The following is a 72,089-nucleotide window of genomic DNA, read 5'->3' as shown; positions in this document are numbered from 1 at the left end:
TGGCAGTATGTCGCCACGGCAGTGCATCGCCACTATAGACAATCTCTTCTTTACCTTGAGGGACCATCGAAGGTGACCTTACTTCGCCATCTCCAAGATTTGTGACATTACCTCGCCACAGCTGTATTTCGCCACTAGACAACTCCTCTCTATGTTGGGACATCGTCAAAGATTCATTCTACTTATTGACCCTTAATATATTACTGTTATTATTTTTGTTTATGCCAATGCTTCGGTGCTTTTTGCCTTTGTAAACCATTATTTCGGTGCTTCTATTGAACCATTATTTCGGCGCCTTGTTATGAGCCAATACTTAGGCGCTTTAAGCTAAGTGAGACGATCTTTCATCAAGTCGATCACTTAATGCAACTGCAATCAAGCTGACTAAATCATGTCAATTTTGCTTAAAGGGGCTAACTAGCGTACCAAGGAACCCAAACTGCCAAAATAGGCCCACAATGTCATAACGTGGGGCCACATATTCTGTCGCCGCTCCAGCGCCGGCCAGAGACACCTGTCGCGAGCATTTGCTCCTGTCGCCTCGCGACAGAGTCTGTCGCCTCGCGACAATTCTGTCGTTTGGCGACAGAATCGGGGTTTTAAAACCCGTCTTCTTCTTCTTTCTCATTTCGCTGCTCTGCTCCATATTTTCGCAAAAAACTTCAAAATTCTCATTCTTGCTCATTTCTCAACCAAATTCGCTCAAACTTGTTGCAAATCGAAGCTTTTCTCATCTTTTTTCCCGATCTATGTAAGTTTTGCTCAAACTCTACTCGGTTTTTGATGAATTATGCATTCTTGCTCGCGAATTTTCGAAAATTTCGAAAATGTTCTTGCTTAATTTGCTTCGTTCGTTGAATTTTATGCCTTGAATTTGTTTAATTACGCTTGTACATTACCTTGGGAGTATTTTGAGACTTGTTTGACTCAATTTGGTGAAGAAACGAACGATTCACCATTGTTGGACCTCTTAAGGTCGTGAAGAACAATGTGGGTCGTTCTTTGCATTTTTACTGCTTTTACTTGTACAATTTGTCACAATATTCATCATATGTTTTCAAGAAATTGTTTATTTGGTCGAAAAATGCTTTCATGCTTAGTTGAATTTTTGCTCTGTTTTAGTACTACGTACTCTGTTTTGCGAACATAGTATCATGCGGCCTAGGCAAACCTTAGATATTGTAGAGCCTTAAAATTTATTACTTTTATATACTTTAGCATGGCTAGACGACGTGGTTCTGGTTCTCGGTCGAGAGACACGCGTCGAGAGGACGAGCCCACCAGTGAGGGCGAGGACGTGCCTTCTACTTCCAGGCTGGGTCTCATGCCGGATTGGGACGAGCGCACCCTGTTCCATGCGCCGGTTCATCATTTGTCGGAGCGAGTCCGACGAGGTCTTGCGAGTGGGAGGACCCGTAGCCACGGCTCGGGTAACTCCTCCATCATTTCTCTGTACGAAAACTTCATCAGTCGTGATGAGGGTCTTCGTCGTCTTTGGGAGTCATGTGGGTTGACTCCTCTTCTGCAGGCCACCTAGGCCATGTTTTCATACGATGGGGGTAACCTCGTCGTCCAAGCTTTGGTGGAGTTCTTTTGGGACACCACCAACACCTTCCACTTTCCCTGGGGTGAGATGACGGTCACTCCAGCTGACTTCAGCCTCATCACGAGGCTAGAGTTCCAGTCTATTCCTCTGCCGTTCGACGCCGGTGTTACTGTCTATTCGCCGAAGGTTCAGGAGTTGTTGGGGCCGATCGTTGTTCGGGCCTAGGCTGAGGCTCAGTCGGGACAGCTGAGTTCCCGATGCATTCGTCGCTGCACACTGGCTGCAGCTTTTGAGGATGATGCCACCACCCGAGAGCAGCGGGTGCGCATCTTTGTGTTGATTCTGCTGTCAGGGACGTTTTCCCCTGATTGAGGTAGTAGAGTACTTCTTTACTACCTGTCCGCTGTTCGCGACCTTCACCTGGTCGGGACATATGACTGGGCCAACATGGCCTACGCGGACTTTCTACTGGGCTTGCGGCGTTCTTGTCGTCACAAGGCTTTGTCTGGAGAGGTAGCCCTTTCCAGTTTCTGGAGGGTCGTAGAGGTACATCTCTTTTCTTTTTTGAGGTTTAACTCTAGATTTAGAAGCATAACCTTTACTGACTTTTGCCCTTTCATATAGATCTGGTTCTACGATTACTTCCCTTCTCTTGCGCCTGTGAGGCCTTCTCCTCGCGTGCTCCCCATTGCTGCTAGTTGGGGAGGCCGCAGAGGTCCACCAGAGGTACTACGCCTTCGAGAGATGATCCTCTCGGTAGGTTTCTATAACTCATACTTTTCTTTTATCACCTTTTGGTATTAGTGCCTTATATAGTGATTCTTTCAGGAGCCCATCCCGGTCTATCGACCTTGGGTTACTTTTCCTATCCCTGCGTTGGCGGCGCAGTACACAGCTGAGCGTCGTTACTTTCTGGGGACGTACGACGCGGTGGTCTACCTAGGGGAGAGGGTAGCCATCCAGCATTCCTCAGACGTTTTTGTGGTTCCTGCTCCTCCACCCCGGCATATGTTTCATGATGCCCTGCAGTGGGATCGTGCCAGTGGATCTACTCGGGGTACTCCTTGGAGGTCCTACGTTCTCCTCGAGCAGAGCTATGAGGAGGACCTGCTACCGTTGCTAGCGTCGGCTCCTGTCCTTTCAGAGGAGGCAGCAATATGCTTTTATTCGTTTGGTTTATCTTTCTTTAGGTAGCCCCCAAGTATTTTTCTAACCTTTTGTTCTTACCAGGCCGGTCCTAGGGAGTTCATTCCCCCGAGGATGTCCATACGCTACCAGGGCATGTATGGGCCGATAGAGGAGCTCATTCCACCAGCTCCAGAGGGGGAGCAGTTTGTGGAGCGGTCTATCCCTCGTCACCAGACTCGAGTAAGTAACTTCTCATATCTTATCTTTATATTTGCTTCGTAATTGTTACTGACTTGGTTACTTTGGCAGTTTTCTCGCGAGGTGGTGACAGCTATGGCTAGGTGCATAGACGCCTTTCGTAGCCAGCTCGTGAGGTTGCGGAACCGTGCTACCTGTCGTAGCAACGATGCTGAGGAGGTAATATTCTTTACATTTAGCATCTTTGTCTTGTTTTTTCATTCGTATTTGCTAACTTTTTTGTAGGGGCAGCCTATTCCTTGTCCACGTACTCGGTCGAGACCCGAGCCTAGGAGAGAGACTACCAGGTCCGACTCGAGGTGTCGCCGGACTACTTCCGGTGGTCGGGGTGGTCGTTCTGAGGCCGCCGCTGTAGAGGACTCGGCGTCATCGCCTGAGGATGCTCCGACTGGGCCGACCATTCGAGGTGGGATGGGTGGTGGGACGTACGAGTTTGGCTCGTCGTCGCAGCAGCCTTTGCAGCCCCAACCTCTTTCTGTCGGATACCAGGGTGAGGTTAGGTGGCCTGGCCCTGAGTTGCAGTTTGCGCCGCCTGGTGGCTCAGGGGGCGGTGATGGACATACTCCACGGAGTAGGACTTTCTTTGATACATTTGGTGTCCCTCACGACTTGCGACCTCCGGCACCGTAGTTGTACCTGTATTTTATTTATTTTGACTTTTGTAGGACTTTGTTTATTTTATTTACATGACTTATGTATTAGACACTCTGTATATATATGCACTTATTATTTATTAAACATTTTATCTCTTGTTTTTATTTATTATTTTTTATTGTGCATGTGAGTGTGTGAAAAAGTGTAATTTTTGCGCAAAATTTTCCGTCATTTTTAATATTAGTGGAGGGTACCGACTCTCTCCCCCAAAAAAGAAAAAATGAAAAAATGAAGGAACAAAAGTATGATTTATTAAGCTAAAGTAAAAAATAAAGATAAAAATAATAGTAATAATAATAATAATGATAATAATAATAATAATAATAATAATAATAATAATAATAATAAAGGGGAAAATAATAAGTCAAGTCAAAGTCGAATTCGAGCAAGTAAAAACACGGTTTCCAACGCGTAACAGCTGTCGCTGCTAAGAACATACTAGCGCCACGTAATTAAACTTGTCTCCATGCGACAGGGTCTGTCGCGTGGCGACAGAGTCACTTTTCCTATTTCTCACAGGAGTTGAATTCTGCCGTGAAAAAAGCTTATAAATAGCCCCCGAATCCTTCGTTTTCTACATAATTTAACCAGTTTATTAATTAATTAGTAATCATGCCTTTAGCTAAAAGAACCTTTTGTGGATACATGAATGAGTGGTGTCGTCTTTTAACTTCTAAAGAGAAAAAAGCATTAGATGCTTTCCGTATGGGGGGTATGTATGGAATAAAGGGGGTGAGTCTTGACATGGATTTTATTTACTCTGCTATAGACTATTGGGATATTAATACTCACTGTTTTAGATTTTTCCATGATGAAATATGCCCTTTACCGGAAGAATTTGGAGCCATTATAGGCTATTATTCCACAGATCTTGCGGTAATGCCTAGAGTAAGTGAATATTATTATAAAGATTTCGAATGCTTCTTTGATCTAAGGGGTATGGCCTTAAAAAATATAGTGCATGGCAATGTAGTTGATTTGACAGAATTTGCACATTATTATTATGACAATCCTAACCCTGATTTTCGTGTCCATAAGAGAAGAGCTTTCCTCTTTTGCATGTTTAGCCAACTTCTTTTAATTAGTGGTAAGGATAATGAAGGCCAAGCAATAATCATATCTGTTATAGAACAAGTTGAATCCGGGAGAAACCCAATGCTGCTAATTGTTGGAGAGACCATGCTGTGGTTAGATGCATTGAGAAAGAATCCAAAAGCACCTTTTCGAGGTTCTCCAATTTTATTACAGGTATAAAGTAATACTATTCTTAATTACAAAGAACTAAAAATATTTTTACACTGTAATACTAATCAAATGTATATTTTGCAGATATGGCTCATGGAGAGGTTAAAATTTATTAATCCTCCTGATGATATACACAAATACACTCCCAATTGCATAGTCCGGCGAAAGAAACGATTCTTGAAGATAGGTCGCCGTGAATGGAGCAAGGTGTTTGCTGCTGGTGATTTTACCATAAACTGGGTCATCCCTTGGTGGAGGATTGAGAAGATGGTTGGTTGTAATAGCCAAGCATACTGTCGTCTCCCGAGCTTATCAAAGTTGACCTTTTATTTTCCTTGTAGAGTTAAGAGACAATATGGTCTTGCACAAACCATCCCTACAGGAGATCTCCGCCGACCTTATGAGTTTCCTGTGTCACAAGAAGTTGAGCGCTTTGACAAATATTGGAGTGGTAGGCCCTTATGGGAGGTGATTTCCCACAGGGATCCACCTTGTTTGTCAAACAATGTGAAACAATGGCTTGATGGAAAATCTCAGAAATCCCAAGTCAAAGTTGAGAAGACCGATGTGAAGAATCGTCTAGGTGACAAAAAGGTCCCTGCTAAGGAACGCCTAGGGGAAAGGAGCGAATTCAAAACTCCTATTATGCCAAAGAAGAAAAGTTTTAAGAAAGACAAAGGAAAAAGGAAGGTTGACTCTACGGAAAAGAAAGCTTGGGTAGAGAAGAAACATGGGGTTTTAGCGGAAGGGGAAACTATCTATACTAAAATAGAGTGTAGATCTTCTAATGGATGTCTCCTAGCAAAGGTTATGGATCAAGAGGAAGAGAATGCGGACAAAATTGGAAAAGAATTAAGAAAGAGAAAAAAGATTAGAGCATTACTTTTCCTTTGATTTATTAGACAATATTAGTTTGTTTTAGTTAATTTTTAAGCTTTTATTTCATCAATAATGTAATTTCTTTATTAATTAATAAAATTTCAGCTTTTATTTAAATTAACTTTACAATTAAAGCAATGAAAACAATTACAACATTTATTTTTCGGAGAATTAATTCGAGTACGGAAGTCGAATAAATTTCCAGAATACACAAAATTTTCCCAAACACTCGCAGAAACTTGGCGCTGTTATCCGATTCATTGTCGCTGTTGAATTGGCTATGTCGCCTGGCGACAAAACTGTCGTCTGGCGACAAAGGCTATCTTCTGGCGCCAGTCTTGAAATTTTGCAGACATGTATCTTTTATCTCTGGGATACAGAATTTTGAAAAATTAAAGTGGCCGCACCCTGTCGGGGTTGCCTACGTATCCTTTGTTTTAAGGAATCAGGCCAAACGTAGCTCTCTTGAGTGTTTTACTCAAGTACTTATGGGTAGTATTTCTTAAGTTGGTCAAGATTTGTCATGTTTGAAAATTCGTTACCATCCATGTCAGTTAACTTAGCCGCGCCTCCTGACAGGATTGTTTTGACAATGTATGGTCCGGACCAATTAGGCCTAAATTTGCCTCTTGGGTCCAAAACATTTTTTCTTAATGCTTTTAATACCAAGTCCCCAACCTTGATATTTCTAGTCTTGACCTTCTTATTGAAATGTCTAGCCATGCGGGTTTGATAGCATTGGGTGTGATGTAGAGCCTCTAGTCGTTTTTCATCGAGTAGAATTAACTCTTCATACCGTGCTCTAGTCCATTCGATTTCATCAAGTTTACTTTCTAACGCAATGCGTAGAGAAGGTATTTCTAACTCTACATGTTGTACGGCATCCATTCCATATACTAGGTTGAATGGCGTATTTCCTGTTGATGTTCGGATTGACGTGCGATAACCCCACAGTGCGAAGTGAAGTTTGTCAGGCCAATCTTTATAATTTTCAGTCATTTTTTCAATAATTGTCTTTAAATTTTTATTAGCGGCCTCAACTGCTCCATTTGCTTGAGGTCTATAAGGGGAAGAATGATGATGTTGAATACCATACTTTTGTAGCAATTCTTCACATTCGGCTTGAAAGTGAGTTCCATTGTCACTTATCATTTCATGTGGGACTCCATATCGACAAATTATGTTTCTTTCGATAAAGAGTGCTACATGTTTGGTGGTGAGTTTAGCATATGATTGTGCTTCTACCCACTTCGTGAAGTAATCTATTGCGACTAAGATGTATTCATGACCTCCTGTTCCGGGAGGTGTTATTTTTCCAATTATGTCTATTCCCCATGTAGAGAAAGGCCATGGTGAAGTGTATGTGTAGAGGAGAGATGGTGGGACATGTTGCAAATTTGTATAAATTTGGCATTTGGGACATCTTTTTACATATTGATGACAATCCTTATTCATGGTAGTCCAATAATACCCTTCTCGCATTATCTTTTGGACTAGCATTTTGCCATTAACATGTGTTCCACATATCCCTTCGTGGACTACTCTCATAGCTCTTTGAGCATCCTTTTTGCCTACACTTAATAAAGCTCGACCTTTAGGTACCCTTTTGTGTAATTCATTTCCTATGAGTACAAACTGGGAAGCTAAAAGTCTTAGTGCTCTTTTTTCTCTTTTGTCAGCATGAGGAGGATATTCTCCTTTGGTGACATAATTTAGTATGTCTATAAACCATAGTTCTTCTTCACGTTCTTCTTCTTGAATCACTTCATCGTCCTCTATAGCTTGAATGTATGCTGGTTTATGCCTTTTTTCTATGGTTAAAGGCATTTGCTCAATTTCCTTAGGAATCCTAACCATTGAGGCTAGTCTTGCCAAGGCATCGGCAAATTGGTTTTTCTCTCTAGGTAGATAAGTGTATTCCACCTTTTCCAACTGATCAGTGAGGGTTTCCAAATATGTTTGATAGGGGGCTAAGCTTTCACTCCTAACTTTCCATCTTTTTGAGATTTGATTAATGATTAATGAAGAATCTCCAAATATCCGAAGTTTCTTTACTCCTAAGGCTAAAGCCGTTTTGAGGCCTACCACACATGCTTCATATTCGGCCGCGTTGTTGGTGATGTCGAAATCTAACTTAATGGATATAGGAACATGCTCTTCTTTAGGCGATACTAGTAAGACTCCTACGCCGCATCCTTTTTGGTTTGAGGCTCCATCAAAATATAGAGTCCATGTATCATCCGCTGTCATCATTAAACTTTCATTTGGGAATTCATTCTCTTCGAAGGGTGTCGAATCTTCTATTGGGAAATCTGCCAGAAAATCCGAGACCACTGACCCTTTGATTGCCTTTTGAGGCATGAACCTTATATCAAATTGGGCCAAATTCACTATCCACCTTGAGATACGCCCGTTAAGTGTAGATCTTTCGAATAGGTATTTAAGAGGATCCATTCGTGAGACTACGTAAACGGTATGTACAAGCATGTAATGTCTTAACTTAGTTGTGGCCCACACCAATGCGAGGCACAACTTTTCCAATGGTGTATAGCGTGTTTCATACTCGAGCATTTTCTTACTTAGGTAGTAAATAGCATTTTCTTTATTTTCTACCTCTTGTGCAAGCATGGCTCCCATTGTTTCTTTTGTGACGGTCAGGTATAACCTTAGGGGTATTCCAGGGAGTGCTGGAGCTAATACGGGAGGATTCGAGAGATAGGCTTTGATCTTTTCAAAGGCTTTTTGGCACTCATCGTCCCATATAATTGGTACATTCTTCTTAAGCTTCTTGAATATTGGTTCACATATTGTGGTTATCTTGGATATGAACCTACTTATGTATTGCAACCGGCCAATGAATCCTCGAATTTGCTTTTCGGTTTTGGGCGGTGGCATGGACATGATTGCTTTGATTTTGGTAGGGTCTATCTCTATTCCTCTAGAGCTGATGACATATCCCAAGAGTTTCCCTGAGGTAACTCCGAAAGCACATTTGGAGGGGTTTAATCTCATGTTATATTTTCTTAGCCTTTCAAAGAGCTTTTTTAAGGCTATTGGGTGTCCTGGGCGGTCTTTGGATTTTACAAGCATGTCATCCACATAAACCTCCATTTCTTTATGCATCATGTCGTGGAGTAGGGCAGTCGCTGCTCGTTGGTAAGTAGCACCCGCGTTTTTCAACCCGAATGGCATTACCGTGTAGCAGTAAGTACCCCAAGGTGTTATGAATGTTGTCTTTTCCATGTCTTCTTCAGCCATAAGGATTTGATTGTATCCTGCGTACCCATCCATAAACGAGAGAAGCGCATGATTTGCTGTATTATCTACCAAAATATCGATGTGTGGTAAAGGGAAGTCGTCCTTTGGACTTGCCTTATTTAGATCTCGATAGTCGACACACATTCGAACTCTACCATCTTTTTTCGGAACCGGGACGACATTGGCGACCCATTCGGGGTATTTAGATACCCTAATAAAACCTGCAGTTATTTGTTTTTGCACTTCTTCTTTTATTTTAAGAGCTATGTCGGGTTTCATTCGACGTAACTTTTGTTTTACAGGTTTCATTCCTGGAATTAATGGTATTGTGTGTTGAGCTATCTCTCTATTAATGCCTGGCATATCTTCGTGTGACCAAGCGAATACATCAATAAATTCTTTAAGTAGATTAATTAAATCGGTTCTTTCATCTTTACTTAGCGTTTGTCCGATTTTAACTTCTCTTTTAATGGTTGGATCTTTTGAGATATCAACCGTTTCTGTATCCTCAATTATTGGTGTCTTGTTTTCAAGTGTTTCCATTGCTTTAATTATTTCTTTGTCATTTTCATCATTAGTTAAGCAATGCTCGTCATCTTTAGATAAGGAAAAACAAGAGGAATACGGGGAAGAAGACATATTATTGAATTCGGAAATCATTACATCAAATAAAGAGATGTCCGTTGGGACTTGATTGCTAACTATCCTAGGAGTAGAAATAGAAGATGAGGGTGCTACAACTAAAGGTTTGGGAGACTCGATAGAGGAAGACTCTGACTCAGACGATTCTTCGAACATTGGCCCTTGTCCTGTAGTTACTGAAATCTTCCTTCCATTTGTAGTGGTTATCTTCACCGTTTTGCGCCATCCACGCTCTTGATCTTCTATTGGAGTGATAAATTTCGAGGGATCAAAGCTTTCACTTTGGAGGACCGTTTGAATGAGCGAGGAATCATCTTCCGCGTCTCTTGGATCATTCTTTTCTCTTCCAAAGAGGAGTCCCATGACATTAAAGTCAAAGCAAGGGGGCGCTTTCTCCTTATAAATTGGAGCTGGGATCTCGTCTAGGAAGTAACAATCCAAAAAGATCTCGAACCCAGGTTGTCTTATGCCATTTACAACGAAAGGTTCAGGAAATTCATGACAAGGATAATCCTCTCCCTCTCTTATAAATTGTCCATTTAAAGTGAGAGGATATTGATCCATGGGTATTTCCCTCTTTTGTGCACGAGCATTCCTCCGTGCTCTTGATTTTTCTTGGGCCCGCTTAAGGTCTTCACGAGTTGGTTCAAAACCAAGTCCGAAAGTATCCAATTTAGGGAGGCCAGGTAATCCCATATGTTTAGCTATTCCTTTCTTCTTTCCTAGAGTCATTCCAGGAAAGTGTCCTTGTTTTCTTAGAATAGCATTAGTTACCATGTTTGAGTGGAGGTCGTAATGAAGAGGGGTCCTTTCATCTTCCTCTATTAAGGAGACCTCTTCGCTAAAGCCCCACAAATCTTCATCATTTTCATCGTGCTCTACATTGATTAGTGGATTTTCCACCGTTTTGATTCTCATGGATGAAGCATCGATGGTGATTGGAATTCCTCCAACTATGGCTTTTACTTGTTGATGAAGAGATGAAGGGACGGCCTTTAGATCATGAAGCCAAGGGCGTCCCAATAGCAAGTTAAAAGATGCCTTAATATCCACTACTTGGAATGTGGTGGCATGTTCAATTGCACCCGCCGTTATGTTCATGGTGATTGTTCCTAGTGCTTGACGGCGTGAGTTATCATAAGCTCTTATCCCTTGAGTTGATGGGGATAAATCCTCATCTCTTATTCCTAACATTCTTGCGGTTCTGAGCGGGCAAACATTAATTGCTGAACCATTATCCACAAGAGTCATAGGAACATTCATCCTTTTGCATATTACTGTGAGGTTTAGAGCTTTGTTGTGTTTGTCACCTTCCGGTGGTAAATCCTTATCCGAAAAGGTGACCAAGTTGATTGGACTTGGAAGATCACTCGTGAGGAAGTTAGCAAGTCCCTCAGGAGTGGTGTCCAAATCTATGCCTACTTTAGCCAAGGCATCCATGACTGCAACTCTATGCTCTCGGGATGTGGCTAAGTGCTTTCATACGTTCATTTCAACCTTAGTCTTTTTTAGTTGTTTGACAACATCGTTGTCTTCTATGATAGGTATGGGAATTTGCTGGATAGTAGGCGTAGGTTGTGTTAAAATGGGAGGTTGTATTCTCCCGGACCTGGTGAGGACATCTATGGGCGAATCTTCCTCGTCCCAAATGTCACTTACTGGGTATATTGTTGATAGAGGAGTTTCTTCAATATCTTTAAGGTAAACATCCTCATCATCACTGTCCCACACTCCATTGATTGTAGCATCTTGTCGAAGTTGAACCAGTTTCTTTTCATCAATCAAACGTTGAACCAAATCTTTGAACTTGATGCAGTTCTCTATTGTATGTCCTCCTGATTGATGGTATGAACAATAGTATTTGTCCACCCTTTTTAGTGACTCAAATGGTCTCGGTTCGAGAGGTTGAATTTTACCATTCTCGGAGAGCATTTTGAACATATTAGCGTATGACGTCCCAATTGGAGTATAACATTTATTATTTTTCCTGGGAGTGTCGATCACTTGGAGAGAAAAAGGTTTCTTTTCCTTGGGTGGAGGTCTATTCTTGAGTAACTCATTTTTCTCTCTTAAGGCCTCATAAGTTTGGGATAACAACTTGTACATGTCTGACAATATTAATGTCAACGCATAAACCTCTTGCTTAGTTGCAGGTTCTTGGTCATGAGATTCGAGAGCATCTTCGAAGATTTCTTCTTCAATGGTCTCGATAGGCTCTATGAGGCTAGATGGATCCACTTGATTGTCTTCATCAGAAATAGCCAAGGAATCCGACAGCGGTGCGGTGTTGATGCTTGGCTTCTTGCTTGCAGGGGGCAATGGAAGCTTGTTACTATCGATCAAGTCTTGAATGGCTTCCTTTAGCCTCCAACAATTTTCCGTAAGATGGCCCCTGCCTTGGTGATATTTACAATGTGCATTTGGGTTCCAGCTAGCCGTTCTCCTTTCGACAGGTGGGTCCCCAAATGGTCCAATGGGAGTTAAAAGACCTTTTGCGTGTAAGCGGTCAAATGCGGTGTCATAACTCATACCAATAGGAGTATAGTTCTTCCTAAATGGTTTCTTTTGTCCTTGATTGTTATTCATTGCTAGAACTTCATTTAGATTAAAGGTGCTAACATTGTTTGCGTGGGTGGATTTAGATGAAGAAGGATTGTCGTTCTTCTTATTTTTCCAGCCACTATTTGAGTTATTATTAGCAGCTTTTTGTTTAGCGAGGTCATCTTCAATATTAATACCAATATCATAGACGGCCTTAAAGGTATTTAAATTGCTTTGGTACCTAAGGTGTTTAGAATATTTTTCTTGGAGGTTCTTAAAGAACATCCTGACAGATTCTTTCTCACTAGGTACTTCAACCATTTTTGCAGTAGTTTCCCTCCATTTATTAAAGAAGGAAGTGAAACCTTCATTTTCATTTTGCTTTAGAATTTCTAGCTCTCTATGATCAGTTTCAATTTGTATATTGCATTTATACCTTTCAATGAAAGCACTTACAATAGATTCCCAACTAGAGGTCTTTTCTTTATCAAGTGAAAAGTACCATTGTTGACATACAGCTTCTAAAGACAAAGAAAATACAGAGTGGAATGCTTTTTTATCTATTCCCTTAATGTTCATTATAGTTTCAAAAGCTCTTAAATGAAAATAAGGGTTATCCATAGCCTTAAATTTAGGGATGTCATTGGGATTGAACTTCTGTGGGAGAAGGTCTTTATCCACCGAGACCCCTTGTGAGCTAATCCCTTGGAATCTAAAATCGTTGGACAGCTTGCCCAAGCTTTCCTGGATTAGGTCCATTTGTTTCTGTCTTGCAGGGTCACTTATTTGCAGAGATAAGTTTTGTAATGTCTCAGCCAAGTTGGCTACCTGTCCCTTGACCTCATTAAGTTCTTCTTGACTAGCCATTGCCTTCTTAGCTTTCCTTTTTCTACTAACCGGTTTGTCAAAAAGTAAGATTTGCACAAACGTATTGTCCTTGATCAAACGCCCTTCCTTTCTTGTCCACGCGCTGTAAGTTAAACCATATTTGTTTTAATACTCGAGTCTAATTAACTTGACTTGATTTTATGGTTTAAAAATTAAAAAAGACAAGGCAAAAATGGGGTATATATATTTTAAGGGAAAATTTAATGAAGTTTTAAAATTGGAGGATTAATATCCGACTTACCCCCCTAAAAAAAATGACGGAAAACACGCATACAAGACTCTCTAGACATGGTCATAATGTGACAAACATGTTATGTGTGTGCTTTATGAATGTGTGTGAGTGACATGCTTTGACTCTTAGTGTATGACCATTGGACTTTAAGTGCCTAGACTCAATTAAAGACTTAAACGCGGTTTGAACCATTAATAAATTGATAAACTGATTAGTAGACTGTTAATTAGACTCGTCGTGATGTCTCGAGCTAGAAAACTGGACTGTCGCCACTGTTTAAAGCCTGTCGCCATACGACAAAATTGTCGCCAGGCGACAGACACTAAACTGCAGCGCCATAGTCCAAATTTCTGTGCCATTGCTGGAACATCGATCTGGACTGTTTCCAGTAATTTGCTCTAAGTGGACATGCCTAAAGTCGTACTAAGTCAAATTGATTAATTTATTAGCCTTTAATTAATTCAAAATTAATTAATTAGACAAAGTCCTTTTAGTCATTAGTCAATTTATTTAGTCTTAATCACAAGTCAAACAAACGGTTAACACATATATAATATGCACAAGCAAGGATGCACAAGTAGTTCACATAGTCACAATATGATGCAATGAGTTTGCAACCTAACCATGGCTCTAGTTTTCTAAAGTTCAAGGATATGGGTTAAGTCAAAAAGGTCCATGGTTATGAATCCGTATGCATTGCACACAAGCCTACCGTGAGGGTTGGAGCGAATGGACGGGACCCCGCGAGTTCGTGATGAAATCGAACTCGACTCCATGGTTTGGTGGATTCACAAACTTTGCACGTACCCAAATTTGAACTTTGCACATGATAGTGGATTATTCCATTGGGCAGGTGAAGCAGGAACCCCCAGAGGGTTATATCCATATGTAGAACACATATGGGTTCAGAAAAGTGAGAAAAGGACTCAATCAATAAGTAAAATCGAGCCAACAATGCTAGAAATGGTCAAAGCAAGAAGGCAGACCCCTGGCTCGGTATTGGAAGAACTTGGCGCCAGACTACAGGGACTGTTGCCGCAAAAAAGCCTCAGTCGCCAAGCCACAGAACTGTCTCCAGGCGAAAGAAACTTTTTACGGGCGACAAGCCCTGTTTTCTAGACGCTAGTTCCTACATGCCTTGGCAAGTTTCTGTGTTCTTACAATTTTCCAGATTTCGCATCATCTTTTCGATTCTAGTCATGAAAGATATTTCTCAAATTTCCTACGTGTAAAATTCCTAGGTATTGACTCATGGGGCTCTCCCATGAGAACCTTTTAATGCATATGACAATAATGTTAATCAAATCACGCACATGAAATACTTTGAATTTTTCGAGTCTCATCCGCTCATTCTAAATAATTGCCAAAATAAATTTCAGGAATATAAATAGAAATCCTCCCCAGTTGAGTCGCCAAAAACTGTAGGGAATATTTCAAGCATTATGATCCCAAACTTGAACCCCACTGTGATCATACACTAAAGTACGGTGGCGTTCCAAAGGGAAGGAAAAGAGAGCAAAAGAGTCGCCAACAAGTTTTAGGAACTTGTAAACCCAAAAGACAATCCAAAAGGACCATCAACTCCATAAGGTCTTGAACCAAACAGGGTCCGGGGATGAGGGTACGAATCCAATCTACAAAAGAAAGGACCCGCCCTATAAAATAGGCCTCTACTTTGTTCTGCTCGTATTCATGCGCGCTTTTCGAATAACATACAAACATTATATTAAACCTACCCTGTTTAATCTATGTTGGTTGAATATTAATGCACAAATAAGACTATTATTGGCGATCACTTGAGTTAAAATCACATTAGCCTAAACCGAATTATTAATAATCTTATTAAGCGTGATTTCAAGTACAAATTCCCTTTAACAAGCATAAAAGGTGTGATCAAGCAATAACAATATAAAATAAAATATATCAAGCAACATAATAATAAGGCAATAAATAATAGTAACGATGATAATAGCATGATAAGGCATAATAAAGCTTAATAATAATAGCAAGATCCTAGGCATGATACTAGCAAGATTAATAACAAATCCTAGCATGTCACTAAACAATAAAGATCAAAGCTTTAAACCTAACATGGTACTAACATGCTAACATGATATTAGAAAAGATTAAAGGAACCTTAAATATGATACTAGAAAGCATAAAATAACACCCTAACATGATACTAGGAATTAAATACATCCTAACATGATACCAGGAAGCATAAAACAATAATAAGCATGCTTTCTACATTGCTAATAAAATAGGGAGTAAGCTAATCTACTTACTTTGAAGCCTCGTACCTCTTTCTAATAACAAAATACACAAGTTAGTAAACTTCAATGAAAATAATAAAGAACAATTAAAGAATTAAATTGAAATCAAATTAAATAAAGTTTTGACTAGTTTTGGACCAAACCCTCAGAAATTATCAAACCTTGCACGTTTAGGGCGAAGACAACTTCGAACTTGGCTAAAAGACTCTAAGTCTTGTGAATGCGAAATTGTGTTTAGTAAAAAGTTGGTTTAGAAAGAGAGAAAAGAAAGAATTAAGCTATATTGCTTAGAGAGAGAATAGAGAGAATTCAGTAAGAATTGATGAGAGTTGATGATCTGAAAACAGAAGTTCGGGACCCTATTTATAATGAAAATAGTCCGGAAAAATACAGAATTTGATAAGGAATAAAACTACACGCTGTCGCCAGGAATCGACTCTGTCGCGAGGCGACAGGGTCTGTCGCATGGCGACAGACTTGTCGTTTGGCGACAACCTGTATTAGCGCGTTTTCTTCACGCGGAATCCGATCTTTAATCAACTTGATCTACGGAATCCGTACAGAAGATAAAATACGTATTTTTAAGATAATAATAATAGTAAAATAATGTTTTACTCCAAATAAAAGTCTATTTAAAATAAATAATTATTAAATCAAATAATATTAGAATTAAAAAGAACCTTCTAGAAACTTCTAGAAAATTATAATTAATCCTAATAATTTTAGGAATAATAATTAACATTGGGCCCTCCTCTAGATCATTGGGCCGTATATAAATAATTAACCGGGCCCAATTTAGCATTTTGGCCATAACTTCCTCAATATTCATCGGAATTGGGCTTATAATATATCGTTGGAAAGGTCTTTTCGAGCCCCATCCAACTACACTATTATTGGACCTTAATTATGGACCAAAATAAACTGGTTTGGCTATTTTCAAATAAATAGAGTTATTTTCAAAACAGAAAGAAAAGAATTTTAAATAAAACTAAACCGCAACACTTGACTTTCAACCACTTTCACCTCATTCGATTATGGTTCGACGCGAAAGGCATTCATCACTGGGTTTGGTTTTGGGGAGACACAAATGGGTGTCTACACCTAATCAAAAATAATTACCTAAGTCCACTAGCTTATGCAGATAGGGAAGTAGGGTCGAATCCACAGGAAAACAAGTCTTTCCACTCCTAATCAATTATTATAATCTAAATTATTAAAGTAATTAATTTGTTTGTTATTATAAACTATACTACGAAGATTATGAGTAAGGAGAATAATTAGGGAAGAAATCAATAATAATAAAGCCTAGGGCATAGGTTCACTAATAAACAATATTCTAGGGTAAAACACAATAATTAATCATCAATGCATTAATTAATCAGATCATAAAGGGATTTCTCTACGTATTACAATCACAGAGTTAATTTACCGGTATTAAATCTCATCTCTCGAATCTCGACCTAACCATTTATAAATTAATCTGCCTATTGAAACTAAGCCTAAACATCAATTCTCATCTCTTGAATCTCGAATCAATATTGCTAAACTCATACAATTAAACCTGGCCATATCTAATTGCATAGCATTTAAACAATCAATAGGAAATCAATTAAGCATTAACAATCAATAATCATAAAATTACCCCTTCATATTATTTATTAGATCCCCATAAACCCTAGAAAGAGAACTACTCAGACATGATTAAAGTTAAACAAAACATAATAATTAAACAAGACATAAGTAATTGAATGAATAAAATATTGAGATTAATAAGCGAGAAATCGTACCAAGACGGCGGAATTACAATGGAGTTTTAGGAACAAGAGAAAATAAGTCTAGAGAGAGAAAGTCTAAGTAGAGAGAGAAGGAATTAAAAACTAGAGTAAGAGAGAAGTGAAAAGAAGTATCTAATCTTGCCTAATAAAATTACATTAATACTAAGCAAGAATTATTCGCTAAACAAAACTGAACGGAAATAATTAAATCCCTAAAAGCTACACGCGCCCTGTCGGGCAGTGGCTCGCCCGACCGGGCCCGCCTTTTCTCAAGCCTCCCCTATCTCGCGCCCGGTCGGGCGCGTGCTCCGGGCGCAAGCCTTTTCAGACACTTCCTCGCCCCGCCCGGCCGGGCGCGCCTTCGGGCGGAGCCTTGCTGGTCCGAGCGGAGCTCTTGGGCTTCACGGCTATCTCCTTGGGCCTCCGAACTTGGCCCAATTGCCTTGTATTTCCGAAACTGAGCCCTTAGTCACCGATTTGCTACCTCCAATCGGTCTTGGGCTATCGAAAGCGGTCGCGGTCTTCCAACACTTGTAGATGCTCCTCGAAAACCCGGGAAAATGCTCCAAGTACGCAAATTCCTACAAAACTCAAGCAAAACTACCAAAGCACTGGAAAACACAAATTAGTAATAAAAGTGGCTTGAAGGAGCCAAAAACACTACTAATTACGACCAAGGGATGGGGGTAAATATATATATAAAATGAACACATCAACGTGTCAACTAAAAAGAAACGGAGGTAGTATAAACTTTGGGGGGTATCTAGTGTAAACAGGTTATTTTACCTGCAGCCTGAATGCGATTAATTTTTTTTTTAATAAATTCGTTTAATTTTGTAATTTTACTATGTAAATAACTCTTAATAACAAATTTAATGATTGTTAATTAGCAATTAAAATATTTTTTAAAAAAATTCTTACAAAATATTTTTTATTTGATTCAAATGTTTTGTATTTGTTAGATCTAAATCTCTTTATAAATGTCGTATGACTTATTTATGAATCAATTTTATTTCAAAAAACAAAATAGCAATTAGATATTTAAAAAAAATCTTCAAAAATACAATTAAAAAAATACAGACTCCTCCACCAACCACCACCGGGTTCCGGCGCCGGCTGCGCCAAGATCCCACTCCCAGGTGCCGGCGTCGACTCCCCTCCCCCACACGTCACCCCCTTCCCTCTTCCCCGACGCTAGCTAAACCACCAAACTCTCTCCACCGCAAAACCACCGAACTCCCCCCCCACCCCAAGCAAAACCACCAAACTTCCTCCCCAAAATCCTCCCTCCCCCACTAAACCACCAAAAACCCTGTCCTACCCTTGAAAAACCCTAACCAAACCCCCATTACCCATCGGTGACTGGGGAGGTCCGATTTGGGTTTTTAAAGTTGGAGATGGGTTATTTTTGTGGTTTTGCGGGGGAGGGAGGATTTTGGGGGAAGGGGTTCGGTGGTTCAAGTCAGCGTCGGGCAAGGGGGTGACTCATGGGGGAGGGGGTTGGCGCCGGAGGAGAGGATCTGGGCTCGGTCGGCGCTGAGAGGCAGGGTAGGGTGGGGGTAGCAGCGGTGGCTATGTTGGGTGGGGATGAGTTTTTTGTTTTAATAAAAATAAAATTAATACAATAATAAATAAAACACACTAAATAAATAAATAAATAAACATCAACTTAAATTGTTGAACCAATAAAATGTTGACATGTGTCCCGCATAACATTCTAATCAAGTTACTAATAGGTTAAAACTTGTTTTAGGCGAACACCCCTCAAAGTTTGTATTATTTAAAAATAATTAAAACTTTGACTTGTTTTTGGTGTACAGTTCAAAGTTTGTATTATTTTTTAATTTTGAAATTTAAGTTGAAAATGAAATTTAGAATTATTTTTAGTTGAAAAGTAGATTATCCCCCGTACGATGCATGGTTGTAACAAAAAAAATATTGAGTAGAACTTGTATGTAGTATATACAATGAATCCTTTTAATTTTGTTATAAATTAATTGAATGGAGAATTCTTGAAAGGAATACATTTTGAATATTTCAGGAAATTTTTAGACGTTTGAATATTTTTGTTAAGGAATAGAGGAGAGGACTTGATAGATCTTTAAATCAAAAAGAAAGGAATACAATTGCTATTCAATTTACGTTATTATACTCTGATTTCTAGATTAAAGTTGTTGAAAGATTTTACTTAGCTTGTTTACAAAGTATCTCACACACACACCCCCCCAAAGTATCACAAAAAATGACATCATCAATGGTTTTAATTAGGCAGAAAAAAATTTCATAAGAAAGCGACATGTATGCAATTTTGAAAAAGATGATGTCAGCAATGTTTTATTTTAGTACTTATTGTAACACCCTAGAAATTCTTTTCCTTTAAATACCCACTTTACTCTTTTAAAATACGTTTTAGGAATATCTAAGACATTACCGCTACCGTGAAAACGGCTAAGGCAACTGTCAAAGATACACAGCGGAAGACTTAATAATTAAAAACCGATTAAACAAGTCAACTCAAAATTCAACCAAACGAAAGTAAAGTTTAAAACCAAACAAACAAAGTTAATTAAAATCAAACTACAACTTGGAACCTTCAAATGCCCTTATTCAAAACCATTCCAAAACCAAACCTTTGAGTTAGTTCACACAGAATATGTCATAAATAATAAAATAAAGAATAAAACACATCGTACTAAAGGAACTAGCATGATTAATTCACTCTTCACTCATGCCCCGTCATGAATATGCTTCAATACCTGAAAAGTGTATCTCTACTTGTCCCCACTACTCTCCATTAAAAATGGGTCATCACAGGGCCAAGTAAAGACATGGCCAAATACACAAACACACACAATCAGCAAAGCTGAGTACATAAGCATAATTAATCACACTAACATGCTTTCACCTATCAACACACACTTACCTCATTGCACCTGTTTACAAGCACACACAACAATCAACAAGACACATTCACTAGACACTAAATAATTCATTTAGCGTTGATTACGCATCGAACAGGTTTCCAACTCTACCTCCCCCAAATAAATTAAGGTTAACTGACACGGGAGCTAACCGTGCCAGCGACAAAACCACACATAGGTGGCGGAATTCCAGTGCATAATAATAATAATAATTAAAAGGAATGTACAGCGTCCTGTACTCCGTTAGAAGTTATGATCAAATATAAAGTCACATAACTCCCCCCATATGTTCATACTCAAGGTATATACGTTCCAAGAGTTTTGGTGCGTAATCTCTTTCACTTTACGTTATTTACAAGTTATTGGACTTGGTGATGACTCTCAAAGCATAATAAATCAATCAACAATAACTATTCAATCAATCAAATATACCAATTTAATTCTTGAATATTTAGTGACCACATAATATATAATGTTGAACCCTTTTTAATTCTACCTCAGTGTCAAAGACACCTTAAACGCATAAAGCGTCAAAAATCCTATCCCTCGGTATTAAAAACACCTTAAGTGCACAAAGGCACCAACATACAATTTATTCCTTGTGTACATAGACACTTATATAGCTCCTTCCTCATGCTTAAAGCATCAATAAAAATTATATGAACCATAATAAAATTCCTTTTCAATATTCCAAACCAAATTAAACAATTAGTTTAATTAAACATGCTCTCTATCATGCCATAAATAAATATGTGGTTCATAAATAATATTCCAAGCTATTATTTTCCATTCAATAATCCATCACAAATAAATCATGCTTCATAATCCAATCACCAATAACATCCAAATCATAATTTTCATTCCAAACCTAGCATGATATTACTTGTAATCAATCAAACACATTAAGCATGCTACTACATCAACATAATTATGCTAAGTACGCGAACGTACCTTGAGTACGATCTTAAAATCGCCACGACTAATAGAAATTGCTTACTTCGAAGTTTCCTACACATTAAAATCATAATAGAGTATTAAAATCCACTCTAAACAAATTTCCAGCAATATATACTATTTTAAAACCCCTCATAATTTAATTAGAGTAAGCTGAAATTATAGTTAAAACACCATAATTAAGTCCCAATTAATGGGTAATTAAAAATTCCTTCAAGAACATAATATTAGGTGTTCTTCATTAAATTCCAGCACTTTATTTTAATGAAAACTTGTTGTAATTTAACCTTAAAACACTTTAACTAAAGATCTAAACAATAATACATCATATACTTTCAATAATCCATAAATCAAGAACCTAGGGTTCTAAAAATTGGGGCTTTTTAATTAAAAACCAAATCTGAAAATTAATTAACATAATTACTATAATCAAACATCAAAATTAAATCCCAAAACTCATAAACTACAATTAGATTAAATCATAGATTAAAATTAAACAAGAAAGATTAATTTTTTTTCGGGAAACACAACCGACAGCAGCAGCCACCACGGCATGGCTGGGCTGCTGCCGCCTGTGCCGCCGCGACTGCTGGTCGTGCGCTGGCGGTGCGCGGTGGTGTGCAGTGGTGGTCCGGCCATGTGTGGTGGTAATGGTCGCCGGCCACGCTAAAGGGGAAAGGGGAGAGAAAGAAAAAAAAAAGAAAATTAAAGAGAAAAGGGGGAGAAGTTTACCTTGGGTTTTCTCCATTCTGGCAAAGTTGATTTGCCTCATAAGTGGGATATTTATACCCCTTCTCTACTAACTCTTTTTCCCTAAACTTTCCTCTTTTAGTTTTTCCTAATCCCTTCCCTAATAAAACTTGTTCAAATTAAACTTTCTTAAAATAAAACCCCAACTTTTATAATTAAAATAATTAAATAAACTTTCCTTTTATAACAATATTAATTAAAATACCATAATTAAAATAATTACAATTATTTAAATACTTTATAAAATACATACTTTAAATAAAATACGTATAAAAATACGGGGTATTACACTTAAAAATAGATAATTTAGAGAGAGAAAATTGACATTATTATGAAAAAGTTGAATATTTGGAAAGAGATAACTATGAATGATTTCCCTAAAAATTGTTTAAATCAAAATTAATTCCCACTTTACTTTATTTAAAAACTTATTCCTTGAATAGTGTCCACGTAGGATTGGGTATTAGCTTTGTTTGTTTTATTTAATACCCCTAATTTTTGAAAATATTTTCTTAATTATTACTTTAATTATTTGAAATAATTAAATATTTTTTTTTTAAATTATGATCTTGGTCGGTCCATATTTTATTAACGTTGTACGCCGTTTTTAAATTAATTATTTTGTTATCCAGAATTTATCTTAATAATATTTAACAACCTTAGCTTAATTAGTTATCATCTTATTATTCACAACTAATTTCGATTTTGATATCATCTAAAATATTTTATAGTTGTATTTTAATAAACTAATTTAATTATCAATTAATTACTTTCTTAATGATTTTAGTATTTTATTTAAAAAATAAATAAAAAATAAAAAAAAACCAAACCTACGTACAACTCTAGCCTAAAGTTAGGTGGATAGTAGTTTTTTTTGGCTAATTCTTGATAAATCTTGAATTTTTGATCCTTACTTCTACCAAATCAACACTTATCCTATTTCTCTCCTCATCCTTTCATTTAATTTCCACATAAATTAACTTAGGCTAAATTGCATCCAAATTCACTTAACTAATCAAACTTATCTTATTTCTACAACTCCTTGAGCTCTATCTTTTCAACCCTTAATCACCTATAAATAGACCCTTATTCCCCCTCATTCACTCACACCAAAAAAAAAAAAAAAAAAAAAAAAAAAAAAAAAATCAGAAGACCCTTGGAACTCTCTAACTCACGCCCTCCTTCTTCAATTCCTCTCTTTCTTTCTTGCTTACTTAAACAAACACCGCAAACCAACCACCTTTTTCCTAGCTGCTACTCATATCTTTGCCGCCTACTACCTTCCTCCGTATAACCTTTGCCAACTTTCATCAACTAGACACTAGCATCATCACTATCCCGTCTATCCGTAAGGTGTTACGAAGGACCCCTGACCTTTTATCATTACTACAATCCCAACATCTTTGCATGCATTGTTTTATACTATGTATAATAATGCTACATATACTTTATCACTACTACTATTAATTATATTATTATACATAATTTTCTCCTAAAGTAAAGTATGAGTTATATTCATATTACGTACTAGACTCATATTACTAACTAGTATGACTAATATTATTATTATAGTACTAATAATTTATCATAAAGTTTTGGTTTTATAAGTTAATGGTAGTTCATGCACAAATAGAGTATTATTTACAGTTTTGTGTTAGTTTTGTTAACCTTTTATTAATTAAGGTTATTTTAATTGTGTGGGAGGAGTCCTTCGACCGTGGTCAAGTTTAGAGGACGTACCTTAATTGTTCTCGTGATCAAGGTACGTATAGGTGGCTAGGTCCTCGATACATTTTAAATGCGTGTTTTGGTAAATGTTTGTTTTAATGATTGTTTGAATAAATGTTACGTATGAATATTTAAGTAAATGATTTTCATAACGAGTCAAAAAATAAAATTTTATGATTTGAAGGTTTGATCTCTAAAAGTGTTGATCGATTTAATAAAAGTTGTTTGATTTATAAATCACTTAATTTAATTAATTTGCAGCTCATTATGAGCCTGAGTATTTGATATTCTGATTGTCCCTCTACCAGGGACTGGTTAAGTAAGACCATGAGCTTTGTATGATCTGGTCTTTCCTCGAGTATAGTATAACTTGCTTGGGGGGTGTGCACACTTAGGTGAGGAGAATTGGTTTGAAATTATATTTTAAAATTGAAAGTTTATAAGTTGGAAATCTATTGGTTTGGAAAGCTTTTATTGATTAACATTACTACCCTTGGAAGGTTTAAATTTTAGAAAGTGACTTGTGGCAAGTTAAATTTAATTGGTTATTTCAAAAGTATGTTTGCCTAACAAAATTTTTTTAGTGCCTTGCACTTATACGTACTAAGCGTTTTTGCTAATATGTTTTCCTTTTGTTTTGGTTCGCCCTGTTTACCATTAGTGGTAAGCAGCCTTGATTTCAAGTGTGGAGTTGTTCGTGCGCATGCTAGAGTCGGGATGGGATCACATAGTTAGGAGTTAAATTTTAATTTATGTGAAGACAAAGTTTTTTTTATTATTTTGAAAAAGTTATTATGGTTATTCATATTATTAATAAAAGTTAGTTATTTTTCTGCTGCAATTTGAGTTATTTATATAGCGTTACGTTTTCACGTGGCGGTAATACGCCCAAATCTATCTCTACTGTATTTGTATACGTGTAAATATAGTATTTATGTAGAGGGAGATTTGGGGGTGTTACATTTTATTTTGTTTTTTAAATATTTTTTTATTGGTTCAGTGTAGAACCGCAATTATTGTTGGTGGCGGTTCGTTTGAAGAACCAATGTTGCTATTGACGATTCATTTTGCAAGTTTACTTTAATCATTCCGCTAATATCATCTCACTATTTTACATGTAATCATCTACAAGTTTTTTTAATAGCCCCACCTGCAAAAAAATTGCAAATAAATTAAACACGAAGGAAAAAAAAATACATGGGAATTGAAGTTCTTTAGGTTGCTCATATATATATTTGTATATGTATATGTATACATATATATATATATATGTACACACACACACACACACACACACATATATATATAACTGGGTTTTAAAGAGAGAAAGAAGATCTAAGAAGAAATAAGAGGTTTTAAGAGATAAAAACAATAGTCGATCAATGAAAAAGCATTTCACGAAAGTAATTGATCTTTTGTACAAGCTGAATGTTTTTACTCTCCTCCCCTGGTCTGTAGTAGATTTATTTTGGAAGAGATACTCAAAACTCGATCTTTTGTCTTTAATGATGCTACTGTTGGTCATACACCATCTAACCAAAACGCTCGAAAGTAGAAATTATGATGTACTCCCTCTGGTTTTTTTTATTTGCATCACTTTCCTTTTTGGGGTGTTTTTTTAAATGCATCACTTCTATTTTTGGTAACTTATACTATATTTTATTATTTCTCTCTCTTACTCTAAACCCCACTCAATTTACTTTATCATTTCTCTCTCTTCCATGGTCCCCACTAAAATAATAAAAATATCTATCCTCTCTCACATAATTTCTCTTTCATGGTCCCCACCTTACTTTTACTATGATAATTTATTCACCCACCCACAATATTATATTACTCTTCTAAAACTTCGTGCAATCCAAAGCAATGCAAATAAAAAAACGGAGGGAGTAACTTATTTAAACCTCCCTTAATTTAATCGTTATCTTTCTAACACAAAAAAAAAAAAAAAAAAAAAAAAAAAAATCAAACAAACATAAACCAGAGTGAAGGTTGAGGAGAGAAAAAAATGGAAAAATAGAGGAGACGTGGTAGTATGGTACTGAGAAAATGTCTATCATCAATTGCGGTTCCACACTTAATTTTTTTTTTTTTTTAAAAAAAAAACAACAACAACAACAACAAACAAAGCTGATACCCAATCCTACTGGACACTATTTAGGGAATAAGGTTTTTTTTTTTTTTTTTTTTTTGAGGAAAGGGAATAAGTTTTTGAAACAAAGCAAAGTGAGAATTAATTTTAATTTAAACAATTTCTAAGGAAATCGTCCGAAAACTATTTTTGGGGAAATGACATCTTTTATAAAGATTTTTTCCGTTAATGTGTAATTTTTCATAAAATTTTTTTAAACAATCTTTCATAGAATTTTAATAAAGTTTTTATCTCGTTCTTTTTTTAATGTCTTTATGTTGTTTAGTAATAGGGATGTCAATGGGGCGGAGCGGGGCGAATGTTGGCATTCCCATCCCCATCCCCACCTAACATTTTCATCCCCATCCCCATCCCCATCCCCGCGGCGGGTCTAAAATTCATCCCCATTCCCGCCCCGGCGGGTACAATTCCAAAACCATCCCCGCCCTACCCCCACTTGGATATCCACCCCCACCTAATCCCCGCCAATGACCCGCCTAATCCCCACCCAAGACCCACCTAATCTCCACCTTTCAAATACACAATCCTACTTAATTAGTATAGATTACATTAAAAAAAAAAAATCATTCTTAATATTACACATTTTTTTTTGTTTATAATATAAGTGTATTACAAAGTATTATAATGTGTCAAAAAAATACAAAGTATTATAATTAATATTTTATTTTACATAAATATTTTATAAATAGTATAAAAGTATATAATTTTATTATAAAAGATATATAAATGTGGGTACGAGGTGGGAATGGGGCGGGTACGAAGTGGGGCGGGTACAACCTAAAATCCACCCCCGCCCCATCACCCATGGCGGGTATGGTTTTCGTCCCCATCCCCGCCCCACCACCCGCCAAATCGAGACCCATCCCCGCCCCACTGGGGTGGGGATGGAGCGGGTCTCCTACTTGACCCGCCCCACTGACATCCCTATTTAGTAATGCAAGTTTTTTGTTAATACAAACATGTTTTTTTCCAAACACCTAAATGTTTTTTCCGCCTTTTTTTTGTTTAGCCGAGTGCACCCTGTGCATGGTCCACTCAGGTGCATAGATCAGACATTAGTCAATTTGAGTACCTTTAAATTGAGAGTAACTAGTATTTGGGCCCGTTCGATACCTTGGGTTATTACATTTTTTTCTTGTAAACAAATTTGTTATACATATTACTATGAAATATCAAAATATCACATAAAATATCACATAGCTTGTTGGTGAGATGCTTAGCTTTAGAATTTGAGGTTGAGGTTCAAATCTTGTCAAGGATTTTTAATTTTTTAATTTTTTTTTATTTTAAGAAAATAAAATAAGTGCATGACTTCATTGACATGCAATGAGCTAGAAACATATGGAAGGAAGAGCTATGTGGTGTTGAGTGGGGGGGGGTGACATGGCGTAATAAAAAGTTGAGTGGATGATGTAGCGTAATGAAGGGGTCTACGTGACACATAGATTTTCTTAGGAACGCCTTTTAATAGATCAGATTAGTATAGATGAAGAGAACATACCCTTAATGTATTAGAACATACTACATCTGTTTCTTTTTAGTTGACACGTTTTGACTTTAGCACTATTCATCCACCTCTCTTTGACCGTATTTTGTGCTTTATACGTAATGAAAAATATAGTTATGTGAGATCTTGTTAGATTCGTAACGTTACATACTTTCAAAATATCAACTTTTTAAAATTTTTGCTTATCGACAATAATTAAAGATATTAATGATTGAATAAGTGCATTGACAAATGTGACTAAAGAAACGTGTTAACTAAAAAGAAACGGAGGAATATAAATTAGTATCATCTTAGCCATATTTAGAGCATTCCCATCAGTGAGGAGAATTTTGCTCATGAGCAAAATTGGTGAGCAAAATTGCAATAATAGCTTCCCCATCAATGAGCAAATGGAAATATGCTCATGAGCAAATTTGATTTTGCTCATCCTATGAGCAAAAATGAAAGTGAATAGTGAAATCGTGGGGCCCAGCAAGTGTACCAATTGACATTTTTTTTTTGCTTTTGACACCCTCAAAACGAGGAGTTTTGAGGTTTGGTTATGAAGACTTTCCCCCAAAACGACTCATTTTGAAAGCAGCAAAGGGAAAAAAATTAATGGCAGCTGCTGACAGGGGCGCGTCAGTCCAGCGAATGGGAATCTGACACGCGTCCCTGTCAGCTTGTTCATCAATGGTAATTAAATTAAAACGGTAATTTGGCCGTTTTATAATTTAAAAAAAAAAAATCATCAATGGTTATTTATTTTTTTTCTCTATATATAGAGATCCATTTTGACATATTTTGGTATAATTTCAAAAATCACTCTATGTTACTCTTAATCCCATTTCTATGTGAGTTTTATGTTATATTTTCTAGTATAAAGTTGAGAAAGGTTAATTTTTTTTTTTGGTTTATTATTTTTAATTAATATTTTTACTACTCTAATATTTTTACAAAACGTTATTAATGGTATTTTAAGTAGCAATATTCTGTTTTACTTTAAAAAATCAAAAAACACTTTATTATTTTTACTCCCAAGTGTAGTTAGATTAAATTTTCATTTTCTAATATAAAATTTTCATTTTCTAATATTAAAAAATATACTTAATTACTTTTTGTAGTACTCAGAAATTATTTAAATCGTTATTAACGTTATTTTATTTTAATTTAGGTGTGCCTCTTAAGTATATATTGTTGTTTTTAATTTATTATACAATATAATGGATCCAAACAATCCTAATTACAATCAACTTGCTCAACAATTTTCTGATTTGGGTAATGATTTCATCAGTAGTCCAAATTTTCAATTATTCTTAGAAAGATTAGGCAACCCTTCTTCTCAAAATTCCGTTCATCAACCAACACCTCCACAAATTTCCAATAATGAAAACACTTTTTTTGAGCAACAAACTCCTTCCGTTACCGAAGGGAGCAACTCTTAGTACGATGTCAGCCAAGAAGAAGCTGTTTCGGAGACACCACAGTACCCTCCACCACCTTCAAGGATTCCGGCCAATCAACCACTTGCCAAAGCGAGTCGCATTTGGTCGGTTGCTGAGGATGAAGCTCTAATTGGGCTCTACCTAGAACTAAGTGATGATGCGCTTCGTGGTACGAGCCAAAAGGCATCCGAACTATGGCAAAAAGTTCATGCAGCTTACTGTAAACTACACGCTGAGAAACCGCATATTCTCCCGCCAAGACCTATGAAGAGTTTGGAGACACATTGGAGAAGAATGGCAGCTGATTTGGTACAGTGGACTAATTGCTATGAGGAGGCGGGCAAACTCCCTAAAAGCGGAAGTGTTTACAATGAAGCCGATCGAATTAAACACGCTTCCAAGTTGTTTTATATGTCCTCTAATCCACAACATAATTTTGCATTTCCACATGGAGTGGAAATGGTTAATAAAGATCCGAAGTGGAGGACTAAACTAAGATGGGGTCTGTCAAAGGAGGAAAGAAAGGGTTGTGGTGCCGATGATGAGGAAGATAGCAGTGGAAGTGGGAAACGGTCTCGGGCGGAGAGTGAGAATGAAATCCGTACTGATGGATTTATGTCCGGAGGATTACCACGACCAGACGGTGTCAAAAAAACGATGGCTAAGCGTAAGGGCAAAGCAGTTGCTTCCGAAAGTGCAATATTGAGCATTAGTGAACAGATCATGGCGTGTACAAAGGTTAGAGAAGGGAGGCGAATTTACGACAACAACGGTTGGAGCTTGATAGAGAAAAGGAAAAAAGGAAGCAAAAACAGGTTGATTTAGCAGAGAAGAAAATGAATTTTGATATGCTTGAATCACTTTTAGCAAGGACAACACCACTCACTCCAGCTGAAGAGGCCCACAAGGACGAGTTACTTCAATTAGTCTACGGTAGAAATTGATTGTATTTCCTTAATGAGTTTATTTTTAATTAGTTGTATTATTTGGTTAGATTTGTTAAATTAGTTTATCTTTAATTAGCTTATCTTTATTTTGTTCAAATTTAATTAGCTTATCTTTATTTTGTTCAAATTTAATTAGCTTATCTTTATTTTGTTCAATTTTAATTAGTATCTCAGGTTAGATTTCTTTAGTTTGTTAATCTTTAATTAGTTTAATTTTTATGAGTTTTATTCATGTCCCTTGTCTTATTAGACATCGAGTAGTCATATGTCTTTCATGTCAGTTGTATAATTGTATTTTGAATAGTCAAGATTCTTTTCTGTCTTACTATCTTAAGTGTCATTGAATTGTCAATCATGTTTCATCACTCATTGAATTGTCAATCATGTTTCATCACTCATGGAATTGTCATTCATATTTTGGACCTCTCATTGAGTTTTCATGCTTATAAATGATAGTGATACCATCCTACGCAAAACACATTATAATCCAACTCCTCAAAAATATCCAAACACCCATAAGTAACAAGCAAACACAATGTTTTCCATTAGCTCAACCTCCAGCTCGTCTGATTCTGATCAATACGTAGAATTTGATCATTTAGTTGACAAATTTGTCACAACCCATCTACCAACTTTGTTGAATAACAACCACACACAACCCCAACCCGAATCCGATGTTGAATGTGTTCCAGAGCGTAGAGGGATACGGATAGAAGAGATAGGGAAAAGGGGCATGTTCAATTATTTAATGATTACTTTGCGAGTAATCCAGTTTATAGCGACAAACAATTTCGGCGTAGATTTCGAATGCAACGACCTTTGTTTTGTAGGATTATGAACAAGGTGGTTGAGGGGGATCAATTCTTCCAGCAGCGTAGGAATGCAGCTGGAAGGCTTGGGTTATCACCGTTGCAGAAATGCACCGCTGCAATTAGAATGTTGGCGTACGGTACCTGTCCAGATGCGGTGGATGAGTATCTGCGCATTGGCGAAACTACCTCCAGATTGGCCTTGCAACATTTTTGTCAAGGGGTTATTACACACTTTGAAGCTGAATATCTCAGAAGTCCCACCGACGAAGATTTAAGGAGAATCTTGCATCAAAATGAAATGCGAGGTTTTCCCGGTATGATAGGTAGCATTGACTGCATGCATTGGGAGTGAAAGAATTGCCCTATGGCTCGGAAAGCGCAATACGCAGTCCGTAATAAAAATGCAACCCTCATTCTGGAGGCCGTTGCAGATCAAGATTTATGGATTTGGCATGCGTTCTTTGGAATCCCGGGATCTTGTAATGATCTTAATGTCCTTTACCGATCTCCTGTCTTTGATGATGTTCTTCATGGTCGGGCACCTCCAATTCATTTCACCGTGAATGACCATGAATACAAGTTGGGCTATTACTTAGCAGATGGCATTTACCCAAAATGGGCTACTTTTATTCAAGGCATAACACCTCCACAACTTCAAAAGGATAAATTATTTGCCGATAAACAAGCTGCAGCTCGGAAGGACATTGAACGGGCTTTTGGGGTTTTACAGGTTTGCCATTCTACGACAACCCTCCCTTGCGTTTAACGAAGACATATTGTGTGACATAATGAAAGCTTGTATCATTATGCACAACATGATTGTCGAAGATGAACGACACAACTATACTCGGGCCGAAGTTTTAAAAAGGTATTATGAACAAGATCGCCCGCAAATTACAAGACCCACTACAAGTGCTACAGTTAACAACAACGAGCCTTTGAATTCAGTGTTGGCCGACCGCCAAACGTTGATTTCGACACGTACGTCCAGAGAAGAATGTCACTACGTGATAGAGACACTCATGTTCAATTAAAAGCGGATTTAGTGGAACACATTTGGAAAAAATATGGTTCTATTTATGAGTAAAAAAAATAAATTTGTCGTAAGATTACTATTTAATATAGTCTTAATCGTACATTAAAAACCTAGGTTTGTTTTTGGTCTCTAGTATTAAATGTAGTCGTACGCCAATTAAATTTTATGTTGTATTAAATTTATAATTAATTAGCGATTAAAATTTCAATATTATGAATTAATATTTAAAAATTGTATTAAATTAATTAATAGTATAATTGTAATTAGTAGCCCTAAAAATTATTTTAACCAAAACATAATAAGTAATAATAGGGTGATGTGTAAGAGAGAGAGTATTGGTGGGGTATGTGAAAAAGTAGGAGAGAGATTGATGAGCATTATTTTTTTTTGCTCACTAGTGGGATAAAATTTGCTCAATAAAAATGCTCATGAGCAAATTTAGTTGGGAAGAGAGAGAAAGTGGGTAGAGAGAGAATGAGGAGAAGTTTTTTTCCTCACTAGTGGGGATGCTCTTACAATTTTATTTTTACATGAACAATGACACGCATATTAGGCCAGATTCTTTTGAGCTGTATTTTTCATTAAGCAAAAATAATGAACTATTAGCATTATTGTTTAAACCCATGACCTCATACTCATTATATTTTGATTTCACCCACTACTCCAATGGCACATCTTATGTCTACAATGTTTTGTTAAAAATAGTTAATCATATTCATAAACTGAAGATTATTTAACGTTTAATTTCATGTACATTTAATTACAAAAATTATTATCGATTCTTTTACTTGCATAAAACTTATAGCTATTACTATTTTAAATATGTATTGAACTTTTTAAGATAAAGTGTGATTTTTTTTTTTAAGACAATTGAAGAAGTAAACTAATATTTTAGGATATTAAATATTGGATAATGTATTTCAATGTTCAATTACAATTGGAATATGTTTTAAATAGTATGAGAATTGAAGTAAATGTAACTAACTATATATTTATATTTCATCACATAATTTTTATTATAAAAGCTTATTTTCAATATACATATAATGAACCGGGACATTGTCCGTGCCGAAAACTAATTAATAATTAATACTCCTCCATTTTGCTGATTTTTACTCGGTTATTGTACCAACGCATACCAAGAAAAAGTGATAGTGGGTATCATGCATGTGGGCACTTTTTCTTTAAAGTGGAGAGAGATAGCAATAAGAGGTTTGTGGGAACAATTCAGTGGTTTGTTCGAACAAACCTCTTGTTGTTGGGTTGAGGTTTGTTGTGGAGAGGTTTGTGTAGACGAACCGGATTGTATTTGCTTAGTTGGCAAAAATTTGAAGCTTTTCTCTTTGTTTTTTTTTTTTAAAGAAAAAAGTTGTAAAGATGAATTTAATGAGTTGTATTGATAGTGTGTCCCCTACATAAACCTGTAAATAGGTTTATCTATTGTTGATGAAAGGTTTGTTAGGGAAGAGGTTTGTGTAATGATGACGTGTCAAGTAAACAAACCTCTTAAAGGTTTGTTCTATTGTGGATGCCCTAGAGTAATAGATTTATTAAATAAAGTTGGATACATAAATCCATGTAATAAAAAATGAATAAAAGAAGGTTACCATAAAAGGAATAAAAGGATATTTGACCAAGAATTTAAAATAAAGGAAAAATCTACCAATAGGGTTTAAGAATAGGGATGATCATTTTAAGGATGATGACCATAGTAGCAACATCCTTTTATAGAAGTTAAAATTGATTATATGTGTGTTTTAACTTTACTCCGTAGTATTCAGTGGCGAAGGCAGAAACTTTACATTAGAGGGGCCATTTTTTTTTAAAATAAATCAAATATTGTTTTATCTATATTTTCAAATTTTTTCAATAAGTTTAAGGACTTGGTTAAAACTTTATGAAAAATAAACATTCTAACATATAGTATACTTTAGGTAGTATTGTCATGTTGTGTTTATGTGTGGTGTCAATAGAAAAGAGAAGAAAAAAAAGAAGAAAATAGAAAGTTCAACAACTATTGAACACAAGTCATGCAAATTAATTGACTTTCACATGTCAAACCAATTGGACTATCAAATATAACTAGACCTAACAAGAAAAATTTGCTTTTAAAGAGAATCAAGGGGGTGGCCAAGGCCAAGTTCAGCACCCCCCGCCCCCCCCCCCCCCCCCCCCGGCCCTCCCCCTTTGATTCCGCCCCTAGTAATATTTTAATATCAAAACAAGCTTTTTTATTTGACCAGCATCAATCTCATTCACCTCTGATGAAAAAATAACAATGGTTTTAATACTACTTGATTTTGTGATGATTCAATATACTTGGTTTTGTGATGCAAAAACTTTAAGGTAATACAATAGGCTTAGGATAAGAGTTTATTTGTAATACCCGAATATTTTATGATTTTATATATAGTTTATTTTTTTTTATTCAATAACTAGCCTAATCTCATATAATTTTTATTTTAGAGTTTGGAAAGTTTTAAAACCCTATTTTAATTTGAATAGGACTCTTTTTATCAACAACTATATATTATTAAACCCTAATTATTTTAATTGATTTTGTTGCTTTATTATTTAATCCTTACTTCTGCCGTGCCCATCACTTTTGCATTCTAAACCCATATTGATTATTATCATTATACATGAATTCAACCAAACTTTATCATCAACCATTTATTATTAATTTCCCATGTTACAAATTTCATGGGAACTTTTCTTGTGATCTATTGGCCGTGGTTTCGAGTGGCGTGCAACATATTGATTAAATTAATTTGCTCATCATTTAGTGTAATTTGCGTGTCATTTTACTTGGATTGCTGGAGTAATAGTTTCATATTCGGTTCTCAAATGTTTCATTGTTTTGGCATTCGTCGAAAAGGTAATCACACGAAACTTTGGAGATATTTGTATTATATTTCATATTATTATGTGTGATATGATTTATTATTTGTACTCTGTATTATTATTATGTGTAAATTTTATAATTGTAATTCGTGTGATCAAGTTTGTATATGTACATGATTGATTATTGATATTATATGACTTGATTGGATATGAGTATCGTATTACTTTTATTGTTTACGGTTGATAATTTCTAGGGTTTTAATGTTGTTGCTATAGGGAGTATTGTTTTATTGAGGTTTTAGGGTTATTAATGCAGAGTATTATTTTGGGTTGAAAATTAATTAATTTTGGGTACTAGTATTTGCCATATAAGAGTTGAGATATTTTATGAATTGGGAACTTGTGCCAATATTGAGATATTATTTATTATCATGTGAAAGATTATTTGATCAAGTATGAGATCAAAATTAAAGGTTGAGAAATTATTATTTTGTTCTTGGTTTGAGGCTCGGCGTTATAGACCTAGTCCTTGGCATGTTGGTAATGAGATAATGATCATGAGTTAAGAATGAGGTACAATCTTTATATTATTTATATTTTTCTATGGTCCCCTACAGTGGGAATTGGCCCGTATGTGGTCTGGTTCAAGGTGTTTTCTAATTATTGGGAGTATTCAAGTTTTTATACTTGTTGGCTTGTTATTCAAATTACCCATGTCCAAGGCTAGGTATAGAACAATGAGCATGGCACACTTATGGGTTATATGAGATGATTGAGTAAAGGTTCGAATTATTATTCGAGGTTGAGTTGATAAATTAAAGGTTATTTTTAGAGTACAATGTGTAATGTAGTTTCGAACTACATTGTTTAATTGAGCTAGTAATATTAATTATTCACTTATACTCTACTGATATGTGGTGATTTGGTGATTACTCAGCTTTTTGCTGACGTGTTTGTGTTGTTTTGTTGTGCTACTTTTGTTTGCGGCCATGTCTTTTTCTTATGGTGGCCCTGCGACGATCTATTTTGGAATTTGTCCTTAATGGTGAGCAGACAAGATTGTTTTAGCAGGTTGATCAAGTGATCGTAGCTAAAGGAGCTCAAGTGTTTCGATTAGTTTGTTATAACGAGTTTGTAAAGTTGTACAAATAGCTCACCTAGATTATTGGGTTGTAATTATTGGGATTTTGTAAGCCTTAGCACTTGACAGATTGTCGAGTGTGGCGGTAATACCTCCGATTTAGGTGTATGCTTCCGCAATTTTATTCAAAGGTTGTCTATTTTTTTCCTTTTATTCTTGTTTATTATTAATTAGTAAATCGGGGGTGTTACAAATTGGTATCAGAGCCTAACCACTTGTGGGATTTACGTAGGGATCTTCATATCCCAACGTGGTTTTTGTTTAGGAATGAACTTGTTAATAAAGAACTAGGATTAAAATTGACATAGGTTAAGCCGTTTCTTTATGTGCTCGTGCTTGTTTATGTGTTTCTTTTTTATGTGACTAGCTTTGAGTTCGAGGGCGAACTCTTTTTTTAAGGGGGATAGTATGTAATACCCCTACTATTTTATTACTCTATCTATATATTTTATACTTCCTAATAATAAGTTTCGGGACGAAACTTGTTTTAAGGAGGGTAGATTGTAATACCCGAATATTTTATGATTTTATATATAGTTTATTTTTTTTTATTCAATAACTAGCCTAATCTCATATAATTTTTATTTTAGAGTTTGGAAAGTTTTAAAACCCTATTTTAATTTGAATAGGACTCTTTTTTATCAACAACTATATATTATTAAACCCTAATTATTTTAATTGATTTTGTTGCTTTATTATTTAATCCTTACTTCTGCCGTGCCCATCACTTTTGCATTCTAAACCCATATTGATTATTATCATTATACATGAATTCAACCAAACTTTATCATCAACCATTTATTATTAATTTCCCATGTTACAAATTTCATGGGAACTTTTCTTGTGATCTATTGGCCGTGGTTTCGAGTGGCGTGCAACATATTGATTAAATTAATTTGCTCATCATTTAGTGTAATTTGCGTGTCATTTTACTTGGATTGCTGGAGTAATAGTTTCATATTCGGTTCTCAAATGTTTCATTGTTTTGGCATTCGTCGAAAAGGTAATCACACGAAACTTTGGAGATATTTGTATTATATTTCATATTATTATGTGTGATATGATTTATTATTTGTACTCTGTATTATTATTATGTGTAAATTTTATAATTGTAATTCGTGTGATCAAGTTTGTATATGTACATGATTGATTATTGATATTATATGACTTGATTGGATATGAGTATCGTATTACTTTTATTGTTTACGATTGATAATTTCTAGGGTTTTAATGTTGTTGCTATAGGGAGTATTGTTTTATTGAGGTTTTAGGGTTATTAATGCAGAGTATTATTTTGGGTTGAAAATTAATTAATTTTGGGTACTAGTATTTGCCATATAAGAGTTGAGATATTTTATGAATTGGGAACTTGTGCCAATATTGAGATATTATTTATTATCATGTGAAAGATTATTTGATCAAGTATGAGATCAAAATTAAAGGTTGAGAAATTATTATTTTGTTCTTGGTTTGAGGCTCGGCGTTATAGACCTAGTCCTTGGCATGTTGGTAATGAGATAATGATCATGAGTTAAGAATGAGGTACAATCTTTATATTATTTATATTTTTCTATGGTCCCCTACAGTGGGAATTGGCCCGTATGTGGTCTGGTTCAAGGTGTTTTCTAATTATTGGGAGTATTCAAGTTTTTATACTTGTTGGCTTGTTATTCAAATTACCCATGTCCAAGGCTAGGTATAGAACAATGAGCATGGCACACTTATGGGTTATATGAGATGATTGAGTAAAGGTTCGAATTATTATTCGAGGTTGAGTTGATAAATTAAAGGTTATTTTTAGAGTACAATGTGTAATGTAGTTTCGAACTACATTGTTTAATTGAGCTAGTAATATTAATTATTCACTTATACTCTACTGATATGTGGTGATTTGGTGATTACTCAGCTTTTTGCTGACGTGTGTGTGTTGTTTTGTTGTGCTACTTTTGTTTGCGGCCATGTCTTTTTCTTATGGTGGCCCTGCGACAATCTATTTTGGAATTTGTCCTTAATGGTGAGCAGACAAGATTGTTTTAGCAGGTTGATCAAGTGATCGTAGCTAAAGGAGCTCAAGTGTTTCGATTAGTTTGTTATAACGAGTTTGTAAAGTTGTACAAATAGCTCACCTAGATTATTGGGTTGTAATTATTGGGATTTTGTAAGCCTTAGCACTTGACAGATTGTCGAGTGTGGCGGTAATACCTCCGATTTAGGTGTATGCTTCCGCAATTTTATTCAAAGGTTGTCTATTTTTTTCCTTTTATTCTTGTTTATTATTAATTAGTAAATCGGGGGTGTTACATTATTATTCATTGCACATGTGAATCAGTGAATGTGGTTGAAGATTGAGTTTTGCAATAATTAGGAGCAAGTAAGGGTATGTTCTCATTTACTGAATTGAGTTGAACTGAACTGAACTAAGCTGAGCTGAACTGAATTGAATTGAATTGTTTATGAGAGAAGAATCAGCAACTGAACTGAACTGAACTGAAATTAAGCTGAAAAGAACGTGCCCCAAGGAGTTGCTAAAAAAATCTTTTGTTGATATTTATAAACCTATTACATGGATCTAACGATTAGGCAATAAAAAATGACAACCAGAAGGGATATGACTCGTGTACATGTTTTCCTCGGCTAAGCGAGCTTCCATTATCAGCATTTAGCCGACTTAACTAGTTGTCAAGCTCAGCAAGGACACACTGGTTAATTGAGCATATGTGTCTTGGGTGAGGTAGGGAGAAAGGGATAACTCAACAAGAGTTACCTAATACACCTTGTATTTTTATATTCATCATAATCCCTAAAATCCTATTTTCCCCCATCACTGATAAATTAAAATTACAAAAAATTCAAATATTTTAGCCCTGAAAAAATTCATAGTCTTTTGATTTTGCCTCAAACATCCCAAGTCCCAATCAAATAATAAAATCGTAGAAAACCTTATTATAAAAATTTGGTGAAACCTAACAAGGATATGGAATTTTTTTTTTTAACACAAACAAGAGGAAATATATTAAATAAAGATTATCCTTACATCAATATGGATACAAGAAAATTGGATGCAAGTAATCCAGCCCATAGCCCTTAGAGAAGACATCAAAATAAGGGAATAAGGGAAACTAAGGAGAGAAAACACATAAGCTAATAACAGGCAGCAGCAAATACTAGCACTACCTACTGCACTGCTACAACTACTAAGAAAGCTACAAATACTACTATCCCAACTTAACACATTGTTCTGACATCCAACACTAGACTTGCAAAAGTAGCAGATAATATCAAGTAGCAACAACAGAGGCCATATCCCTATCATATAAGTACTTGACTCGAGCAGGCACCTCAAAGTACTCTTTAAAGCCAACATGCATCTCATTCCCTTCCTCAGCAAGCTCATAGGCTATAACATTCAGATCTCTTCTAATATGAGAGATGATCACATCATCCAACCTGTCAATAGCAGCTGCAACATCATTTATGACTGCAACAAGTTCATGGTGCACACGATCTTCATTTTGCATTTTGTCAAACATGACCTTGATAGAAGAGCATTAGTATGAAGATCAATTTTCTTGATACCATAAGCTTATGCTCTGATGAGAGCATCCCCGACAGTGTAAAGCTCAGCAGTGAGGGCAGTAACAGCATTATATTTGCAGGAAAAGCCATAATACCAAGAGCCATCCTCATTCCTAATCACCCCCCCACCAGCTGCAACATTTATGCTTCTCCAAGAACCATCAGTGCATATCCTCTTATAGCCTGGAGGAGGAGCTTTCCAGCTAGTAGAAGGGCTAGAAATAGAGAGGGAAGGAGCAATTCATTTTCCTTTATCCTTGAGAGAGGTACTGCTGCTAGCAGCAGTAGCATTACCAAAGACAATGGCAGCAAGGGAACTAGGAGCAGCAGTATCAATCTGTTTGCCCTTATCCTGCAGCAAAATGTTAGAGCTCTGATAATCATAATAAAATCTAGCAAAAATGGCATGAGCATGAAACATCTTGAGCTCAAAGACAGCTATATTTCTGTTTCTCCAGATATGCCATAAAGCAATAGCAAAAACCATCTTCCAATGAGAGGTTAAGCTAAGGTTATAATTTATCCAATCAGTCCAATCCAGAGAAACAAAACTAGCAAAATGAAAACCATTAGGAAGGGGAATTTTAGAGAAAATATCATTCCATAAAATATGAGAGGAGAAACAATCCCGAAACAAATGCAAATGAGACTCAGAATACAAACCACATCTAGAGCAAATAGGATCAATAAGGGGAAGGAAAATGGAGAGTTTCTCAGCAACAGGAAGGATGGAATGCATACAGTTCCAAAGAAGCATTCTATATTTAGCAGACACTTGAACTTTCCAAAGATTTCTCCAAGAATTACAGAAAGTAGATTGAATGCAGCTATCTTTAATTAAAAAATGGTAAGCAGATTTGATTGAAAAAACACCATTTTTAGTTAAAGTCCAGTTAATGAAATCCTCAGTGTGATCAGAAATAGAGATAGGGGTAGCAAGAATTAGATCCAAAATATCCTTGGGAAGAAGATGACAAATACCATCAAGACACCATTTCCCTCCCCTAATAATATCACACACATACCAATGAGCTTTGGAGCTAGGCACATCCCTGTCAAGATAAAGATAAATGGGTTTCTCTCCCGCCCAATGATGAAACCAAAGGGAGGTAGTCTTACCATTACCTATACCAACCTTTAAGCCAGAAGCAAGTAAGTGTCTTCCCTTTAAAATATCTCTCCAAATTGGAGATTGAGAATTATTAGGAATGCAATCAAAGAGACCACAATATTTCAGATATTTATCATTGAGAATTCTTACCCATAGCTTGTCAGGTTTAGTCAAAATAGTCCAACCCAACTTGGCCATGAAGGCAATATTCCAGTCTCTAAGTCTTCTAATACCCAATCCCCCAATAGCAATAGGTTTAGTGATATGAGCCCAAGCAATTCTTGGAGAATAATGGATATTATCCACCTTATTCCAAAGGAATTTCCTGCATCTTTTATCAATTGCAGAGATAACGGAAACAGGCAAAATATTGGTATGCATATGGTAGACAGGATAGGAATTAAGAACAGCTTTAATAAGAGTGTTCCTACCAGCCAGATTAAGCATTTTAGATTGCCATCCTCTAATTTTATTCATAGTTTTGTCCAGGAGGGAATGATAGTGAGAGGCCTTAAGTCTATTAGGACTTATTTCAATACCCAAATATTTCCCAAAAGAAGAAGAAAATCTGAGGTTAAACTGCTGCTTTAGATCCTTTCTTATGTTATAACACATTTTATTAGGAAAAATGATAGAGGATTTATTTAGATTGATTCTCAAACCAGACATGTCCCCAAAGTGATTTAAAATATCCGTCATTTCTTTAATGTTACTAGAAGAAGCCTGTCCAAACAGAAAAACATCATCTGCATAGAATATATGAGAGATGCTGATAGAATGAGTCAGTTTGAGAGGCTTCCAATCTTTAGCAATGACACTTTTGTCAATAAGAGAAGACAATCTCTCAAGGCATAGGACAAAAATATATGAGGATAAGGGATCTCCCTGCCTAATGCCACGAGAAGGACTAAAATCACTAGTAATTTCACCATTCCACAAAACTGAGATTTTAGGAGTAGTAATGCAGCACATAATAAGATCAACCAAATTACCAGGAAAATTAAAATCCAGAAGAGTGGATTTGATGAAACTCCATTCCAAGTTGTCATAAGCCTTGGATAGATCAAGTTTAAGAGCAGCAACATTTTTTCCTTTTTTAGCCTTGTTAAAAAGATGAGCAATCTCCTTAATTACTATAATATTATCCTCAATTCCTCGACCCTTGATAAAGCTAGACTGAAGGGGACTAATAAGCTTGTTCAAAAAGGGTTTTAATTTATCAGAAATAAGCTTAGTGATAAGCTTATAAACAGTGTTGCAAAGCCCAATTGGCCTAAAGTCAGAAATATGAGAAGGGACATCGACTTTAGGGATCAAAGAAATATAAGACTGATTAATTTGGGGAGGAATACGACTGTGTTGAAAACAATTTTTCACAAAATCAAAAATCTGCTGTCCTAGATCATCCCAAAAATATTGAAAAAATTTAGCTTGAATTCCATCAGGTCCAGGGCATTTCATAGGCTCCATACGAAAAAGACACTCTTTAACCTCATCAAATAAGGGAATTTTACTAAGAGTTAAAGAGTCCTCCCTAAATAAACGATAATTAGGAATAAAACTATCCTGCTGAAAAGTATCACTTAACCTGGAAGTAAAAATATCCTTGAAATAAGCAGCAGCTATATCTTTTAATTCCAACTCATTAGTCACCCAATTATCATTATTATCCTTTAGAGCTAAAATCTTACCCTTAGGGGGTGTTTGGCAAGTGGGAATTGAGGGTGGGATTGGGAATTTTAATCCCAATTGAGAAAATAAGTCTTGTTTGTTTGGTAGGAATGGGAATAAAATGGGGTTTGGGAATGGGATTATTTAGGGGTGAATTCCCACCATTTTATTACCTAGGGAGGGTAGGTAATAAATGGATGGGGATGGGAATGGGAATGGGGGAAAATGACATTTTTGCCATTAATGAAAGAATGAAATAACAATCTTAGTAAGGGTATTTTGGTAAAATTGTTATTTATTCCCTATATATTCCCACCCACCATCCAAACAAGGTATTGGCATATTTTCATGTATTCCCATCAATTAATTCCCAATCCCATTCCCACCTTTTAATCCCCAAACTCCCATTCCCACAATCCAAACGCCCCGTTAGTTTTCTTAATCTTAGCTATAATGTGAAAATATTTGGTGTTAAGATCACTAAATTTTCTCCAGTTAAATCCTGATTTTTGAGCCCACACGATTCTTTCCTTTTTATAAATGCTCTCTAAATCTTTAATAAGCTCCTTCTCTAAATTAACCAAAAAAACTCGAGTAATTCTTAGCTAAATAAATCTGAATACCATCAATACGAGCAAGAATTCTTTTTTTCTCTTTTTTAAGATTTCCAAACACATTATGATTCCATGATTTAACATTATTTTGGAAAACATTTATACCAGGAATTAAATCATTACTAGGAGGAGCCCAACTATTCAAGAAAAAATCTTTGAAAAGAGGATGTTCAAGCCAAACCTCTTTGCAACGAAGAGGAAAAGGACCAGCCACCCTAGGATTAGTAACATCAATAAATACAGGGCAATGATCAGAAAAAACTCTAGGCAAGTGATGTACCTTAGTATGCGGGAAAACATCCAACCAAGTGATATTGCCAAGAGCACGATCCAGCCTTTGTTGAATGTTATCAGCAGCTTCCCTGTAATTGGATCAAGGATATGGAAATTTAACTTGCCAAGAGCAAGAAGCCAACCATCAAGGCTTATTTAATTTGATCATCACTAGCTTATTTTTATTTAAATTATATTGCCAAACATTTCAATTGTGAAAATTAAACACTGAAGGAATTTATTATAGCCACCAAGGACAACAAGGGTAACATAGAATTGTCTACAGCAGATACATGGAGATGTTTAATGGGACAACACTTAAGAACTTTGTTCTATTTAGATACCAAATCATGTTCCCCAAATAAATATTTGATGGCTAAATAGGTACGAGTCGTACGACCCATCTAATTTTGGTTTGAATTAAATATGGATTTAAAAAATGTTGATTAACCTTTCAAATTGAGTCCAAATAGTTTAAAATCTGTTCTAAAGTTCATTTCAAGCCTTTATAATCCCACTAGGCCTAATTTCCTAGCCATTATTCATACAATCATACCTAGTCCTAACCTACTTTTCTTTGACTTGAAATCATTATATAGCCAAAATCTGTGCTTAGTTTATTCACAATTTTTTTTTCTATGTTATAAATATGGATGTACTTCTCTTGAAAAAAAACTTTTAAATTATACTTCCTCCGTTTCTATTTAGTTGACGCGTTTGATTTAGACACATATATTAAGGAGAGGAGAGAGAGTGAGAGAGAATGAAAAAACAAGTGAGGTATCTTGTAAATGCAAGGTAAATAATTTACCCCAAAAGAAAACGTGTCAACTAAAAAGAAACTTCCTAAAAAGGAATACGTGTCAACTAAAAAGAAACGGAGGTAGTATATCATAAAGCCCTATTTGAATTTAAATGAAATATGTATATATAAGGGAATTTCTAAAGTATACTTAAAACGGACACTCATGAACAAGCCAATGTTACTGTTAAATGTAGGTTTCTTAGCGAATGACGCTGAAATTCTACCATAAAACAACTTATTCCACCCTATTTCCTGTACAAATAATGTGCCCTTTTTGCCCAATTAACACTATTGAACCAATCTGATTGTTATGTCTAGGTATATATTGACCCTCTGCCTCTATTTAACAGCTTTTCATGTCTAACACCTATTATTGATCAATGGAAACAAAAGGCAAGCATAGTCAGAAACAATCAGCAAAAGCACATTCTTTAGCTGGCTATCGATGAATGTTAATTAGTAGTAATGCACTTCTAACCAGGGAATAATTAACATTAACATATACCTTCTGATATCTACTAACAGAATATACATTTGAGCCGGGATGTTAAAAAAAAAAAAAATCTCAGCAGAGGTCAGCAACGAACAGTAATGAAATCTTCTAATGACTGCACATGCTGGCAGTTGCTATATGCTAATTGCATTTACACAGCTAATTTCTCCAGGCAATCCAGCTGCTAAGCCATGCTACTACTGACTGCCAAGACACAGGATGCATGCCATGCTTGCAATCAGGCTAGGTCCACGAGTTTTTCCGTACTAAGGCTTTAGGAACACTTTTTCTCCAAGATTACAGGGGGCTTGCTATTGCTTCTTTTGTGCTCAGCTCCTTATGATTGGCCAGATTTTACATTGATAATGTATATGCTGCAGAGTGCTGGTTTCTTAACATGTACAGGTTTCATCGAACTCAATCAACGATCATTAATCAATACAGAAAGGCAGAATGTGGAAGCAGCTTCTGTGACCAAAAAAGGCACCTTTTCTCATCGAAATAAATGTTAAATGACGCCCAACTCTGGACATGATGTTATATGCCATATCAAGTCAAATGCAAATGATAATTCTCAGAGAACAGAAGAAATTGCATCCTCCGAGTCGGTTTTCAACTAAACAAACACAGCAAAAAAAAAAAAAAGATATTAATACACACTAGAAAAGCAACTAGACCAGTAAAATCAGTAGGAATGATATAATAAGCATACCAGTATGAGATGGCTCCGTAAGGCTCCATGCAAAAGAACTTTTAATTTTTCACACTGATCAGTCATGTGACCTACACGTATTGACTCTTCAAGGTGACACCACAGGCGTTCGATTGCTGTGTAAGGGAACCAGGTTGCTAAGGGTCTTTTCCTATATACTAAGCCAGCTGGTCGCTGCAGAAAAATAGAATTCTTCAGTATGAGTATAAACCTTTAAGTATATACAACAGACCAGATGTTAGGGAAAATGAGCAGAAATGGAAGAAAATTTATGAACTAGTCAAAGTAGCACAAAGAAGGGCATGAAATATAATCTATCAGAGGCTCAAAGATTGTAGGTAGTTGGCATGAGCTGCATAAAAATGGAGTATTTGTTCGACATTCTAATTTGATATTCAAGCCCCCTTGCAAGCAAAACATTACACATAACACCAGACATTTTACCCAGACTCAATGGTTATTTAAAATACGTGAATTTACCAATTACTAAAATAAGTTTGGATTATGATTAACATAATTCTCTATCCAATAAAAATATTACTATAGAGCATTTTATTATTTTACAAGCACCACAGTAAGAGAGAGAATCACCCTACTGTATCCCCTTGGGCCCCACCATTAATCCCAAACCCGAACATTAATTAAGAAGGTAAAGCAAGAAAATGACACACAGACTCCTATATACTTCATCTAATAGCAAAAGCCAAGACCTTTACACTCCATTGCCTTCTCCTAAAAATTCCGAGTTTGGTCCGGGCATTACAGCCATTACTAGACCCTTACCCATTGCCATTCCTATAGATGAGTCAACAATCCCATATCCCATTTACAGGATGTAAGTGGTGTAATGACCATTGTCCCTTGTTCGTAGTTGCCTTCGGTATGTCACTTACTCATTAGATCCATTAACAGCTTATAAGTTTTCATAGCTAATTGGTGACTCCTTACGATCCCTGAATTTTGCCCCCTTTGATCGAAGTTAAATCAAATACCATACGGCATATGCCATTCATGATCACACGTGTCACATTCTGTATAAATTATTCAACCCCAACACTTAATTATCTCAGTCAGGCACCATCTTTCCTATCACCAACACCAATACCCCTAATAGCCTCATTTTAATTCTCATGGAAGCATTGTTATGCCACTGTAGGTACCAGATTGCTCACACCACACACCAAGCAGTTAGGATATGTTTATATTATCTAGAAAAAATGCAACAATGGATTATCATGCCTGAAGCTTATAATTTAGTCAATGCAATTATAAAGCAATAAGGCCAGTAACCAGTAATATTCAGCTTCGAAAAACTCTTTGACAAGAATGCAATTGTTTTCTAACAGGACGTATTTAGTACTCCCTTAGATCCTATATATTCTTCCTATTTTGACTATGTACCTTTGGCAATGCATTACTTAGACAAAACTAAGTGATCAACTATATATTTAAGCTAAACTTCATGGTAAAATGTTGGATTCCACCACAAAACACTTATTATCACTAAATTTCACATATTTTAGTTGTGATGATGAGAAGTATCTCAGAAGACGGTCATGTCCGTCATGTGTATCCCTATATTTAAGGAATACTTTAAATGGATGATAGAAAAGTAATCAATCAAAATCAACCTAATGTCCCAACTGAAATCCAGCTTAGGGAAAGGGAAGGCCAAATACTCAAATGCTCAGTCAAACTTCCTATCAGAGAGTTTATTTCCATTACAATTTATCTAAATGAATACAATTAGCTACTACGCCATTGCAAAACATGTTTCTTTCCTAATGTGCACATAATTTAGAAATTTGCAATTTAACTTTGGTTTCAGAATTTAAAAATAAAATAATATCATATGCTATCACCTATGTTACTCGGGTATTGTCGTCAGACCGAATCAACAAGCTAACTAAATAGCATTGATAATTTTATTGACAAAAACTTATAAAACAGAAATTGGTCAACTAGCAAGATGAATCAGATTGAGCTTCAAGTTAAGCTCTCCTCTTATAGATATACTTCTTCTGTTTCTTTTTATTTACAACACTTCACATTTCACGTTTGGCAATGCATTATTTCAATTGCACATGTCTTTCATAACTAATATGTAAAAATTATAAAAATTGTGTTTATGAAAGCATAAACTGAGACGGATCTAACAAGATCCCATGTCTGTTTTTCTTTAGGTAAGAACAAAACAATAATATAAATGTTTGGAAATAGACAACTGAATAGACGCATAGAAAGCACATGATGACACAAAAACTTCAAATGCAATCAGGATCTAAATCTAAGTACGTAAACATAATGCCTAAGAAGAAGAAAACCTACCACTGAAGCATAGGCCTCTATGTATTCAATCAAAAGTTCTATGGCCTCCGGATATCGTCCATAATCAACATATAACCTGAAAAGAGTTGCAGGATTTGATTCTTGGCCAGTCATGCCCCTACTTTCTCTACGTGCACCCTGCATAAATTCAATGATAATTACACATCAGAGTACTATCTTCCAATTGGAATTTAGAAGCTCATCTCTTCATAACCAGCAACTTGACTTACATCTCGACATAACATGGGGAAACACCCACCAAATATTTTCAAATTCAGAACTACATTTTTAATATAATTTAGCAGCTTGTACTGGCCCTCAATATTTCTCTGTAGTTGATTTTGTAAGCTTGAAAGAAAACTCTGCATGTAGGTAATTTTCCAGTCCCCATTTCCCTCAAAAAGAAAAGGGAAGAATTGTTTAAGAAGAGATCCTCTTTACATCAAGAGACAGGGAAAGGATAACCCCGGGTATTGGTTGGTGGTGGTGGGAGAAGGAAGACTAGAATCCAGAAAACTTTAGCTTATAGGCAATATAAAGCATCCTCTAATTGATTCAGTGGTATAGCAAGACATACAGGGTAATATAAAGGACCAGCAGTTAACTATTTTCCTGCTCCCTGAAGGTAGGGAGTGGATGTAGAAAAAGTGCATAACCTGACTTCTAATGAAAAATTAATCAAATGATAAAAGAAATATAAGACTTTCAGATTATAAATTATCAAAACTCTGAAAGTCAAACTGTATAGTGTATTTAGTGGCCTGTAAGATTACCTTGAACATGTTAACTAACCAAAGAGGCAGTTCAATCTGAGAATCAGAGCGGAGGATAGTTTCTGCAACTACTACAGGTAGTCTTCCATGAAATTCTTTGTATTTCTCCTGTAAAACCCCACAAAAAAAGAAGAATAAGAAATGTATTGCAAGTGATATTGAAAGGCTTTCTGAGCAAGAAAGAAGTAAGCGTCACTATTTCCATAAGCTAAGGTTTTGTCCCAAATACTTAACTGAATGTGAGAAGAATGTAAGAAGTATGATAATAACTTAGAGATATCCTAGTGTATAATAACATACACCAATATTTTTTCATACAAAAAATAAGTATGATTTTAAGTGCAAAACAAAAGAGTATCTACAATCACTAATCGTATTATACATTGATCGACCACATCAAACCCAATCAAAGAGTATTTAATCGTTACCTGAATCAGTTGTTTAATCTACAGCTGCAACCGTTTAAATGTATGTAGTCCGATCTTGTTTGTTTGTTACGTTTTCTACTTTAGTATGTTCTTTTTTAAAGGTTACACTCTTTCTTTTTTCGTACTCTATTCCCATTTACAATGCTCCATTTATAGCTTATTCTTATATATAACTACTAACAAACCCTCTCTCCTGTTTTTACTTACAAATGCCCTGCTTTCTACACTCTTTTTCACTCTCAGTGGTTAATGTTGCTACTCTAACCATCATTACGTACAAAGGTCGTACAGTATACTACAGAGGTTGGATTTGAAGTATACTAATTAGCATTTCTGATTATTATCTACTTAAACTCAAATACCATGCAGGACATTGATTGGTAATTACAAGGAAGCAATAATCAACACAGAGTGACAGGAGAAGTGCTGCGCTATTGACTTATGCGTAACGCAGAACAGTTGAGGATTAACAAGTTAACAACATTTTGCAAGGGAATAAAAACTCTATTTGGCAATATATAGTCATCTGACTAAAATTACTCAATTGGCATACTCATGTACTGCGAATTTTAGTTATTTTCCCTAGGTATCTTTATCTCTATTATTTGCTAGGGAACAAATTTAGCCCCAACAAAACATTCAAAATCTTATTAGCCCATTGACAGCTATATCTTCATTAAAAACAGGGCCTTCATTCACAGAATAGACAAACTCAAAACAAAACTTCCACATATAAACTCATAGCTATCGCATACATCATACACATGAGAAGCATCCAATAGCTAACCTTAGTTTTAAATGGCACAAGGCGCACCAAGGCGCAAAAGTCTTTGGAGCCTAGGTCACTAGGTGCATAAAGAACAAGGCGCGCGCCTTTGGTAGGTAAGGCGCACTATATTTGTATAGAAGAAAAAAAATGAATTGAATAAGTCTAAATAATGGAATTCTGAGAAAAGGTGAAAAGACCATTTGATCAATAGCCAAGGTTCTTCAAGTTCAATTGGGTGATATGGGATTTCTCTCTAGAATGTCCATCACAAAGTCTCATGAAGCGTTACAAAATAAGGTGCAATAAGCATCCTAGAAAAAAGCAAACAGGCAAATGCCTTTTGTAAGTCTTTGAGCCTCGCAGAGCTAAGGCGAAAGCTCTCACAGCTCATTGTGCCTTGTGCCTAAGAGGTGCTCTTTTTAAAACTATATAGCTAACAGTTCTATCCTTGTTCCAGGTGAAGCAAAGTTTGAAATTTCCACCAATATACATCTCCCTGCAGGATGTTAAACATGGCTCGAGATGTGTTTCTACTACGTTTAGCCAAAAAACAATTTACTCTCACTTGCATGTACTTCTTCATTCGTGTATAAGGAGTGAAAAGGTGTTACCATGTTAGATAAATCCAGAACTTGTTTACAATAAAAATTAAAACTCTGGCAAATACTTAATAATTAGGCTGCTTTTCCCTAATATTTGATCACCGCCATAATTCAACTTACACAGACAGAGATATCAACTTTAATGTCTTCAAAGGAATGCCAATTGTCTCGTTACATCAAATGAAGAGAAAGTACTCACAAGATACTGCTCAAGCGCTTCCCACTGATTTCTCTTTGTTAGGATCGATTGAGAGCCCACATTAAATGGTTCTTCCATCATCAATTCATCCTTTGTATATGTCAACAACAGCCCAGGTGATCTACATACAAGAGTAAAGTATAGTTATACAAAATAGTAACAAATAAAGCGAGAAGACTTGGAAAGAACAAAAATGTACGGGGTAACAGATCTTGTTTTGAAGTTCTGATGTTCTTTTTTTTTAAAAAAAAAGGTTAATGGTGCAAACATGAGACACATCGTACCCAACCATTGGAGAACTGGCTTTATTTGGACAGCATTTCAGGGCCATAGCAGAGAAGACTCTTTCAAGTTCCCTGAACCAGTGCAAAAGAAAGCATAAAGACCTAATCAAAAAGAACAGCCCCACCAAAAAAGGCCAAACAATATTTAAGAGAATCAGGAGGAGATATACCTCTTCAATCCAGAATCCTTCCAAAACCGTGTCACTACTGTGAATGCCATATCATACAAATTTGACTCAACTAAAAGGTGTGTGAGATCTGATGGATACTTTTCATTTCCTAGATAAAAAATTTATATTGTAATTATTCCCTCATGTAAAAAATTAAAAAAAAAATTAAAAAAATCAAAAAAAAAAAAATAATCAAAGAAAGCACATTAAATTTGCAACGAAAGGCAAGGATAACACGGACACAAGAAAGACACAAATAGAACAAAATTTGAAATTTTATTTGCAATAAATCATACGCCATCAAAATTATCAATTAGCGCTGTTAAAATCCAGGAGTAGTCCCTCTGTAAAAGAGATAAAGACTCGGGGTAAATGACCAGGTTTTACTAAAGAGCATTATGTGTCATATGACTACAACATAGGTCAACATTTGCTGATAAAAAAATCACGTGACAATTGTAATATTTGTCCCTCCTTAACAATTACAGTATTAGCCACCTTTAAGATATCTTCAAAAATCAAGCTAAAGTTAATTTTGACTCATACACCTGCCGACTCTAGATTTTTTTTTATTAATATCAGTTCCATTCAGTAATAATCAGTAGCTTAAAAGGAAAAAAAAATGAAGAAGCTTCAAAGAATCAAGTTCTTGAACCATCATAGTAGAAGACATGAAATGAACAGAGTAAAGTGGCTTAATAATCAGCCAACTTCCTTCCACACCTGAGGTTTAGGGTATAAAGGGCTATAATACTAAATAAAAAACGGAAACCAGTGACAAATCTCCTTGGCTCCCCAAACATCTCAATTCCCCTGATTCCAAAAATTGTAAAATTCCCCTTCCACAGCTCCCTGCTTCTAAGCAAATTGATCAACCTCAGATTTACGAAAAACAGACTTCACAAGTTCACAGCAACCTAGCAAACTACAGAAGTATAGATGAAAGTAAAGACACAAATAAGTTAGACTAAGGTTACAAACATAATAATTTGATCAGAAACTGCATGAATATAAACCTACCCCCACCCTGGTAAGATAGGTAACAGAGCACATGGACATACAGACAAGCACAGATATTCACACCAGCACACATATTTGAGAGATAAACAACAAGGCTCTTACTAGTATGCATCCATTTAACATTTGCAAGGGAAAGCAAATATTCTGCAGATGTCACCACAAACTCATCTTCAAGTTTTTCAATACTAATATACAACTCCTGTCTTTGAGCCGATTCATCAACTCCACCTGCTATATCAAAGTGAAAGAAGTAAATATCGCCATTTTCTTACACTTCCATAATCGTCAAAATAAATTACATTCATAATATACCCCAACCTTTCCAAAGTAATAGTTCTAGTTCACTTTCCACTAAAAAAGAAGAAAAGTTAAAAACCAGAAACAGGAAAGGAACAGAACTATGCATCACTGAGTAGATGGTCCATTAAAAACATCAACAAGAAAAAGAAACTAGAAAACAATTGAAATTAGGAGAGAAAACAAAATGCAAGGTCAACATTAGACTAATAAGAGTGAAAGACATTCTTTAATATGTGAGCCAGTGGCTATGAATTATAGATCAGAAGGGCAAATGTGATGATTACGTTGTTCTTCCATAGTTCTAGCCTTTTTAGTTGGATGAGACACACTGTGCAAATGACATCCACCCATCCGAGGGTCAATCCAGGCATACATAGGGTGAACAAGGTGAAGGCAATTGATAGCAGCAGAAATTCCATTCAGCCTTTCTTGAAGAGCAAGAGAAGTATTCTGGTGACTTCTCAGAGTTATTTCATTTTTCAACTGAACTGAATACATATATATGTATGTTGCTGCTTTTCGCCAATTTTGCTGATGCATCTCGAAGGCATACAGTAATTTGTAAGGGTTTGGCCTTGCTGAAATATCTGAACATGCTGCCTGCATAAATTATAATATTTACAATCAAAGACATGCCATAAAACAGATTTCAGCTCTCAAAGTTCTGACATTCTGCAGTATAAAAATACCTTCCAAGCTAACTCCTGTTCAGCCTTGTCATTTAATCCAATAAAGGGAAGATGGCTGTCACAAAGAATCTGCCAAAAATGTTCACGTACACATCAAATTTCTTTCTATTTGATGAAAGTTGCCTCAATATAAATTCTATAATAAGCTACAATCACACATTATATATAGGCATAGAGATACTGATAAATGCCAAAGGATAATTAACTTGGAAATTGTCTGCCTTAAAAGCAAAAGCAAATTAATGAATGTGGATCTGACTGCTTTTTATATTGCTACAAGCTCACAGTCTACAAGATAGAATTTTTTTTTTTTTTTTTTTTTAAAAAAAAAAAAGAACTGTTATTCGAGGAATAATTATGGGCCTTGGGCCTTAAATGGGGCTATTATATGTAGATAAACAATTATTCTTGACAAAAATAAAAATAAATAAATTTAAAAAAATAAAATAAAAAACCTCAACTTGACACAAACAATATTTAGACTACCAACCTTTGTTGCACCACGTTCATAAAGAACTATTATGAATCGTCTTAAGCAAATAAATCTGTTCTCATCATCTGGATTTGAAACTAGTGCACAATATGCATCATAGTATTGATCAAGGTCCAAAGCAAACTTGAAAACATTTGCCCAGAGCCTCCCCTTAATAGAAGTTGCTGATTCGTCAGAGAAAGAGACCTTAGAAGTATTATCATCAGTCGCAACAGCTTCATCTACCTGCTCAAGGGCGGCCAAAGCAAACTGAGAAGCAACATCATTGATGTTATATTGCTCAAATTTCTGCATAACCCATTGATAATAGTGAAGCTTCCATGCAGCAGCAGAGGCACATTTGGCTGTATTTAAGAAAATGCATTAATGAACAGCAAAAAAAAAAAAAAAAAAAAAAAAAAAGACCCATCACTAAGGCTGGAAAGAATCTAAATCACATACAAATTTCCAAATGTGACAGTCCAGCCTCAGCAGACAATTTCTGCAGTGCTTGGGCAGCCCCTTCTCCAGATGAAGCCCTGAAAGTAGAGCAACATCAGCAAATGTCTATCAGACGATGAATAATGAGATCTTACCAGATATTTCATCCTTCAAAGTGCCAAACATTGTCTTTTATATATATAGGGATCCGGTGAGAATAGGTCCCTATGAGAGAACACTACATATATACGAGAACAAATCTAGGCCATATGATCAAACAATATCAACACCTCACATCAAATACACCCCATTAATGGCAAGATTGTAAAAAAGCAAAACTTTTTCCTTTTATTAGGACACCAAATATACTATCCTCTTGTTCAATGCTGACAGATTAAAAATTAATAAAAAAAATCACCACTTTCTCTCTCCTCTGGTTCAATACAAGCACAAATTTCTCCCAAATTTGTTCAAAATTCAATTGAGAACTAGAGATCTACTAGCTTCTCACTAATTTCTTCAAACTTTCTTCATATAATCTTCTATCTTTCTAATTAAAAAAAAAAAAAAAAAAAAAAAAAAAAAAAAAAAAAAAAAAAAGTTCAATTACAAAATATAAAACCAAGGTTTTTGAGGTTTGCAAACATAATCAACAAACTTCAACGATAATCAATGAACAATTCAGCAGTATTTTTTTTTCGAATTTATGGTTATTAATTTTGGATTTTCCGGCAATTATTTTTTCGAAGATGTTCTTAATTTTGAATTAGCTTTTTTGAACATTAATAATTGATATGATTTCAAAATTTGAAGTGATTAAAATATGTAGTATATTTTTTAGCTCATCTGAATTTGTGTAAATTTGCTAATCTAATTTAAGATTTTGAACATGTGATTAACATTTAGAGTGTGTTAAAAACTACAACATGTGAGTAAAAATTTAGAACGTGTGAATAAAAAATTAAATAATTTAAAATAAAAAACATATGATTGAAAATTTAGAATATATGAGTAAAAATTCAGAACATGTGGTTAAAAATTTACACCTTAGTTTTAAAAGGCGCAAGGCGCACCAAGGCGCAAATGGTCCTTGCAGCCTAGGCGCGAGGCGCAAGGCGAAGGCGCGCGCCTTTTGTATGCAAGGCGCATGTATTTACATATTTATTTCAAATTATTTTTTACTTTGATTGTACTTAATAACAATTAAAAAAATTCATAATAAATTAAATAATAATATATGTAAAGCTAAGGTAGTCTAAATTTGAAAAAGAGCCTATCAAACTGCAATTTACAGCTTATATCTTAGTTATTTTCCTTGAGGCGCAAAGGCGCACCTTACCAAAGGCGCTTTGAGCCTCGCCTAGCTAAAGCCCGGTTTCCAGAGCATGGGAGCGAGGCGCGCCCCGAGGCGCGCTTTTTAAAACCAAGATTTACACTCATATGAGTAAAGATTTTAGAATGTATGAATAAAGTTTTAGGGCATATGAGTACAATTTTGAACATTTGAGTTAACAATTCAGAACACCTGAGTAACAATTTTGACCAAATGAGTAACAGGTTTAGAGAGAGAGAGAGAGATGAGTACAATTTTGAACATTTGAGTTAACAATTCAGAACACTTGAGTAACAATTTTGACCAAATGAGTAACAGGTTTAGAGAGAGAGAGAGAGAGAGAGAGAGAGAGAGGCTATAAATTTAGAACATATATGAGTAAAAATTGAAAACATTTGAGTAAACAGCTTAAAATATATGAGTAAAGCTTTAAAACATATGAGTAACAATTTAGAACATATGAGTAAATATTTAATCGAGTAAACCATTTTAAACATACAAGTAATACTTTGGAGCACATAGATAAAAACTTAGAAAAATGAGGGGTTCTCGCACATCTTGGGTTCTCACATAGAAGAAGGGGTTCTCACAAGGGCCCTCCCCCCCCCCCCCCCCCTTCCCACACACACACACACGCACGCACGCACGCGTGCGCACAGTCACACACCTCACTTTCAACAAAATTATTGTCTAGGAACCCCAAATAGAGACAAATAACAACACGGCATACACACATACAAGCAACTCCATAGTCTCCAACTTTGAAGTTATTTTTTATTAATAGCTAACAAAAAAACTTCACCTTCTACAGAAGATTGAATGGTAATAGTAAGTTAAGGTAGGGAAAAATGATTCTCAAAGAAATTTCGCAAGTTTTTAGGAGTCATAAGAATAGCCACTTAACTATAAATCCATGAAACCTTCCCAATCCCACTCAACTGATGGAAAAAACAATAATAATTATAGATAAATACAGGTAAAACTCATATACTTAATAATATCTTACCTAAAGAAGCATCTCATGGCTTCACTAACTTTTTTCTCCTTTGATGTTCCACATGGTACCCTTTGAGCCTGAGCAAGAAGTGAACATCCTCGAAGATGATGAAGTACACACCACTGACCATCACTATTTTGAATGCTTCCAGACAACTTCTCATTTCTCAAATGTGCATCCACAATCTTAAGCAAATTCTATTACCAGAAGGATGCAGGTAATAAATGGATTTAGCCAAATAATTAAAAAAGACTGCCTGACTATAATGAACAAATAACAAAAAAAAAAAATATGAACCTGAACAGCATTATACTGGCCATGTCTCAGTAGGCTAAGAGCAATCTCAGTTGAATGCCCAAAAATATATAAAGGAGGCTCACTAGACATGCCCCAAACTAGCCAACCACTGAAATGTTTAACTAAATTAATGAAGCTTCCTGGATTAGGAAGACAACTTAAAGACTGATAACTCCACCCTTCGGATGAACCCTGCCCATCCAATACCAGAATAAATGCCAAGGTGAAGTCAATTGAACCAAGCTTTGCAATCCATGATCCTTTACCATTGTCACTATCTGAAAAGAAATAAACAAAAGGACCCAGAATAAATAAAAATAATATTATGAAATTGTATACGAAAGCCTCCACTAAACCCCAACAAGTATACATGGTTGTACAAATCTTCTTCAGACAGCACCATATAGTTAATAATTTAATATCCATCATCTGTCAACATCGTACATGTCAGCATACATATGAACAGACAATGCATTTCTAATTTTATCCGCTGCAATGCCTCTACTTCCACATAAGAGCCAAAGCATTAAGATAGACAATGATGATCATAAAGCAATAAGCTGACAACATTATATAGGAAATACACCAAGGGGTGTCACACTTATAAAAAAAGGAAAGCTACAGACAATTAAAGCCCATGCTCTTGACTCACAATCTTTAGAAAAGCAATCAATCTACAGCATAAATATATAAAACACTGATAAGGAAATACCGGACTCCAGATATACAAAATTCTCAAAATTTAAACTTGAAGCGTAGACAAGAAAGAAGCTACAACCTTAAAAACACTAAACAATTAAACTCTTTCTTTGGCATTAGGCTTCCAGATAACCATCTTTCATGCTTTAACAAGCCAACTTTGAATCTCCTTAAATTTCCTGACAGCAAATTCATCCTTCACAGGAAGTTGCAAAAGCCATAAGCGATACCAAAGTAAAAGCCACTATTGCCAATTTTCCATGCTACTAAAACATCTAATCATTCCTCTCCAAAAGACCTCAAGACCAATTTATCTACAAATTCATTTGGAAGTCTCAAAAAGGTAACATTCTAACACTTCTGGTTACCATTCCATGATAAACTTCGAAGAGCTCCATAAATAAATAAAACCCAAACCTGCTCCTCTGTCCTCCATTTTCCCCTTACCACATCTCGCCTTCCTCAAAGTCTCAAACCCTCCTCCTTCCTCTTTTTCCCTTCCCAAGCCAAGACATCCACCATGCTCATTGGAAAGAGCTCAATACCACTAACCCCGCAGCTATTACATACAACATACATCCCCTTCCTCCACCTAAGAAGGAAGATCACTGCAACTTTAGAAAAAGATAGGCAAACATCACTAGTCATCGAAATATTTGAAAACATATTTGGTTGTTAAATGTAGGGGAATTTCTTCAAGTTTCTTTTCGTCACCACATGGCAGTTGTTGGTAGAGAATCGGTCATATTTCAGAGATGATTTTTTCAGGAGACAGAAAGACACATGAACTTAAGGGATGCTATGGTAGTGAGAGCCAGAGGATTATGATGTCTGTGTTAATGGTTATGCTGTAGGGGTGGGGGGCAGTGGTTATGCTGTAGGCAATGGTGGGGAATAGGGATGGAGGTGGGGTGTTACTAGACTGTAAATTAACCTTCTTTTATTTTTTATTTAATTATAGGATGGGGTTTGACAGAAGCAAATCTCCCCTAGTCCCCTCCCCCCCAAATACCTCAAGGGTTTTCAGAGCTGGACCCCACTGGTATCAAATTTGCAAGTTGTATAAACCTAATAAATTATTTGGGTTTAATTGTTCAAGTACTTTCAAACCCACGCCATCAACTAAACGCACCTTGGCATATTATTTTACAATTTAAAAGGCCGATGTAGCGATACACAGTCATACAAAATTACCATACCTATATTTAATGATGATAACTGAGAGCTGAAATCTTCTGCTGAATGAGATTCTGATGGCATAGTAGCCAGAAAATGGATGATAAGCCACTCAGCTATTATTTCATGAATCATAGGAATAAGTTCAAGCTGGATTCTAGAAATATCATCAGGTTTCATATGAACCTAAAAGAAGCAGAATCAGGATTGATCAGAATACATAAGCTAAAAGCTAAACAAGAGGAAGAAACTTTCAAACTCAGAAGATGAACCTTTTAACATTTTTTAAACCTTAAATGATTAAGCAGGAGTAATTTCTTTGTAACACATATAGTCATATCCCCTAAAGAGACAGAAATTAGTTTTGCGCATTTAATTCTCAAACAAGTGGCTATAGGCTGAATTTCCAATCAATTGGTACTAATTTCTGTCTATCAAATAAGAGATCTGGCAAAAGGCTAGAGGCTGATCCAATAACCCAAATACTAAGAAAAATCAGCACTCTAAAGATCATGTTTTGCACATTAAGAATTTAGCACAATGTAGCAAGCTTGCAACATTTCATTGTATTAATATCAAACCTTTTAACTTTCTTTGGAGAAATATAACTCAAGGGGGTGGGGGAGAGGAAGGAGGGGAAAGCAGGTAGAACATCATTTTATGAGAGGATAGTTAGCCAAATTGGTTGAAAAAATAACAACCTCCAACCAGACTGGTAAACAAAAATGCAACATATGACTTTTACACCTAAATTGCTTAGATTTAAGGTCTTTTGCCAATGCATGATTTCAAAATTCAAATGTTTATATCTTCAATTACCAACAAGAAAAAATAGTATCTAACAAGAAACCACGAGACTATTTTTTTCTTGAGTATAAATCACAAAAGGTCAAACTAACTTATGTGAATAGTGCCTAAAGTCAAAACAAGTCAACTATTATAAATGAAGTAAGATGTTGTATTCTGAAATTATCTCTGCTAATATTAATTTAAATAATGATAAAAACATACATTATTGCAGACAAAATTAAATCAAATCTATCTTACAAACACATGGAACTATGGAAGTGCAATGGTACTAAGAATTTATGTTCATAACAGCCTGAGTTAAACAGCGCAGATTAACTACAATAACGAATGAACAATGATAATCTTGTTTCATAAGCAGAAACCTACACCTTAATTTTACAGATCAAAAAATATATACAAAGAATCAATAAATAAAAAGGTACAATAACAGTCTTCGAAAAGAAAATATTATAAGTCATGTTCAAATTTTGGCAGCACCAATACAGGTCTACCTCTTATCATGCAATTGAGATTTGGTCAAAAGATAGAGTTATATTCTATCTCCTACTTTTCAATCATTTATAATGATGCAAACATATTGGAACAAGAGACATAAGATGCATAATATAAAGCAACCCTATGAAAAAATTTCATGAGTTACAACTCTTACAAGACTAGTATAATTATTAATGAAATAAAATTCATATGCATCAGATCAAATAGGTATTTGTGATTGAACAATTGGAGTAATAAATATGTATAGCTTATTTTACCTGGGCACTGATGTCCAAAATATAACTTAAAAATAAAAGCACATTCAATGCAGACTCGAACATCATTTCAGCAACTTGTGAGGTGGCCTGAATCATGATGGATATGTTGGCACTCAACATCATATCTGAATTCAGACTTTCTGTGGGCTTTCGAGGTACTAGAAGATTCAAATAGCTCTCAATGACATTCAATACTCCAACCCATCCATTAGCTTTCTTGCACAAACCGTGAATGGATATTAAAGTATCCATGGTGAATTTCCTCAAAGTTTTATGCTCCAAAAGTTCCTCTTTCCAAATAAAATCAGCTCCAAGATCTGATACTGATGCCACAACAGATGCGCTATAACCACATTTCACAGTATTCAGCAAGCGAGTCATTACGTCCTCAGAAGAAGACGTTGATTCGCCGACAACTGATTCATAAACAATAGGTGAGATGATTGGGCCTAATCTTCGGCCTATACGCCTAGAGCTGCGAAGCACTTCAAATAGTATCTCACGTTCAAGACCATAGTTAGACGAATCAACCCCAAACTTAGGAAAATCTTCAAGCTCTTCAAAAGTGCCTAGCAAAACAGAAACATTTAAAGTAAATAATGATCATAAGGGTATAAAAGAATGTAAGAAAAATGTTAGATAATGTAGAAATTGCACAGCAAATAATTTTAACAGATATGCCAGGAAAACTTAACTAGGAAATGAGGGCAGAATACCAACCATATACAAGCAACTCAATATCCTCTAAGGAACGAAATAGAGATACATTGTTTTCTCTTATCAATCCAACAGCTCCACTTACTGAATCAACAAGCAAATTGAACGGTGTATTGCTTTTGCACCATCGATCAAAGTACCGTAAACAAAATTCTTTCCAGCATTTAAAGGCTGAAAATGAACTTCCATTGATGGCCTAGTACATAACAAAATTCATTAGAAAAACTACAAATTTGACCACCTCCAACCTCAGAAATTAAATGAGATTGACAATGGTGAATACTTTCTCCAACTTAATATTCCTTTTGAGAAATTAATTAATTAGACATATAGTTAGTATATGAACCTCATGTTCAATAAGCAACAGGATTTCCCTGCTCAATTCATCAATGGTCAATGCCTGAAATTCATAATCTGTCCAGCGCTTGTCATAATCTTCTAATGTTAAACGCAAAACATTACTACTATACACTCCTGGATGTAGCAGCCTGCGTAACATTATAGATGAAACAAATCCAATGATTTGTGTCTGCATATAATACAAAAGGAAATCAGTGAACAGAAAATCGTAAAGCAAAAGGAAAAAAAAAAGGCTCAAATTTGAAAAGTGAAAACAAACTTGCTTTACTACAATCAATAGTTCGCAAGCATTGCTGTGACAGTGTGACTACACATTACCAAATGCATTCATGATTCCAACAATTATCTAGCTGTCTACCGCAGAGAATTACAATTCTTTTATTTTTATTTTCTTTTTGTTCAGGGATCTGGTACGAGGATGTCAAAATGGTTTACTCCGTATACAAAATAATCATTCTTTAGAAGTACAAAGTAGTACCCACATACCTGTAACTTACAACGGTGTCCTACAATTATATTTATTGTAAGAAAAAACACTCTGAACTTTGACCATAAATCCACACATATCAATACCAACCTGAGTCCAGCTAGCATAGGTAAAATGTCGACATGAGATAACACTTATTAAAACATGACTCTTAACGCAACTAAAAAATTCTTCACATAACACGACTTTGATGGTTCCACATAATCTTATTCCACATCATGTGTTAGCATGTTTAAATTCTGTTTGTTTCATATTATAATGTTGGACCTAATATTAACTTATGTGAGCTTAAATCACTCATTTACCCCATCCACTTATGACTAATAGTTCTATTTGGAATTTATCTAGATTCCAATTAAAATGAAATCTAATACTCTTGATAAATGTATGAAAATATGCAAGATCTTGTATTCTAGTAAGATTTGACTTACTGTGTAAATTTACCATTTGGACTTGTTACAATCCTGTATAATGTGTATCTTAAATTTACATTGGAAACTGAGTGAAACAAGAATATATTTTAGAAACAAAGTGAATATCTTTCACTTACTTTCATGGTATAGCAAATTTTACATTCCCTGTAGCAAAACTTATACTTCCAACGTTTCTATTTAGGTGACCATCTTTAACTTACTTTCATGGTATAGCAAATTTTACATTCCCTGTAGCAAAACTTATACTTCCAATGTTTAAACTTATACTTCCAACGTTTCTATTTAGGTGACCTATAGCCCTTGGCCCGATTTTTAAGGAAGAGGAGGGAGGGAGGGAGGGAGAGAGAGAGAGAGAGAGTAGTGGGTCTTAGTTAGTCTCTGCTTAAAAAGTAATCAATATATTAATCTATCAGTCCTCTAACAACCCCACAAAGGCACAAATTGATACTTCACCATTATCCCACCTGCCAAACAGTCGGACGACCACTCCCACCGCCACTGTCTTCCTTGACCTCCTTTTCCACCACCTCATTCTCCACGTTGTTCATTACGAATCTTCATCTTCAACACCCATTTTGGCCTTCCACTTCTTCCTCTTCAATGCTCTAACTTTTTACCCCTCTCTCATACTTTCCCTTTAGATATGAATTCTCTAATTCCAAGTTCTCGCTCTTTCTTCTTCATCTATCTTTCTTTCTCTCTGAAACACCAACATAAGTGATTTTTGAAGGGTAAGAGTGGCGGTGGATTATAGATCTGGTGGACATAAATTGCATAAAGAAAAGATAGCGTTAACTCATTGAGGGTGGTGGCGACGTGGCGTTGGTTTTCAAATCAACGCTAATTGGTTTTGCTAGGTAAGAGATGAGGGTTTGGTGGAGAAGGTAGTATTTTGGTGAGGTGGCAAAGTTTCAGTGTGAGTGTGGTCGATGGTGTATCGGTGCTTGTGGGTATGAGGTTGAGTTGACGATACAATTAGGATACGGGGTTTGGTGAATTAAGTATAGGAGAAGAGTGCTTTATTGTTAAAATTACATTGGTTTTTTTGACAAAAAAATTACATTGGTTGAATAAGGGCTAGTACGTACTAAAAACATTCTATTTATAGTATAGGTCAAGTAATATGACAATTCCATTTAAGGACTGTTAGTCAAATAAAAAAAAAGGAGGAAGTATAGAAATGTGTTTAGACTTTAGAACTATAACATAGTGAGTGTCAAAACTTATATGCTTGAGTGAATCAAAACTTATTCTATTTGATATAAGACAGTATAAATTTTAAGCTTCAAAGTATAGATCTTTAGTTGTCTAAGTTTTCACCTAGGTTGCACGGAAACAATACAGGTACGGGGACGGAAAATGACAAAATTAAAATTCCAAAAAATGGGTTCGACATGGATACGGCAATAAAATTAAGCTAAATTAATATTCTTACAATGTTTCAAATAGTAAAAAAAAAAAAAATTAAAAAAATAAATAATAAAAATAAAAACAATGCAATGACACTACCACAAATGAAAAGAAAAATCACTTAATGTGATGTCTTAAACAACCCAAAATCACATAACTCACAACATAACAACATTAAATATATAAAAAATAATAATAATAATAATTAAAAAAATTTTAAAAAAAAAACTAGAATAAAATCAGAGTTAGGAATTGAAACAAAAAAGGAAAAAAAAAAAAAAAAAAAAAAACCACAAATCTGTTTCTGCCGAAAGAAACAAGAACCTCTTCTTCTTCTTCTTCGCCTTGAACGCAATAATCCCATTAGTGGGGTCAGCTACATGAACCAACATGAGGACTTCCTAGGAGGTCACCCATCCTAGTACTACTCTTATTCATTGTGGCTCATGCCAAGGGATGTGACAAAGTTTTACACTGGTTGTCCCCGGCCTACCGAAACCCTCCTCAAACAAGAACCAAAAAATTAAATAAATAAAACCATAGATTGAAGGTTCGCTATCGATTTCCAACAGGTAAGTAATTGGGTATTGTTTATTTTAAAAAAATAAATGGGCTGGGATCAGATAGGACCTTCATATCCGAGACGTCCACAATTTGAACCTCAGCCGTACCCATAAACGGATGGTGTCCCCATTTTCATGGATACTGCCAGGGAACGTACCCGTACTGTACTCGCCCCTGATATGGGATACGGATCAAAGATTGAGTACCCGTGCTTCCTTGATTTCACATTAACTTAATAATTTGGCATCAAGTTGCTTGATCAAGGCTTTGGCTTTGAACAAAAAGGATATTAGACAATATCTTTTTTATCATCTCTCATTTTTTCAATCTTAATAACTAGTGTGTGGCCCGGGCGATGGCCCTAATTGCTAGTTTGTACTTGTTGGTTTCAAGTTTAACTCTTATTATAAACACTTTTAGTTGCCAAACTCAATCATTACATAATGGAAACAAATAGTATAATAAAACACCAATTAATTTATCTAAGTTAACTATAATTTTGTTGGATAAAGAAACACAATTAATAAATGGCTAAGATGGTAAGACTTGTCGATCTTGAGTTCAAGTCTTGTTTTTTTTTTTTTTTTTTTTGACGAGAGTTTAAATCTTGTTATAAACATTTTTTAGATGCAAACCTAATACATGTTGTGAAGATGACATGTCATGTTTATAGTGACATGTGGCACATATTGTTGACATGAAAAACTTAAAAAAGGTAACACGTGGAACATATTCTGTTTTAGGAACGCTTTTTAAAATATAATATAGATTTACTAGCACCTTTTTTTTTTCTTTTTTTTTTCTTTTTTTTTTGTGAAACAAAAGTCACTATGTATTAACTTATTTTTTAGTTAGTTCGCAGCCTACTTTGGTGATTAGGAAATATTTTATATATATATAAGGTTATATGTATAGATATAACCTTATATATATATAAATAAGGTTATATGTATACATATATATACATATATACATATATATATGTATATACATATGTATATATATACATATATACATATGCATATATATACATATATATATATGTATATATGTATATATATATGGCCAATGGCCAAGTTAAACACATGTGCCAAAAAATGGCAAAGTGAATAGGAATGAAGAAAGAGTCAAATGGAAACTAACAAAGACCAGCACAAAATAGTTGATATATGATGTAGCATCCATAATATAATGTAAATTATTAATACCTTTGACGATGAAAAGATTGAGCAAGTGGTTTGGTAAAGATCGTCTAGAGAACGCTCACAACTCTGGAACAATTGCTCTGCAATGAAAGCTTCTTGCAGGGAGTAACATTGTCCTTTTTCCCTGCCAGAAGATATACATATAAGAGAATGTAATGTTCATGAGATCTATATACACACCATAACACAATAACGCATCTCATAGTAGTTGTCACCCCTCCAGAACACCTAAGTTAACCTTAACAAAACATAGGTTCAGGGCTACAGTACACATCAAATCATGAAAATTTCCCCATTTAAAGTAAAAATAATTAATTTAAGATTACTACCAATCCTTTTGGAGCTTTTGGGAGTGCATTCTGCAGATACTATAAATGCTCCCTCCGATACTAAATATGTATCGCTTTAAGGTTTTGCACATGAACAGGAGGCAGATGAAGTGTAAATATAGCACCTTAGTTTAGAATTACTGGACAGATTAAATTTTGAGAGAATGAGATTAGGGGAGAAAAAACATGCAGCATCAACATTACTTCAATGTCTGCATACGTAAATAAGGGATAGATTTACATTTAGTGGGTAAATTATTAATGTTGCGATCAGTCTTACTTTGTTTTCACATTATTGATGAACAAAAGTTCAAGGAGTGCATGCCAGCTAATTTACATTAGCAATTTGAGTAAAAAAAAAAAAATTACTACCACTATTTCTCAAATGTAAACTATGATTTTACATTAGAGCACCTATCTATTATAAAGAGATTTAAATTTGAGTGTTCCATTAATTATATGTTCTACTCTATGCTGCTGCAACATAAATCAGAAGCAATACTCAACTCCAAAAAAATTGTCATGAGTATTTTTATTTTATTTTTAATATAAGAAGATTAAAAGAAATTCATCTTACTCTATCACAATAATTCCAAGAAAGGAATCCCGAAGAAGAAAAAAAAAACAAACAAAACAAAAAAAACTTAGATTTTTTACTGCTTCAGCCATTTCCCTGTTTTATGGTACTTCTCTAATTTGATAATTCAAAGTTGTGCATGAAAGGGAAGATAGGGCAGTTTGTACTTATCAAGCATATATGTGCAAAGAAATAGCTATAAGAAATCTGAAATGAAGGATTAAGGAAAGAAATTTAAAGAACAAGTTTTCTCAGATAAATTGAGAAATATACTCAAGTACAACTTACGTATCAACATTTAGAGAAACAAAGTCATGTTGCAGCAGTGCATCTTCCATTAGAACCCATATCTTGCTCAGTGAAAATTTTACATCAAACACCGTCCCCTAAACATGAAAAGTTTTCATTAGACAAAGAGAGCATGTCATTAAAGAAACCTGAAAAGAAAGAGATCTTATAGCAGAAGATACCAAGAATTTTCTTTGGGGAAAGGAAAGGGAAAAGTAAAAAAGCAACAAATTAGAAAGGCACTAAGAAAATGCAGCCCTTTACATAAGGAGGACCAAGAACAGCACAAGATATTAAAACTTTCAAGAAACTCAAAGATCAACACTGGAATGATAATCAAGAAAAGATGATATTTATTACCTGAGCCAAAGGGATATACTGTATTGATGAACCAATGGAAAAAATGTACTTTTCTCCAGGGGGGAAATTGAGATTACAGATACCAAGTCCCTGTGTGCTCACTCCCTTCACAGTAGAGATGCCAATGTATTATAAGAAAGTAACCAAATGTATGGAGTAAACTGTAAAGAAAATAATAACAATAACAATAACAATAATAATAATAATAATTAATAAATAAATAAAAAACACCACTGGGGACCCATTAATTATAGAAGATATAGGAAAACTCACTATCCACCTCAAAAAAAAAAAAAAAAAAAAAAATGGGAAAATTAACAATCTACTGGTATTATTATGGCTTGACAGTTGACATGACTAAAGCACATACCATGGATTGTGTGTACATGATTGCAAGAGGAATTGCATTTGCATCAACATCTACAGGTCCAACCCATAGCCGAGAGAAAACAGTTCCTGTAAACACCACAAACTATGATAGCCTGCCACAACAATACAGAAAACCTACTGCAGTCCTCACAAACACTATCACCTAAAATAAAAGATTGGGGGGAACATGAGTAATCATAACACCTAAAAAGAATAATATACATGGACACAATGTAGCTTTTCTGCTAAGAAGAAAACAGATTATTGTAAGTGTTGATCAACCAATGGCAGCTGTCAAAATGATAAATTACACCTAACCTAAGATTATTTTTAGATGTCTACTGCAGTCTTGGCGTGATATTCAACGTGAACATCAGCCTTTGACACTTCGTCTATTAGGATGATACCTTTCAAGGAGACTGTGTTGCCTTAGTGGTGAATTTTGGACTGGTAGTCAGAAGCAATTAAAGATGATATTATGAATAACACTAATGTTAAAAGGAGGTGCCAATATAAATATTGTTTGCATGATAGCAGCACATATTCCAGTCAAGAGCCTTAAAGATCAAACTCTCTGAACTTCTTTGTCATCCTACATGAAGGTTTACAGGCCTACAACAGTACAACTCTGACTTATGTAACTTTAGGTGCGAGTATGAGAGGTCTAGGCAAAATGTGGAACAAAATATCAACTGTGACATCGACTCTCAAAGAAGATAAGCAAAGTAAAATTGCTGGTTGATTAAAGGAAAATTGTGTATATGCAATCTCTACCAGATAATAAAACACCTACTCATTGGTAATAGAATACGTATTTTTGACTGGAAGGGGATACCTAGATGCAGAGTGATTAAATGTGTGACAAAGAATTATTGTTGATCACCCTATTTGAGTGTATTTGAAGTGGAACTGTAGTTGGGAAGGTGTGTCATAAAGAAGATAGCTTTTGTGGGGATACAGTGTCAAAGCTGGTCTATTATCTAGGAAGCAGAGAGCATCATATTTTGTAATCTACCAAGAGCTTGCTAGTTTTGATTAATCAGTAACCTAGAAAAACATCCGTACGTAAAAAATTTCTACACACAAAAGTTTAGCACAACAACGTGACGAAGAATCCTTTATCTGTTTATGCCAGATCACCCTAGTGCGCAACTTTGTGAATTTCTAGGTTGTTGGCTTCACATCAAAATACCAAATCAATCATAGATATTAGCCAAGGACACAGTATTCGCTTGAAAGGAAGGAAAGGGGCAGAACTATCAAAGAGGGGTGGCAAACACACAAATGAAAAGACAGTGTCACAAATGTTAGTACATAACAACTTATTTTGTGATCTACTTGGAGCAAAATGTTTCACTATACTCTAGTCATCTTTTAGAATCTTAATGATAGCAAGATAATAAAATAACATTAACGGGTACCAGCTGTGTTTATTTTTTCCCCATGATTCTGTAATATTATATGACCCCCTTAGGGTGCTCCACTTATTATTTTTTACTACTTGCATTGTCAAGAGAGGGTGGCATTCACGTAAAGTCTTACTACCTTTAGTATAGAAAAACTATACATGTTCGACTTTTGAGTTTTCAATTGAGCTTCTATCATATGTTTTTTCTTCACCGAACGACAAAAAATTAGAAAGGTACTAAAAAAATCTCTGACTGAGATGTACTACGTATCTACTCCCTCTGTTTTTTTTTTATATGCATCAGTTTGACCGGCACATTTGCCGAGACGTTACTTTGACCATTAATATCTTAAATTCTAGATTAGTAAAAACTGTAACAAAATTATATTATGAAACTAGACATTATGACAAATCTAATGATATATTATATAATAACATTTTTTTATTTTTTAGAGGTGAAAAAATTAAGTCAACCATGGTATGTGAATAGTGCAATTGTCAAAGTGAAGCATATAAAAAAAAACGGAGGGAGTAATAAATTTTATTTGCATAAATCTAAATTTTTTTGAAGCAATAATGACCGAACTTAGAATCTTAGCCAGATAAAGTAAAATGTGGAAAATAATTGAGGAAAAAGTCAGTAACACTTGCTTAATTTTTAAAGTGCTATGATTTATACTTAAAAAACATTAGCATGAGAAGGATCTTAAACACCAAAGAGATCAATGGCACTAATTTATCAGATTTCATGAACATAAATAAAATAAAAGTTCGCTATTGAATGCATACACATTAGCCAGTTTGCTCCCAATGTTCTACAAAAGCATCAAAAGCAAAATACCACAATGTAAACTACAAAAGCCTCAGAAGTTGGGAGAAAATTACTCTACCCACTATGAAATTTTACTAAAATATCAACTTTGATACATTTTACTCTCCAGCCATAATGATTCCAAACATAATGTGCAAGTTACAGAGATCAAAAGTAACCATCACTTAATATTTATGACAGATATAGTATTTTTTCACAAGTCACTATTCTTCCTAATTTCAAAGGAGGAACCATTAGGAAGGACTCTTCAAAAAAAAAAAAAAAAAACCATTAGGAGGGGTAGCATACCTGGACTACTTAAAGATTGACTAAAAAGCTTGCTATGACGGAGAAGATCCCAAACTTGTAGACTTCCATCAGAATGGAGCACAAACACAACCTTTCTGCCATGAATATCTGAGACCACCAAATCCTTCACAGACCCAGCTACTCTGCTTCTGCAACATCGTTCAGACTTCAGAAAAGCCACATGAATTCCATTTTTCACAGTCAATACAAGCCATAGAAGGGAAATCTGATATAACTATCATTGGATCATCGTTAAGGATTTAACTATTAGGCTTAGGGGGGTAGCTTGAATAGTAATTCTTAGGTACTCCATCAGTTCGATACGGCAACTTTCAATAATAATCAGATGAGTAGAATATGCAGAAAGATAACCTGGACATTAAACCCCACAAGCGGCTTAAAGCTGCCTCATCACGCAACTCATATATGAAACCTGGGAATCATAACATGCACATTATGAGTGGGTAAAAAAGAAGATTTGTGTTTGACAAAGTTGTATCAAAACATAGCATGGAATAAAAAAGGACATCTACCTGGAGCATTTTCATCAAGTACACCAAGTTTGAAACAAATGACTGAACCATCATCTCTCCCAATAATAAAACAACCAGTTGTAGCAGTGGCAGAAGTTATGGGTGAGCAATCAGGGGAGATATTTGTATCAAAGTGTAGAATCTCATTGGATGAGAAAACAAAAGCAGCAGCATAAGCAGAGACACTTTTGAGTTGGAGAGAGTAAGCAATGCCCGAGACAGATAACACATACAGAAGATAAACATTGTCATAAGCTGAATTTATCTGTTCACATGCATTTGAAAAACCCATCAGAAACATTTACTTTACAAATATAAGAACTTCTTGGCATTTTTTTGGTACATACTATCACAAACACACAATTGAGCACAAAAAACCAGATAAAAAGAGAGTGATGAACCTCATTCTTGCAAATATAAGCAAATGGAGACAATGCCTCAGGGAACAAGATGCGCAACCCAGCCCTTGGGATGTCTTTATCAGCATTAAGCTCTAATATTTCAATAGCATGTGGCAATCTCCGACAAATACGCCTAACCAAAAGAGTGAGCACATGTTAAGAACCATGCAAAATTCAATGTCGTTCATCCATAAGTCAACTAACATCATCATTCCAAACCCCATCAGACTGGCATTGAAACTCTAAACTTATGTTGCTTTTGTTGTCACAATTTAAAACCCCTTATTCTACTGGATAAAGAACACTTGTAAAAAAATGTTATTTAAAGCTGCCAATTTAGTAAATTTTAATTTCTAACAGTCTCACTTTCAGAAATTGCTCATCACAGCTATGCACATGTTCCTATAATACTTTGTCTTTGTCTTTGATCATCTTATTTGATTTATACATTTGGAAAAATGTATTCATGTGGAATGTGAGATCTTGTTTGATTCGTCTTAATGTATTCTTTCAAAATATCAGCTTTTTATGCTTTTTACTAAAATATAACTAAAGACATCAATTGTACATAATGTGCATTGGCAATCGTAAAATCTTCATTGCAATTAAACAAGAACGGAGGAAGTATTAGTTTTGAATAACTTGATTATGGTCTAACATGATCACTTGGTTATGTGAACCACAATGCCAATAAATGTTTGTACAACACTATGCTTAACAATGCCTAGATTTTCACCTATTAAACTAGGAGCAAAAAAGAGCATGAAAAAAGACTTGCCATAACAACTAGAACTACCATGTTCATAACATGTAACAAATAGATACTAGCATATAAAATTGGTAGTTTAAGAATATGTTAATCAACACTTCCCTACAACGTACTTGTACAAACTAGAGGAATATCAAACAACAATGAAGAGGGGATAGAGACAATACCAAACGAGGTAAGTTGGAGGACTCCCAATAACAGAACATGAAGCACAATCTTCGGTAGGCGGAGCAATAGACCGAGAACTCGAAGAAGAAGCATGACTATCAGGGACAGACGCCTCAATCCACTTGATTGAATCACTGTTAATAAAAGGAACCTCCATTCCAACTTTCGAATAGGCTCGTCCCTGAGTCATTTTAGCAAAATCCTGCAGCATATTTGCAACCAAATTCAACTTAATTATCAAATTAGGCTCCAAAAATCACACAAAAATTCTTCTTGCTTAAAAGTATTAACAAAATTGCTCGTTATAATTTTTCACAGGTTCAGCAATCATAAACAATAGTTCAATAATCCACTTTAGAAGAACCCTAAATTGACTATACTGGCAATTAATGATAAACCCTACATTGTGAAATAGATAATCGATGATTGAAAAATATGAAGGAATATATCTTACTTAGGAAGCTGCTTCAATGGAGGAGAGAAAGCTTAGAAGTCGCTTCTATGGAGCACTCCGAATACGCTTCAATGGAGGAGTGATAGAGAGTGAGGTGCAGCGGAGTAAAGTGAAAAGGCTTCAAAGGGCCAAAAATTTGTGAGAGTATGGAATTGGCGGAAAATCGCCTAACTTTGTACTCCCAAGGAAGGCGTATTATTGGTACTCCCTCCGTGTTTTTTTTTAAGTGATACATTTTCCATTTTCGGCCGTGTTTTTTCATGTGATTTATTTCTTTTTTTGGCAAAACAACACATTAAAATATTATATCTCTCTCCTCTTATGGTCCCCACCCAAACTCACTACTACTTTTTTATTATATCTTTTCTCTCACATTCATTACTTTTCAATAAACTATTAACCCCGCTATCTTTTTTTAACAATTTTTTAATACTCCACTACCCCACTTACCTCTTATTTTATTTAAGTCAATTAAATTGCCTAAAACTATGTGCCGGTCAATATGTATCATTTAAAAAAACACGGAGGGAGCATCAATTTTGGTGATTGGGTCGAGTTTGGTTGAGTCAAGTCGGGTCAAATTTAATTCAACTTTGAGTAATATCTTCATTTATATCTATACCATATATTACCCTTCAAAAAAAAATATCTATCTATACCATATATTAAAATGTGTTCCTTTAAAGGAACGGTGCCACATGGCACTCTTCAAAGTATGTGTGCTATGTCACAAGGACACGTCATCATCCAAAGTATATATGCCAAGTAAGTTAGTCACTTCATTTAACAAAATAAGATATACTTTGA

At 35.3% G+C, this 72,089-nt stretch overlaps 3 protein-coding genes across 4 annotated transcripts; 1 reads left to right on the top strand and 2 right to left on the bottom strand.

Annotated features, from left to right (window-relative positions):
- Positions 1-30,878: 30,878 nt before the first annotated feature.
- Positions 30,879-31,280, top strand: LOC145600605 (uncharacterized). The gene has a single exon (XM_081656493.1). It carries the CDS (start codon positions 30,879-30,881, stop codon positions 31,278-31,280), a length of 402 nt encoding a protein of 133 aa, XP_081512619.1.
- Positions 31,281-39,118: 7,838 nt separating this feature from the next.
- LOC145600604 (uncharacterized) lies at positions 39,119-44,119 on the bottom strand. The gene is made up of 4 exons (XM_081656491.1): positions 44,091-44,119; positions 42,517-42,869; positions 39,382-41,850; positions 39,119-39,294 (listed from the first exon to the last, which is right to left on the bottom strand). Exons 1-4 carry the CDS (start codon positions 44,117-44,119, stop codon positions 39,119-39,121), a joined length of 3,027 nt encoding a protein of 1,008 aa, XP_081512617.1.
- Positions 44,032-71,417, bottom strand: LOC145601669 (nuclear pore complex protein NUP160-like). 2 transcript variants are annotated; one of them, XM_081657724.1, is made up of 28 exons: positions 71,283-71,417; positions 70,828-71,030; positions 69,892-70,024; positions 69,491-69,755; positions 69,330-69,390; positions 68,958-69,106; positions 66,431-66,516; positions 66,061-66,165; positions 65,701-65,798; positions 64,510-64,630; positions 60,393-60,575; positions 60,050-60,242; positions 59,330-59,898; positions 57,791-57,953; positions 55,893-56,170; positions 55,605-55,792; positions 53,287-53,363; positions 52,843-53,189; positions 52,353-52,421; positions 51,948-52,263; positions 51,466-51,594; positions 50,344-50,452; positions 50,174-50,245; positions 49,890-50,010; positions 47,892-47,999; positions 47,119-47,256; positions 44,791-44,964; positions 44,032-44,694 (listed from the first exon to the last, which is right to left on the bottom strand). In XM_081657724.1, the coding sequence occupies exons 2-28, from the start codon at positions 71,016-71,018 to the stop codon at positions 44,653-44,655; spliced, it is 4,485 nt and encodes a 1,494-aa protein (XP_081513850.1). In that variant the 5' UTR covers positions 71,019-71,030; positions 71,283-71,417; the 3' UTR covers positions 44,032-44,652. The 2 variants fall into 2 exon arrangements, with proteins under 2 accessions (XP_081513850.1, XP_081513851.1); XM_081657725.1 differs by having other exon boundaries at positions 51,466-51,591.
- Positions 71,418-72,089: the final 672 nt, after the last annotated feature.

This window comes from Chenopodium album, chromosome 21 (genome assembly GCF_948465745.1).
Source record: "Chenopodium album chromosome 21, dcCheAlbu1.1, whole genome shotgun sequence".
In the NCBI taxonomy this organism is placed as follows: domain Eukaryota; kingdom Viridiplantae; phylum Streptophyta; class Magnoliopsida; order Caryophyllales; family Amaranthaceae; genus Chenopodium; species Chenopodium album.
The sequence above is the reverse complement of the archived record's forward strand: the minus strand, read 5'-3'. Positions and strand labels throughout refer to the sequence as shown.

Coding starts and splice junctions, on each gene's coding strand:
- LOC145600605 (XM_081656493.1), top strand. CDS start 30,879: ATGGCTCGGAAAGCGCAATACGCAGTCCGTAATAAAAATGCAACCCTC.
- LOC145600604 (XM_081656491.1), bottom strand. CDS start 44,119: ATGTATATTCTGTTAGTAGATATCAGAAG. Junction 42,870..44,090: donor CTGTTAGTAGATATCAGAAG/GTATATGTTAAT, acceptor ATCCAATTACAG/GGAAGCTGCTGATAACATTC. Junction 41,851..42,516: donor AATTCTTGCTCGTATTGATG/GTATTCAGATTT, acceptor TGGAATTAAAAG/ATATAGCTGCTGCTTATTTC.
- LOC145601669 (XM_081657724.1), bottom strand. CDS start 71,018: ATGACTCAGGGACGAGCCTATTCGAAAGTTGGAATGGAGGTTCCTTTT. Junction 60,576..64,509: donor CAATCTTTTCATCGTCAAAG/GTATTAATAATT, acceptor TATTATATGCAG/ACACAAATCATTGGATTTGT. Junction 48,000..49,889: donor AAGCGCTTGAGCAGTATCTT/GTGAGTACTTTC, acceptor GGGGTTTTACAG/GAGAAATACAAAGAATTTCA.